At 47.9% G+C, this 71,470-nt stretch overlaps 1 protein-coding gene across 3 annotated transcripts; it reads right to left on the bottom strand.

Moving 5' to 3' along the window:
• Nucleotides 1–5,143: 5,143 nt before the first annotated feature.
• Nucleotides 5,144–57,678, bottom strand: EMP2 (epithelial membrane protein 2). Of its 3 annotated transcripts, none has more exons than XM_054455166.2 (5): nt 57,410–57,678; nt 24,481–24,618; nt 20,509–20,599; nt 14,868–15,014; nt 5,144–10,029 (listed from the first exon to the last, which is right to left on the bottom strand). In XM_054455166.2, exons 2-5 carry the CDS (start codon nt 24,556–24,558, stop codon nt 9,842–9,844), a joined length of 504 nt encoding a protein of 167 aa, XP_054311141.1. In that variant the 5' UTR covers nt 24,559–24,618; nt 57,410–57,678; the 3' UTR covers nt 5,144–9,841. The 3 variants fall into 3 exon arrangements, with proteins under 3 accessions (XP_054311141.1, XP_054311142.1, XP_063511390.1); XM_054455167.2 differs by lacking the exon at nt 57,410–57,678 and adding an exon at nt 36,631–36,796; XM_063655320.1 differs by lacking the exon at nt 57,410–57,678 and adding an exon at nt 35,292–35,360.
• Nucleotides 57,679–71,470: the final 13,792 nt, after the last annotated feature.

Here is a 71,470-nt window from a genome sequence, read left to right on the forward strand (position 1 = left end):
GGTAGACAGGGAACTAGGCTTCTGATAGGATTTAGTAGACATTTGATATTTTGTTTGCCCAACATCTGAACTTCCTTCCTCCGTTGGGGAATTCCCTTCCTTCTGAGTCTTGGTGGGTTGCAGAACTAACCACCGTGATGTAAACTGAAGATGGCTGCTCATCATTTCCCAGCCTTCCCTGCAGCCAGGACATGGTCACGTGATCCAGGCTTCACCAGTCAGAGGCACCATGCCAGGCTCCCAATCCACAGAAGGAGGGATAGCACAGGTGCAAATATTGGCTGCAAACCGTACCATCTTGTGGTGACGGCGGTGGTTTTCTTTTTTTGTTTGTTTTTTGTTTTTTGAGACTGAGTCTCGCTCTGCCACCAGGCTGGAGTGCAGTGGTGCCAACTCAGCTCACTGCAACCTCCGCCTCCCGGGTTCAAGCGATTCTCTTGCCTCAGCTTCAAAAGTAGCTGGGAGTACAGGCTTGCACACCCATGTCCAGCTAATTTCTGTATTTTTAGTAGAGATGGGGTTTCACCATGTTGGCCAGGATGGTCTTGATCTCTCGACCTCGTGATCCGCCCGCCTTGGTCTCCCAAAGTGCTGGGATTACAGGCGTGAGCCACTGTGCCCGGCCCTGACAGCAGTGGTTTTCTTACCAAATTGTTCTGTGGAACGATCTGAGGCAACTTGGGGTGCTTTGGCGCATGCTTTCAAGCCTGGGCACAACTAGCTTTCCCTTTAATAAATTTCTTTTCTGTTTAAATCAGCCAGAGTCACTATTGCTTGCAACTAAGAACCTTGACTAATACTAAGTTTGGTAGCTTATGTTAGTGCTGCAAGCAACAGACACTCTCACGTGGAATTGGCTGAATGGCAGTGGCAGGTCAGAGGGCAGTGGAGATCCTGTTATTCAGGCTGGGAAGCTGTTACCCTTGTCACGCTATGGCAAAACATTTGGTTTGACAAACTTTTTATGGAAAGAGCCGGATAGTAAATTTTTCAGACTTTGTGGTCCATATGGTCTCTATCGGAACTACCCAACTCTGCTTCGGAAAGCATCCATGAACACTATGTAAATGAGTGGGTGTGGCTGTGTCCCAATAAAATTTAATTCACAAAATCAGGTGGTGGGCTGGATGTGGCCCATGGGCCATAGTTGAAGCCTGGTTCAAACTGTCACCTATTTTACACCAACCATGAACCTGTGGATGTTGTAGTATCAGGAGAAACTGTAGAAATATATGAGGATGTTGGCAAGTTCAACTTCTTAGAGCCTTCAGTAAGATCCAACAAGAAAAAGTAAATCTTGGGTCATACATGGTCCAATGGCAAAATGGAAGAAAATGTGGCTTTCCTAAGATTCCTTCTGCCTGAAGCCTGCAATCTACAGTGATGGAGAATCCAAAGATTTAGAGAGTTATAGAAATAGACAAGTCAAGTGCTAGACCAGGAGTTGACAAACTTCCTCTATGAAGTGCCGATAGTACCTATTTCAGGTGTTGCAGGCCACATGAGGTTTTTTTTTTTTTTTTGAGACAGAGTTTCGCTCTTATCACCCAGGCTGGAGAGCAGTGGCGCGATCTCGGCTCACTGCAACCTCCGCCTCCCAGGTTCAAGCAATTCTCCTTCCTCAGCCTCCCTAGTAGCTGGGATTACAGGCGCCCGCCACCACACCTGGCTAGTTTTTTGTATTTTTAGTAGAGATGGGGTTTCATCATGTTGGCCAGGCTGGTCTCAAACTCCTGACCTCAGGTGGTTCACCCGCCTCGGCCTCCCAGAGTGCAGAGATTACAGGCATGAGCCACCACGCCCAGCCCAAATAAAGTCTTTGTTGTATATTCTTCTTTGCATTATTTTACAATGTTTTTTTTTTTTAAAGACAGAGTGTTGCTCTGTTGCCCAGGCTGGAGTACAGTGGTGTGATCTCAGCTCACTGCAACCTCCACCTGCCTGGTTCAAATGATTCTCCTGCCTCAGCCTCCCAAGTAGCTGGGATTACAGGCACCTGCCACCACACCTGGCTAATTTTTGTATTTTTAGTAGAGATGAAGTTTCACCATGTTGGCCAGGCTGGTATCAAACTGCTGACCTCAAGTGATCCACCCGCCTCAGCCTCCCAAAATGCTGGGATTACAGGCGTGGGCCACTTGCCCCAGCCTAAAACATTATTTTCCTTTTTGATGAAACAGAGTCTCACTCCGTTGCCCAGGCTGGAGTGCAGCGGCAAGATCACGGTTCACTGCAGCCTTCACCTCCCAAGCTCAAGCAATCTTCCTGCCTTAGCCTCTCAAGTAGCTGGGACCACAGGCCTGTGCCACAATTCACAGCTTTTTTTTTTTTTTTTTTTTTTTTTTTTTTTTTGGTAGAAACAGCATCTTGCTGTATTACCCAGGCTGGTCTCAAACTCCTGGGCTCAAGTGATCCTCCCGTCTCACTCTCCCAAAGTGCTGGGATTACTAGTGTGAATCACTGTGCCCAGCTATTTTCACAACTTTTTAAGAACACAAAATAAATTCTCAGCTTGTAAACCATATAAAAGCAGTAATCTGCTAAGCCCTGCTATAAACTAAGGATCAATAGTGTGGCGGCAAAAAGCTAAGCAGAAGATAAGATGTATGGGATTCCAGCAAAAGATATGCTAGATACGTTAGCATTTTTCATCAGACAGAGGGACAGGCATAGAGAGATAGCTCAGATTAGAAGGGCTTTGCAGTTATTGCCTCAAGGCTGCAGTAAAGCTCAGAGGCATGGGGCCAGGAATTCTGAGGCTCAAATTAGGCCCATCACATAAAAGCCATAGGCAGAACTACCTAGATAAGCCACTACTGGATTCCTGACTGTCAAAATCTCTGTGATAATAAATGTTTTGTGCTTTGAAAAAAAAAACTTAAAGAAATTGGGTCGAGACAAGATCTTGCATGGCCAAAGGAACCCCATCTGTGACTGAGAAGAGCCTGTAACTATACAACCCTGAAAATTACCTGTGAGACACTAGGCCTCACACCCAGAGGAAGAAAGAAAGTTCCCGGCCAATGCACGCTTTGTGTGGCCGGGCGCGGTGGCTCACGCCTGTAATCCCAGCACTTTGGGAGGCAGAGGCGGGCGGATCACGAGGTCAGAAGATCGAGACCATCCTGGCGAACACGGTGAAACCTCATCTCTACTAAAAATACAAAAAAAAAAAAAAATTAGCCGGGTGTGGTGCTGGGCGCCTGTAGTCCCAGCTACTCGGGAGGCTGAGGCAGGAAAATGGCATGAACCCGGGAGGCGGAGCTTGCAGTGAGCCGAGATCGCGCCACTGCACTCCAGCCTGGGAGACAGTGAGACTCCGTCTCAAAAAAAAGAAAGAAAGAAGGAAGGAAGGAAGGAAGGAAGGAAGGAAGGAAGGAAGGAGAAAGAAAGGATCTGCTCCACACTACCCATCTTAAATCTGACCACAGGGGACAGTGGATGAGGGAGATGGTTCCACTAAGCAGAACCAAGAGCAACAGATTGAGCAGCCACAAGTCTCCCTCCCACCAGGGAAGGGGCTTCCTGGTATTTGTGACCAATAATGAACCTGTGGCCACTGGACGTTGGTTCTCTGCCTTTCCTTTTTCCAAGGGGACAATTTGTGGTGACATCCTGTGCCTTTGTCTCCATTACATATTACGGGCTTTTGGGAGGACATGATTGAACCTTTAGCCACCCATTACCAGACCATAAGGAGCCCCAACTGGACCCGACTGAGATACAGCACATCACCCATCGCCCTGGACTAGGAGCCGGAAGTGGAAACTGGTTGAGACTTCAGGTTAGATCATTCTTGGGAAGGGGTTAGTTCATTTCACGAATGTATAAGAATTTTTATTTTTTGAAACAGAGTTTCTGTTACCCAGGCTAGAGTGCAGTGGCGTGATCACAGCTCACTGCAGCCTGGACCTCCCAAGCTCAAGCGATCTCCACCTCAGCCTCCTGAGAAGCTGGGACTACAGGAGCACACCACCATGCCTAGCTAATTTTTTAGTTTTTATAGAGATGGGGTCTCGCTGTGCTGCCCAGGCTGATCTCAAACTCCTGGCCTCAAGTGATCCTTCTGCCTTCACTTCCCAAAGCGCTAGAATTACAGGCGTGAGCCACTGCACCCAGACCCTCATGTTTGCATAATTTGATTTCACTCCTGACTCCAGCCAAGTACTGGGGCGATGATGAGTGAGTGTGTTACCCAAGGCAGACCCATCAGAATCTAGCCCTGGAAACTTGAAACTGAGACTAATATTATCTAGATCATGGCAGGGACTAAGTTCATCAAGGCAGCTCCCACTCCAGGGCGATGGGTGATGTGTTGTGATCTCAGTCGTGTCCAGCTGGGGCTCCTTATGGCCTGGTAATGGGTGGTAAAGGTTCAATCATGTCCTCCCAAAAGTCCCTAGTATGTAATGGAGACAAAGGCACAGGATGTCACCATTACACCTAGCACAATGCTTGTACCATTACAGCTACACAAATATTTGGTGAATGAATGAATGAATGAATGAGAGGCTGATTTCCTGAATGGAACAAATATGAAATTGAGTGTTCTGGGATGATCACCATCCTCCAGCCACATGGACAAAAAAAAAATCCAATCTAGAAACGCAAAGAAGGCAGACAGTAGCCTCTGAAGATTTTAGTTTGCAAACCTTGTGTGACAGTAAGGAAATGAGTGTTCTCAAGATACAAAGATAGCTTTTGCTACCTTTGGCATTCCTTAGATAGAAGTTAAAGGGATCTCTCTCTCTCTCCTTCTCTGTCTGAAATTTTCTGTTTTCAGCAGAGTATGTGGTAGAAGATAGTCTCATTTCATCATGACCTCATCCTTTAAAGCAGAGGTCTTTATTAAATACAAATGAAATGAAAGAACACGATCTAGTAACAATGAACAGGAAGGTTAACGAAATGGATCAGTGATTTGTGGGGATCCCTGAGAAGTGAAAATATGGGGCTGCTTGTTCAAATACGAAGAACTTTAAAGCCGGGCGCAGTGGCTCCCACCTGCAATCTCAACGCTTTTGGGAAGCAAGGTGAGAGGATCACATGAGCCCAGGAGTTCAAAACCAGCATAGGCAACATAGCGAGACTCCCCCTCTATAAAAGAATGAGTGAATGGATGGATGAATGAACGAATACATACATTTTAGGAGCATTCTTCTCCATGACTACAAAATATTTATTTCTTGTAAGAATATTCTACTTTATGCCGGACACAGTGAGTGGCTCACACCTGCAATCCCAGCACTTTGGGAGGCCGAGGCAGGAGGATTTCTTGAGGCCAGGAGTTCTAGACCAGCGTAGGCAACATAGCGAGACTCTGTCTCTACAAGAAATCTATATAAAATAATTTAAAATGGCACTAGCAGATCATTCTCCCAAGCATGGATGCATGGAATTGTGTGCGACTACCCAGGCTGCAGGGCTGCAAAGCTGGCCCCATTAAAGAAGCAGAGGGAGATTGTCCAGTGATAAACTGTCCATTTATCAATTGCTTACTGTAAAAACCATACATTATTATCTTGATGAGAAATCAGCTGACCCCCTGCCCCTCAAAATGGCAGCATTCTGCCCTAGATGTCATCACCGTTGGGAACATTAGAGTCTTGCTCTGGGCAATCTGGTTTTAAACTTTATTTTCCATGTACAGTTTCGGATTATACAAAACATAGAAAATGGACTATTTTAAAGGTACATTAAGTAGAAAGTTTCTAACTACCCTAAAATCACAAACCAAGATTCAAAATGAACCTCTAGGCCTTGCCCTAACATTTCCCCAACACCACAAAATTGTCCAACTTGCTCTATTGTAAATAACCTTTAAACTATTAGCGAGTTTAGTAACATCCCACAAGGCAGATTTTAAACTATGATACAGCTTCTATCTAGGTCACTGTGTTTAGTGTGTTTACAAACAGGCTTGGAGTTCTAGGTTTCTTCATCATCAGTGAACACAGAGAGTCCTAGAGCGCCAGCCTGTTCATGGGGGGTGTGCACAAAAGCACGCAAACTATAGCAGAGTGTGTGGGAGTGAGGAGGTCTCCAATGTTCCTGTATTCAGGTATATATATGTATACACATTCACACAACCAACAAGTCAAGCATTCTCCAAACTCATTTGAACAGAGACCCAAAATAATTTTAATGCAAATAACAAAATGAGTTAGTCTGTCTCCATTACATAGCCCCTCAATGAAAGAATTACAGTACTTTATAAAAATGTCATAAAATGCGCAAACTACAGTTCCTTCAAATACAGTTGATGCTATCTTTGGTCCTAATATTTGCTTCTTGGATGTCGACTAATTTTGTTGTTGTTATTGTTCTTGAATAACTGGTAATAAGCACCAAGTGAGGGCTAATTCTACCTACAGGTAAGAAGCTCGGATGTTTTCTCCCTGATGTTGTCATTTCTTTCCAACTTCCCAAATGCATGTCATACAGCAGGGAAGAGCCATCTCTCATGTCTCAAAAAAGCTTAATGGCACAGGTGGATGTGGGCACTGAATGTACAGTAGTGGCAACCAGCCGGGAAAATCCACAGGATCATTTCAGACTGCATTCAACACAGATACTCACATAGCCCTGACGTTTCTTGTGAAGGGAATTGATGTATTGCTTGAGGGGGTCGATCTCTGGTTCTAAGGTGTTTTGTTTGTTTCCATTGTGACTACCAGAAAATTATAGAAGGCCGGGCGCAGTGGCTCATGCCTGTAATCCCAGCACTTTGGAAGGCTGAGGTGGGCGGATCACCTGAGGTCGGGAGTTCGAGACCAGCCTGACCAACATAGAGAAACCCCATCTCTACTAAAAGTACAAAAATTAGCTGGGTGTGGTGGCGCATGCCTGTAATCCCAGCTACTCGGGAGGCTGAGGCAGGAGAATCACTTGAACCCCGGAGGCAGAGGTTGTGGTGAGTCAAGATGGTGCCACTGCACTCCAGCCTGGGCAACAAGAGCAAAAGTCAGTCTCAAAAAAAAAAAAAAAGAAAGAAAATAATAGAAAAGCCACCAAGGTAGAAAGTTTCAAGGGAACTTAAGATTCAACTTCCTCCATGAGCTTGGGTAGCATCCTGTTAACCCTAGGGGTGTAAACCACATTCTTGCCCACAATACAACTAGTGACAGTATCTCATGGAGGCAGGAGGTGACATTTGTCCTGTCTCTGGCCCCCGGTCACCCTGTACTGCGTTGGTGGCTTCTCCATAGGGAGGGGGTCCTATCTCATAGACTCCAAATTTCATGAGGGCAGGGAGGATATCTGGATTTGCTCACTCCTGTATTTTCTGAGCCTCACACATGCCTGGAACATGGTAAACATTTAATACTGTCTGTCAAAGACACATGAATGAAAGAGTAGATGGAAAGAGCCAGTCCTGCATTGAAGAGATGTCCACGGTGGCCCTAAAACTACTCAAACCAGATGTCTCTTCAGCTCCACTGGAACTGAGCTGATGGCAAACCATCACTCCACTCAGCAGAAGGTCAAGTGCAAAAGTATTTAAATAGCACAAGGTCCCACACCCCATCCCAGGACAGCCCCCAGCATCCTGCTCCAACATAAGCAGACAAAGACAATGAGGTGCAAAGAGCTTATCTCCTGGGATGGTTCCTGGGTGGCCTGCATTGCCACACAGCACATCATGCTTTGATCCTGAAGGACAAGGCCCCAAAAGCCCTATTTCTCAGCACAGTCTTAAAATCACCTGGAAATCATTCACCCAGACCCGCTGAATCAGCCCGTCCCAAGCGGCACGGGAACCCCTAAAGCTTGAAAACTCCGGCTATATGGGACCCTCTCACCACATTTACTGTCGGGACCATGGGCCCCTCCACAGACATGTTTTCTGGGTGTTACACAGACAGGTACTGCCCAATAAATGTCATCTGCACGAACTGAATGAAGCTATATTTAGACTAATCTAAATGCCTAAATGCCTCCAGGAGCATTTAAAAATAGGCACATGTAAAGCAGGCTCCCTCCCATGCCACAGGCCTCGATTTTGAATTATTTTATTTTTGAGACGGAGTCTCAGACTGTTGCCTGGGCTGGAGCGCAGTGGTGAATCTCGGCTCACTGCAACCTCCGCCTCCCAGGTTCAAGCAATTCTCCTTGCCTCAGCCTCCCAAGTAGCTGGGATTATAGGCACCTGCCACTACGCCTGGCTAATTTTGTTGTATTTTTAGTAGATACGGGGTTTCACCATGTTGGCCAGGCTGGTCTTGAACTCCTGACCTTGTGATCCACCTGCCTCGGCCTCCCAAAGTGCTGGGATTACAGGCATGAGCCACCGCACCCAGCTGATTTTGAATTCTTAGTGGTGTTCTTTGCAGCCTCCATCACAGTGTGTAATTAGTTTCTTTTCTTTTTTTGAGATGGAGTCTCGCTCTGTCACCCAGGCTGGAGTGCAGTGGCACGGTCTCGGCTCACTGCAACCTCCACCTCCCAGTTCAAGTGATTCTCCTGCCTCGGCCACCTGATAGCTGGGATTACAGGCATGCACCGGCTGGTCTTGAACTCCTGACCTCAGGTGATCCACCCGCCTCGGCCTCCCAAAGTGCTGGGATTACAAGTGTGAGCCACTGCACTCAGCCAGTTTTTCTAATTAAGTTTTAATCTGTCTCCTCCACTAGGCCATGAGCCCTAGGAGGAGACTGTCTCGAGAGGGTATATCCCCTGTGCCTGGCACACGCATGCAAGTCATGATTTATGTTGACGAATGAATGAATGAATGAATGGTGGATGGGTCCTCTGAGGCTCTAGAAATAGGGGTGAGAGGCCAGCCAGGTGTAGCATAAAGGGCTGGACAAGAAGGGAGAGGCCTTCTGGGATAAGATGGGAAGGAGGCTGTACCCCACACCCTGAAGGTGTCTATGAGTTCACATGGCTCAGGAATGGAGTCTGGGGGCCCTAGATGTAGACAGCTGTGGCGATGGAGGCCAAGGTTTTGGCCTGCTGTGGGGGTTACATTCACCTCCCCATCTCCACATGATAACATCCTAGCATTTATGAGGCAGCTCTGCTGACCTGGCCCAGGCACCGTGGTCCCCAACTTCAACGCATCTGAAGCGTTGCCCATTGAGCATGTTAGAAATGCAGATTCCCTGGCCCCATCCCTTGAAGACTCTGATTCTGTAGGTCTGGGGTGATGGGGGGTGCTGTAGGTTTTGCCTAAAGGTGAGTCTAAATCTGGCACGCAGGTAAAGGATCACCATTCCTAAGGCAAGCAGGTGACACTGTCGGCAAATTGAGGTGAGACTTTTTCTGACCCACCCCAATACCGGAGGGTTGGTTGGGCTCTGGTTTGGATACAGGCAGAATGCCAGGGACTACACCTGCTTCTCACTTGGAGCTTGGGCTAAACCTCTCAGGAAGCTGTCATTCTTCCCCTAAAGCCCACCTCACCCTCTTCCACCCACTACTAGCAGAGACTCGGGAGGGGCTTGGGCCAGCTGAAACCCATAGGAAGCACATCCCCAGAGACTTGGCTTTCCCAGCCTCTTGTCTCCTCCCATCACAGCCCCATGGTTAAGAAATGTCCTGCCGAGTGCTTTTGGATTTGAGCATTGCTGGATTTTTGCTTGTGTCTTGTTGAGACTTTTGAGTGGGCAGCAGTTCTGAATACCAGCCTTCATAGTCTATTCTCTGATCTCAAGAATGCAAAAACTCTTCTCTCTTTTGGATTTTTTTTTCTTTTTTCTTTTTTTTTTTTTTTTTTTTTTGGCTTTTAAAGGAAACAATACGTTTGCTAGAAAAACCTCAAAAAAATAATGATTATATACAAAATGGTTATCTGAATGTGGATTCTGTACTGCAGCAAAAGCAACCCAGCTCTGGAACTCTATTTGCGCTTCCTCAGTATCAGGTACATCATGCCGCTGACAAAGGTGCAGGCGAAGGCCACCCACGCCAGGATGTAGGAGTAGCCGTAGCTGCCTTCTCTGGTCACAGGATAGAACTGCAGGTTTTTCTTGTGAATGTCTTCCCGCCTGTCTGTATAAATGGAGGCCGCAATCATGACACACAGACCTGTCAGGAAGAAAGGTAGATTCTGAATAAATCATGGACCACAGTGCACCCTGGGTACCCCAGGGGCATACGGCCAGAGTTGAAGACAAACTTCAGCTTTTATTCTTTATTTACTATTATTTTGTTGTAGAGACAGGATTTTGCCATGTCACCCAGGCTGGTCTTGAACTCCTGAGCTCAAGCAATCCTCCTGCCTTGGTCTCCCAAAGTGCTGGGATTACAGACGTGAGGCACCGCGTGCAGCCTTAAGCTCTTATTATTAATAGGTATTTATTTTAGTCTATTGGAAAAATTACAACTGATATTTTGTGGAAGGATATTGTCACCTACCCTGTAGCTATTTTGCTTCCCATTCTTGCTAACTAAACCCAGTTTTGTTTGGGCAGCCACATCACCAACCCAGAGGGTAAACATCATTGGCTAAGCCAGAGGTCCACAGACGTACCCTGTAAAGGGCCAGATCGTAAGCAGTTTAGGTTTTCTGTGGACCATAGTCACACAAGTCTGCCACAGTAGCATGACATCACCCATAGACAATACAAAAATGAATGATAGTGGCAGTGTTACAATAAGATTTTATTTACAAACACATGTGGCAGGCCAGATTTGACCTATGGGCCATAGTTTGCCAATCTTCTTCTTGGCAATCTGGTTCCTGTTTACTTGTTATAGCTGATGGGTCAGTATGTATCCCAGTTCTGACCACAGAAAACCTTCAGTGAAAAATATGACTCCCTGGGCCGGGCACGCTGACTCATGCCTGTAATCCCAGCACTTTGCGAGGCCAAGGCGGGTGGATCACCTGAGGTCAGGAGTTCGAGACCAGCCTGGCCAATATGGTGAAACCCCGTCTCTACTAAAAATACAAAAAATTAGCCGGGCGTGGTGGTGGGTGCCTGTAATCCCAGCCACTAGGGAGGTTGAGGCAGGAGAATCGCTTCAACTCAGGAGGCAGAGGTTGCAGCGAGCCGAGATCGCACCATTGCACTCCAGCCCACACAACAGCGAAAACTTCCTCTCAAAAAAAAGAAAAATATGACTGCCTGAAAAGAGAGAGATGAGGGAGGAGAAGTCTTTTTTAAATTGCTCTCCTTTCTCTTGCTGACTGCTTTAAATATTGTCGGGGCAGGATGAAACGTCTGGAGTTGCAGCAGACTTTTTGGAGCCACGAAGAGGTCAACACCAACACTAAAGATGACAGAACAGAAGGATGGAATGAGTGGAAGTGCTTGACGCAGACACTGCTAAATCAGCTCTAGAAACTTTTCTACCTCCAGAGTACTTGTTATGTAAAAATAGTAACTATCTTTGTGGCTGAAGTCACACTTAATTCGATTTTCTCTTACATAAGGCCAAAAGCACCCTAATTGTAATACTTGTGGTCCTTGGCTGGGTGTGGTGGATCATGCCTGTAATCCCACCACTTTGGGAGGTTGAAGTGGGCAGATCACTTGAGCCCAGGAGTTCGAGACAAGCCTGGCCAACATAGCAAAACATCACCTCTACTAAAAACACAAAAACTAGCTGGGTGTGATGGTGCATACCTGTAGTCCCAGCTACCTGGGAAGCTGAGACACGAGAATCGCCTGAACCCGGAAGGCGGAGGTTGCAGCGAGCCAAGGTTGCACCACTGCACTCCAGCTTGGGCGACAGAGCAAAACCCTATCTCAAAAAATAAAAAAAGAAATACTTGCTGTCTCAATATTTACAGACATTAGAGGTAAGATGAGGTTAGGTGCTGTGGTTTTCCTTGGAGGACCTATCCCTCTCCTGGCCAGGCAGTTTTGGTGGGACTATCCTTCAAGATGCTCAGACATTCTCTGGCCACGGGCCAAGCACGTAGACCATCTCCACCAATCAGACTTTCACTCCTGGAAACCTGAATCTAAACAGTGACCCTGTCAGGGTTCGTTGATTCTGACAGCACCTCCCTGGAGCCGCTGCCTGTCAGTTGCTGGTGCCTGGATCTTCTTTCCAAGACCTGGTTTTTCAGCTTTTCCTTTGATTCTTGCAGGCTACCCCCAGAATCCCATCTCTCACATGAGTTAGAGTATCTGCTGCTTGCGTCTAAAGATCCCTGCCTAATACAGCATTAAACACTCTGCAGTTTGAAGCAGAACAGGGAGGGCCAGGTCTTTGGACCAGAAAATGGCCAAAGGAGTTGGGGAGAACGGGATGCTATGGAAGGAAAATGGGAAGACGTGACTTTCATATTAAAATACGGGGGAATTTTCATATATATATGAAAATTTATATATAAAATTCCTAAATATATATATTAGGGTAATCAATTTTGACTAAGTGGCCTTACAAATCAACAGAAAAACATAGACAATAACAGAAAATAAACTTCAGAAGCTGGGTGCGGTGGCTCATGCTCGGAATCCCAACACTTTGAGAGGCTGATGCTGGCAGATTGTGAGACCAGCCTGCACAACATAGTGAAACCCCATCTCTACAAAAATTAGCCAGGCATAATGGCACATGTCTGTAGTCCCAGCTCCTTGGGAGGCTGAGGTGGGACATTGCTTGAGCCCTGGAGGCTGAGGCTGCAGTGAGCCATGATCACGCCACTGTACTTCAGACCGGGCAACAGAGTAACCACCCAAGTCCCCCCACCCCAAGTTAAATGACAGGATTCAGTTGCCTCTAATGGGGTCGGTGAGGGTGGTGGGTCCATGCCTCTAACTGGCAGATACAGAGACAGTAAAGGAGGGGGATCAGATACCTCCTGACTACCTCGCCCGGGGTCCTTGGGAAGAACGCGTTCTCCCTTTAGGCCTCATTTGTTCTGGCTCGTTGCTCTCCAAAGCTTGGCTCAGGGACAGGAGTAGAAATCCCCAGGCTCTAACCCAGCAGATTCTGATTCAAGAGGGCAGGCTGGGGCCTTGGGAGTCTGCGCTTTAGAAAGGTCCCCGGAAGGACTGTGGTGGACTTGGGGGTTTCTCAAGATCAAGTGACCCTCTGGAGTCTTTTGCACTTGAAAACACTCTCATTCTCCACCTGTACCTAGAAGGGGTGGTACCTGGCTGTCCAGTAAAAGTGCCCCAAGGGGAGGGGACGCTGAGTGTGACCAACCACCCCACTTTGCCCTGGACTGGGGTTTCCTAGGATGCGGGACTTTCAGTGTTTTTATTTTATATTGTATTTTATTCTATTCTATTTATTTTATTTTATTATTTTTTCGAGACAGAGTCTCACTCTATCGCTCAGGCTGGAGTACAGTGGTGCTATGGTTTGGCTGTGTCCCCACTCAAATGTCACCTTGAATTGTAATAATCCCCACATGTCAAGGACGGGGCCAGGTAGAGAACACTGAATCACGGGGGCGGTCGCCCTACACTGTTCTTGTGGTAGTGAGTAAGTCTCACCAGATATGATGGTTTTATAAATGGGAGTTCCCCTGCACACGCGCTCTTTCCCGCTGCCATGTAAGCCCTTTTGTTCTTCCTTTGTCTTCTGCCATGATTGTGAGGCCTCCCCAGCCATGTGGAACTGTGAGTCCATTAAGCCTCTTTCCTTTACAAATTACCCAGTCTCGGGTATGTCTTTATTAGCAGCTTGAGGATGGACTAATACAAGTGGTACAGCACCCCACAGCTCACTGCAGCCTTTACCTCTCAGGCTCAAATGATCTCCCACTCCAGCCTCCCAAGTAGCTGGGACTACAGGTGTGCTCCACCATGCTTGGCTAATTTTTTTTCTTTTTGTATAGAGGAGGTCTCACTATGTTGCCCAGGCTGGTCTTGAATTCCTGGGCTCAAGCAATCCTCCTGCATGGGCCTCCCAAAGTGCTCCTGCACCTGGACGGGACTTTCAGTTTTAAAACAGATGGTCCCAGGCAAACTAGAACAAGTTGTCACTGCACTGCACTGATGACACGTCTCATGGTCATCCTGAGGGCATGGCAGGTTTGGACTTGACCCTAGCCCGGGAGGTAGAGGGCTGGAAGGAGGTGGTAGTTACAGTGGTTAGGGCTAAGCAGCCTAAGGTGGCTCCGACACCCAGATTTCTTGCCTTCATCAAGCCACTCGTTAACTCCTGATTGGAAAGCACCCTAGAAGGGACGTCTGCATTTTGTCATCAGAAAGCTTTAAATCATCACTGAGAAACAACAAATGATCATGGTGTGGCTTCTGACTTCTGATCTGACTTCAGCCTTGCTAAAATTCCTAAGCAGAAAAAAATGCTCTGAGACCTCTGCTTTCTCCAAGTTCCTCCAGGACTGAGGCCGTGCCTCGTTCATCTCCTGAGCCCCTGCAGCCAGCACAGGCCTGGTGCAACGTGGGCACCTCTGTCACCCACCAACTTGAAACCTGTTGATGGCTTCCCATCAGCTGAGAACAAACACCCCAAATCCTTTCTATGGCCTGCAAGACTCCATGGGGCGTGGCCCTGCCTGCCCTGCTGGTTCACTTCCCACTGCACTCCAGCCCCACTGGGCAGCTCTCCGTCCCTCCCATCACAGGGCTTCCGTCATGCTGTTCCCTCTACCCAGGACACTGTTCCCTCCTCTCTGTACTGAGATAGAACACTGTCGACAGCGACTCCTACTCACTCTCCAGATCCTCTGGCTTCATGTCTCCAGGATGCCTTCCCTGGACTCCCAACTCAATCCAAACTCCCGAATATAAACGTCCCACTGAGGTACAGCATGCATGCGCCCACACACAAACACACACACACACACACACACACACACCCCGGCACACAGCACCGCACGGCTGCCAATTTCTCCTTTCCAAATCCTCCCTCCTCCTGTCTTCCCTCCTGGCGGCTGGGAAGGGACTGCTTATTCCAGAAAGCCCCTTGTTAAGGAAGCCCATTGATGTACTTACATGACATTAGCTGGATGATGGAGGTTAGGACAAACCTCTCTCCCTGTTTCAGGCGGAAGAGCTGGAGCACGAAGATGAAGAAGGCGATGCAGCAGAGAATGGTGGAGAGGATCATGGTGGCCTGGACCGCCTGCAGCGTGGAGTACTCTGCGGGAAAAGGGTGGGGGCACAGGACTGAGGACCTTGGCCAGCCGGCACTGCGGGGTGCACAGTGACCGTGGCAGCTCCAGAGTAGGGGTGACAGGAGGCAAACAGGCAGGGGTTCAGGCGGTCGTCTACACGGTCTGAGCACAAGGGCAGCCAAGGAGTCTTCCAGACCCCCTGCCCTTCACCTCCAGTGTCCATTTGACCGGACAATCCTCAGCCCCCTTATCTGGAAGATGAGGCAAGAACCACCTGCTCTGCATTCTTCCTGGTCTGGGTCACAGATCCCAAATGCTTGGCTCATGGACAGGGGAATCTTTTGAAGTACAAATCTCAGGTTCCAACGTGGTAGATTCTGACTCCAGAAATCAGGATGGGGTCCTGGGGGTCTACATTTTAGAGAGGGATTCTCATGGACTCAGGGCTCACGGGACTGTGACCTTGTGAAGCGCTCTGTGGACTCCATAACAGCCTGTAGGTATCGGAGGCTGATCTTCACAGTCACTACTTACAAAGAGGAGGAAAGCTCCTTTCTTTTCAGGTCAGCCTTAACAGAGACTGGGGTATGAAGGTTTGGGTCTCAGTACAGAGAAGTTTCAGTGGAGAAGGGAGGCCTAGGGTGGAGGGTGTCACACAGGGGCAGGTCACAGTGAAGCTATGTGTAGAAAGCTATGTGGTGTAGGGAAGGCGTCCTGCACATGGGTTACCTTCGTGGGCCTCAGTTTCCTCACCTGTAAAATGGGGATATATATATATTTTTTGAGAAAGGGTCTCACTCTGACATCCGGGCTGCAGTGCAGTGGCGCAATCATAGCTCACTGCAGCTTTGAACTCGGGCTCAAGTGATCCTCCTGCCTCAGCCTCCTGTGTAGCTGGGACTCCAGGCATGTCTGGCTAATTTTTAAAAAATTTTTCTAGGGATGGAGTCTCGCTATGTTGCTCACGCTGGTCTTGAACTCTAAAATGGGGATACTAATAACTCCTCCCTCATCGGGCTGGGAAGGGAGAGTAAACTCATCTACGTAAGGGGGTTTGGAGAGTGCAGGCAAGGTGGGAGTCCTGTGTAAGAGCTGAATGCTGAATGTTACCACCAGGATGAGGCTGAAAGATAAGGTGAGGGGACAGCGTCCATGCTGCACAGAAAATCTAAGGACACACCTTCCTTTTCTTTTTCTTTCTTTTTTTTTTCCTTCAATTTTGCAGTTTTGCCTGAAAACTCACTGGAGTGAACATAATTGGTAAGTACTTAATGAAACATCTAGAGCTGTGGATTTAATCCATTCTGGCTACACATTATGGTTACTTGGAGAGCATCTAGCCTTTCCCCCAATTCCTTATGGGGAGTGAAAGGAGTCAGACCGGCTCCCCCACTATGACACAAACCACATGACCCCATTCCTATGAGGCCCAGGAAGAGGTGGAAGTGAGTTATAGTGACATAAGTCAGAAGTGGTTGCCCTCGGGGCAGAAAGCTGTGGCAACTGTGTGGAAGGGGGCCAGAGGAACTTTCTGGAGAGTTGGCAATGTTCTCTGTCTTCTTTTGGATGGTGGTTACATGGGTGTTTATACAATTGTCAAAACCCACCAAACTGAGCCCTTAAGAAGCCTGCGTTTCCTTGTTTGTAAATTATAACTCCATTAAAAAAAAAAAAAAAAGAAAAGAAAACCCAGCAGGCTCTACTGAGATGAAATAAATCAGAATGTCGGGCATTGAGAGCAGGCACGAGGGCTTCATAAAGCCACCGAGGGAATTCCAACATGGAGCCCCAGTGGTGACCCTCAGGCTTACAGCAGTACTTCCCAAATCTGCCCAATCCCAGGGATTACCTGGGATTGCTTATTAAAAATACAGATTCTTAGGCCTCTCCTCCTGGAGATTCTGCCACCATTGTCCTGGAGTGGGCACCAGGAATCTGTATTTTCAGCAACAAGTGACCCATGATGGGGCAAATGGGGAAAACATGCCTTTGGGGGAAAGGATGAATACATGTTCCTAGAACAGGGTTTCTCAAAGCTGGGAGGGGGTGCAGGATGTGCCTGCAAGGCAGCCCCTGAGATGGGTGTATGTGGAACCCAATGAGGACGGGAAACAACAAAAATTCACTGAATGAGAGGGATGCTCACTTTGCTCAGTTTAAATTCCTTTAAGGGCTGGGCACGGTGACTCACCCCTGTAATCCCAGCACTTTGGGAGGCAGAGGCAGGTGGATCACCTGAGGTCAGGAGTTTGAGACCAGCCTGGCCAATATAGCAAAACCCTGTCTCTACTAAAAATACAAAAATTAGCTGGGCGTGGTGGCACACACCTGTAATCCCAGCTACTCGGGAGACTGAGGCAGGAGGATGGCTTGAACCCAGAAGGTGAGGGCTGCAGCGAGCAGAGATGGTGCCACTGCATTCCAGCCTGGGTGACAGAGCAAGACTCTGCCTCAAAAAAATAAATAAATAAAAATAAATAAATATATTTGTCTAAGGACCTCAAGGAGGAGTTCTCCAGCAGCTGCTTTTGCGCTTTAAAAACACCCACTAATATCTGGGTGTTTGGGGTTGTTTGTTTTTTAACATGAAAAGGACCAGAAACAGGCTTAGAGGCTTCAGGTGGGAAGTGTGTCTGCCCAGACTTTGATAACATCATTGGGCTTTCAGTCTAGTATTTTCAGAAAGCTTTCCTTCTTTTATAGCAAGTGATACTAGTTTATCACTCATGGGAGGGATGCGGCGTTCTCTTTAACATAGACTTATGGTTTGGGAGGCCAAAGCAGGTGAAGCGGGAGAATCGCTTGAGCTCAGGAGTTCAAGACCAGCATGGGCAACATGGTGAAACCCTGTCTCTACAGAAAATACAAAAATTAGCCAGGTGTGGTGGCACACACTTGTAGTCCCAGCTACTGGGGAGGCTGAGGTGGGAGGATCACTTGAACCTGGGGGGCAGAGGTTACAGTGAGCCGTGATTGCACCACTGCACTCCAACCAGAGTGACAAAGCGAGACCCTGATTCAAATAAAAAAAAAAAAAAGAAAATAGATTTATGGGCGAGTGCAGAGGCTCATGCCTATAAATCCCAGCACTTTGGGAGGCCAATGTGGGAGGATCACTTGAAGCCAGCCATGAAAAAACAGCCCGGGCAACATAGCAAGACCCTGTCTCTACTAAATAAATACAGTAGATTTATGTACAGAAAAGTGGGCTATTTTAAAAGTAAACTTTTTAAAGTAAAAAAAGTTGGCAAACTTTTTCAGTAGAGGGACAGACAGTGAATATTTTAGGTTTTGTGAACCATATGGTCTTTTGTCGAATGTTCTTTTTGTTTTGTTTTTAGGGGTGTGTGTGTGTGTGTGTGTGTGTGTGTAAACAACTTTTAAAAATGTAAAAACTGTTCTTAGCTCCCGGGCCAAACAAAAACAGGTCTTGGACTGAATTTGGCCAGTGGTTCGCCAACCCCTGTTTTAAAGAAAAATAAGTGAATAATCCCATGTGGAGGATTCAGAAAAACAACCACAGAGCACAACAAGCCCTCCCAGCTGGCCTTGCACACTGGCGCCAGCTGGGGCTTGCAGAGCACAGGGAAGGAGGGCTGTTCCCAGGGCCAGAGGTTAGCATGACAGAATAACAGACGAGATGGAAGGGAGCACCGATGGTGTTCCGTGGTTAAGGGCACCGGCTTTAGAGTTGGTCACATCTAGACTGGAATCCTGCTGCCATCATTCGCTCCTGGCTATGTGGCCTTGGGTAACTTAACTGCTCTGTGCCTCAGTTTCCCCATCTTAAAATGGGGCCTATGGTCCCTGCCTGATGGGGCTATGAAATCACCTATGTAAAGGACTTAGACCCATGCCTCACAGTCAACTTTAAGTAAATGGTGCCTTCTACTGGTATTTTTGCTGCTTTTATGATGAATGTGGATATTGTTATTGAGCGTGGTGAGAATCTGGGACCCAGGGAGTAGGCTCCTTTGCTCCCTAATAGGATTGTCAGATTTGGCAAACAAACCAAAACAAACACAAAGACAGGATGCCCAGTAAATGAATATCCAATAGACAACAAATAATTTTTAGGAGAGGCACGGTGGCTCCTGCTCCTCCTTTAGGCTCAGGTGGGCAGATCTCTTCAGCCCAGGAGTTCGAGACCAGCCTGGGCAACATGGTGAAACTCCATCTCTACAAAAATTACAAAAATTAGCTGGGCATGGTGGTGAGTGCCTGTAGTCCCAGCTACTTGAGAGGCTGAGATGGGAGGATCATTTGAGCCCGGGAAGTCAAGGCTGCAGTGAGTCGTGATTGCACCACTGCACTCCAGCCTGGGTGACAGAGTGAGACCCTGTCTCAAAAAACAAACAAACAAAAACCAAAAAACTAAACCCTCCCCCAACCACCACCAAAACCAAATATTTTTTAGCATAAGTATGTCCCATGTTATATTAATATTTGGGCCATAGTGATACTAAAAAAAAGTACTTATTGTTTATCTGAAATCTCTAATTTAACCGGGTATACTGTATTTTATCAGCCAACTGGGATCCCAAAATATCTATTTCATCAGTTCTATGAGGAAAAACAGAACCGTTCACTTCATAATGAAAAACAGTGGTCAGCAGTTTTTGAATGGGATTTTCTGTATTTCAAAGCCTTTTCATGGATTTTAGCTCATTGAAGAGGTGGGCAGGCACTGCAAAGGCATCGTTATTACTTCTGTTCTACGGCTGAAGATGTTGAAATTGACCTGCCCAATGCAAGGCTACACAGCTTGTCTAGGAACGGAAGCCAGATCTCGGATTTTTGTTTGTTTGTTTTTGAGACAGGGTCTTACTCTGTCACCCAGGGTGGAGTGCAGTGGCGTGATCTCGGCTCACCGCAACCTCCGCCTCCTGGGTTCAAGCAATTCTCTTGCTTCAGCCTCCTCAGTAGCTGGGATTACAGGCGTGCACCACCATGCCCAGCTAATTTTTGTATTTTCAGTAGAGATGGGGTTTCACCATATTGACCAGGCTGGTCTCAAACTCCTGACCTCAAGTGATCCATCCGCCTCTGCCTCCCAAAGTGCTGGGATTATAGGCATGAGCCACTGCGCCCTGCCAGATCTCGGATTTCTTACTGCTGGACGGGGAAAAGTGACTGGAGAGTAAATTATGGTCTCTGAGCCCATTTAGAGGAGAGGCTTGGATTAAAAAAAAAGGGAAGAGAAAATTCTAGATGAGAGTTTAAGCTGGAGAAAGGATGAGAACAGGAAACTCGGCTGTGCCAAGAGACAGAGAAGAGAAGGCATGAGGTCCAACTTAGCTGGAGTTGGTCTCCCTCCAGCCTCTGGCTTCTCCACAGCCCTGGCATCTCCAGCTTGTGCTGTCCTCCGCTCCAGCACACACTGAGCAAATGCGGCCAGGCCCACCGGAGTATGCAGCGAGTGGAGGAGAGGGTACGGAGTCAGGGAACCCGAAGCCCCACTCCTGACCGTTCCTTCCTCCCTCAGTGCTTCTCAGTCAGCTTCCTTCATTCACACTTACCTTGAAAGCTGTCATTGATTACTGTACAATTCGTGTTGTTGGTACATACTCTCCAGACATCTGCAAAAAACTCATCTCCTACCCACCAGGCCTGTAACACAAAACGGAAATAGAGAGAAAGGCTGTCCGTTCATGATGCAAACACTGACTGCTAATTAGGCATAAGGCATGGTGGGCTTCTGGGATTCTCAAACTGCAGCGCATGTGAGAATTGCCTGGGGAGCTTATTCTAATGCAGACTGACTAAGGAGGTCTGGGGTGGACTGGGATTCTACATTTCTTTCTTTTCTATTTATTTATTTTTTTGAGACAGGGTCTTGCTGTGTCATCCAGGCTGGAGGGCAGTGGCACAGTCTTGGCTCACTGCAGCCTCCATCTCTTGGGCTCGAGCAATCCTCCCACCTCAGCCTCCTGAGTATCTGGGACTACAGGTGCACATCACCATGCCTAATTTTTGTATTTTTTGTAGAGTCAGGGTTTACTATGTTGTCAGGCTAGTCTTGAACTCCTGACCTCAGGTGATCCGCCCACCTCAGCCTCCCACAGTGCTGGGATTACAAGCATGAGCCACTGCACCCAGCTGGGATTCTACATTTCTTTTTTTTTTCTTTTTTTTGTTTTTTTTGAGATGGAGTTTCATTCTTGTTGCCCAGGCTGGAGTGCGATGCATGATCTTGGCTCACTGCAACCCTCCCATACTGGGTTCAAGCAATTCTCCTGCTTCAGTCTCATGAGTAGCTGGGATTTAGGGGCATGCACCACCATACCTGGCTAATTTTTGTATTTTTAGTAGAGACAGGGTTTCGCCATGTTGGTCGGGCTAGTCTCGAACGTCTGACCTCAGGTGATCCACCTGCCTTGGCCTCCCAAAGTGCTGGGATTACAGGCATGAGCCACTGCCCCTGGCCGGGATTCCACATTTCCAACCGGCTCCAGGTGATGCCTTGCTACTTTCTCCCAAAGGATAAGAGGTGGTCCAGGCCCTCAGAGAGTATGGGAGAAAAGATGAGGCTGAGTTGGTGGAAATAATAGCAGTCAGGGCTGGGCACGCTGGCTCATGCCTATAATTTCAGCACTTTGGGAGGCCGAGGTGGGAGGATTGCTTGAGCCCAGGAGTTTGAGACCAGCCGGGGCAACCCATCTCTACAAAAAAATACAAAAAATTAGTCAGGCATGGTGTTGCGCGACTGTAGTCCCAGCTACTCAGGGGTCTGAGGTGGAAGGATCGCTTGAGCCTGGGCAGTAGAGGCTGCAGTGAGTTGTGATCGCAACATTACACTCCAGCCTGGGTGACAGAGAAAGACCCTGTCACAAACAAACAAACAAACACTGCAATGGATGGGATGACCAGACAAGATTCTCCTGTCTTCAGCCAAAAGCATTCATTTCCCTCTGTGCTTTGGTGGCTGCTGCCCTTCCCCCACTGCCCAAGATGGCCTTCCTTTTATTTCCCAGTTGCCAAGCACAATTCCAAACACATAATGAACAGCCTCAGACTCACTGATGGACAAAAAGTCCATCTGCATCTTCTTAGTATGTGCCATGATAATATACATGCCCTGGGGGTGCTGGATACGATTCACTAAGGCTGATGGTTTTCCTGCCCCTAATGTCTGTCTATCCTTTTCACTAAGTCTGGGACCTTTTCAGGATCCCAAAGGACTAGATGGGAAGAAACAGAAAAAGGAGATTCTAAAAGAACATTTGGTCCCATTTATTTCACAGTGAGCTCCTGGAATGGTGGGTCCAAATACTATAATCCAGGGTTCCCCAACCCATGGGCCATGGACTGGTACCTGTCTGTGGCCTGTTAGGAACCAGGCCACGCAGCAGGAGGTGAGCAGCCAGTGAAGGTAGCTTCATCTGTATTTACAGCTGCTCCCCATCACTCACATTACTGCCCGAGCTCTGCCTCCTGTCAGGTCACCAGGGGCATTAGCTTCTTACAAGAGTGTCAACCTTATTGTGAATTGTGCATGCCAGGGACCTAGACTGCACGCTCCTTATGAGACTAATGCCTGATGATCTGTCACTGTCTCCCATCACCTCCAGATGGGACCATCTAGTCCAGAACAACAAGCTCAGGGCTCCCACCGATTCCACATTATGACGAGTTGTATAATTATTTCATTATATATTACAATGTAATAATAATAAAGTGCACAATAAATGTAATGCACTTGAATCATTCTGAAACCATCCCCCTGCAATGCCCCCTCCCCAATCTGTAGAAAAATTGTCTTCCATGAAACTGGTCCCTGGTGCCAAAAAGGTTGGGGACCACTGCTATAATCCATAGCATCAATGTGGTCCCTGCCCAGGCCACTCACAGCAGCTCAGCAAGAAGCTCCAGAACCCAAATGCGATTACTGTGCTCATCTCCCCTGACAGGCTCTAGGACCAGGAGCCTCTGGAATGGCTCAAATCCTGGCTCTGCTGCTTACTGCACTCTAAACTCTGCCAAGTGCCCGAATGGCCCTGAGGCTCAGTTCCTTCACCTGTAACCCAGTGCAAGGAGATGTTGGTGCCCTACCTGGTACAGTTGGGGTGGGGATCACATGAGATGACATGCATAAAAGGGCCATAGTGATCGCTAAGTGACAGGTGTTATCGTTTATGTTATTATTGTCATGATGATATATCAACAGGAGCCGTATATGTAGGCAGAGTTGGTGACCACTCGTATGGTGTACTTTTTGGCTTTCTGAGCGATGTTTCTGCCTTTAATTATCTCTGCAGTCTAAAATGAGCAGGATGGAAGCCAGGTCTTTGGAACAGTGTATAGGCTGTTAAGAAGCTTCCCTGGTGTCATTCCCTGCTTGGAGGGATATTAATCTATGCCAAGAGGTTATTTATCCAATACACTCCTGCCATACGGCTGCAAGCTGGATACTAAAGGAAAACATTAAATTTTTCATAGAGGCATAGGTAGAGTCTGGAAAGTTCCATGCATGAGCTCTGCTGGGGAGGACATGGCCAGGTGGGCTAGCAGCAAGGTACCCTGGTTGATAACAAGGTGTCAGGGGTTGGGGGCAGAGGCCACCTGGGATGGGTCACCTGGAAGATCTAGGGCAGCGGTCCTCAACAGAGAGTGATTTTGTTCTCCATGGGACATTTGACAATGTCTGAAGATATTTTGGATTGTCATAACCAGGGGTGGGGGTGCTACTGCATCTGGCAGATAAGGCCAGACACGTTGCTGAACTTCCTACAATGCACAGGGAGGCCCCCATAACAAAGGATTAGCCAGCCCAAAACAACAATAGTGGCAAGGTTGAGAACTCTCATCCAGAGGAATGCTGAAGTCACACAACATCCTCAAAGGGCTTCCTAGAGCCAGGCTCTATGAAAGAATCACGGATGGGAGGACAAACGTCCCTGCCTGCCAGGACCTGCCACCAAAACCTGAACATGGGACGGCCTGAACCTTCACATTTAGGCCAAGAGTCCTCAGCCCTTGGGTCAGAAGATGGGTGTGCCTCGCAGGGAGGACAACCCTGAATCGTGGTTGAACCTTGGCAGGTTCAACGTTGAGAACCTTGGCAGGATTCTCAATCTGTGATATGGTTTGGCTGTGTCCCCACCCAAATCTCAAATTGTAGTTCCCATAATTCCCACATGTCATGGGAGGGACCTGGTGGGAGGTAACTGAATCACGGGGGCGAGTGTATCCCGTACTGTTCTTGTGGTAGTGAGTAAGTCTCACGAGATCTGACGGTTTTATAAAGGGCAGTTCCCCTGCACACGCTCTCTTTGCCTGCCGCCATGTAAGACATGGCTTTGCTCCTCCTTTGCCTTCTGCAGAGGCCTCCCAGACACGTGGAATTGTGAGTCCATTAGACCTCATTTTCCTTATAAATTACCCAGTCTCTGGTATGCCTTTATTAGCAGCATGAGAACAGACCAATACAACCCACTTCTATTGACTCCAGGACCCAGGGTTCTGCGTGAGTGGCAGGAAAGGAAACTTACATTGTCGATGGTGGCAACGAACAGCAAGGCTGCAGAGGTGATGTGGAAGGCGATGATGAAAGCAAGAAGCACCAACATTTTCACAGGGCAGGACGAGGCGAGGTGAGGGGTCACGTTTAAAGCCCAGAGTGGGATGTGCTGAAGAGGGTAAGAAAGAGAAATTCAAAATCTGTCAATGACAAAACAAAATTACAACAAAAAATAAACACTTTTTAGCTGGGCGTGGTGGCTCACGCCTATAATCCTGGAACTTTGGGAGAAGGCGGGAAGATCGCTTGAGCCCAAGAGATTGAGACCAGCCCAGGCAACATAGTAAGACATTGTCTCTAAAAACAATAAAAGAAAATTAGCTGGGCGTGGTAGTCATACCTGCAGTCCCAGCTACTTAGGAGGCTGAGGCAGGAAGATTGCTTGAGGCTGGGAGGTTGAGGACGCAGTGAGCCATAATTGCGCCACTAGACTCCAGCCTGGGCAACAAAGCAAGGCTCTGTCTGTTAAAAAGAAAAGGCAACATTTCATGGGGTCTTAGAAAAGCAAAAACAGTGCTCCCCATCTTTACGTGCCTGGAGACTTTACTGGACAAAAGTCTGGCCTGAGAGGGGCTGTCTGCTGTTGCATCCAGACGCCAAATATTCCTTGTGAAGGAGGAGGGTGAGGACTCATTAGAAGCCCTAATTCAGAAAAGCATCACGCTTCTTGGGCGGGAAGGAGTGGCTCTGTGTATGCTAAGATGCTGTTCCTGATTCCCCATGCCCAGAAGCTCATTGTCTGAGGTTTCCTGATCAGAGCCCCTACTTCATAACAAAGCAAAAGTGATCGCAATACAGAAATATTTCCTAATGATCTGACCATTTATAAAATTAACCCCCAGCTGGGCAGGGTGGCTCATGCCTGTAATCTCACCACTTTGGGAGGCCAAGGCAAGAGGATGTTAATTAAGCCCAGGAGTTTGAGACCAGCTTGGGCAACAGAGCAGAACTCCATCTCTACAAAACATTTGAAAAACTAGCCTAGTGTTGTGGCATGTGCCTGTGGTCCCAGCTACCTGGTAACTAAGGCAGAAGGATTGCTTGAGCCCAGGAGGTGGAGGCTGCAATAAACCATGACCTCATCACTGCACGCTAGCCTGGGTGACACAGCAAGACCCCATCTCAAAGAAATAAAAATAAAAATAAAATAAAATAAAATAAATACCCACTCATACACCATTCTTCTTAATATATATTCCCATTTGAACAACACTGGACCCCAAAAAAATACAACATGTGGCAGACAGCTGCCATTTCATTTTCCCCTCTCTGATCACACAGGAAGACTGTATTTCCTGGACTCCCTTGCAGCTAGGTGGGGAACTCGTGACTAATACGCCAGAACTGCATGACATGCCCATTTCCAGGCTGATGAAGAGGAGAGCAGGTACTCGTGACTAATTCTAACCAATGGGCCAGAACTGCATGACACGGCCATTTCTGGGCTGATGCAGAAGAGAGCAGGTATGAGTTCTCCATGCTCCCTCTCCCTAAGGAGGTAGCTGGGGATGGTGCAGCCATAGTAGGTTGAAGCCTCACACCTTGGACAGATATTATGATTGGGGAATTAATAAGCCTCTGGATGTTAAACCACTGAGATTTCAGGGTAATGCTTTACTTTGGCAGGACAGTTTGAGTGACATGCAAGAGGAAGCAACTGCAAAGATAAACTGGAAGTCTTACAACAGAACTACAGTTGTCCAAAGTTGATAAAAATGTCATGGGAGATCAGATGAAAAGCCACTGAGGGCATGAATACATGAGGACTTGTCTGAGCTGGACGAGTTCCCAATAAATGAGGAAAAAGCATTCAAAAGAATGCTTTAACTATCAAACAATTAAAAGTCACACTGGGAAAAATTGATAAAATCGTTGAGTATTTTATAACCATCATCTTGGTCAACAAAACTCAAATGTCAAGGGAAGATGTCACATCAAATGATCTGGTTGGAAGATGCAACCTCCTAATATCAACACTTGGTTCATTCTTCTTTTATTCCAATAATTTGTGACCAGATAGTTACTACATTTTTTGGAAAAAAATTAATTTGTAGTTTCATGTTTTGAAGTACAGTGCAAATCAGACCTGTTCACTGGGATGATATTGTAGCCCCAGTTTTAAATGGATTAATGCACACACATACACACACACACTCTCTCTCTCTTTTTCTGAACCACTTGAGAGTAAGTTGCCTAAACCATACAACTAAGTGCTTTAGTGTGTATTTCTGAAAAACAAGGACATTTTCTTTCTTTTCTTTTCTTTTTTTTCCTTTTTGAGACAGAGTCTCGCTCTGTCGCCCAGGCTGGAGTACAGTGGTGCAATCTCAGCTCACTGCATCCTCTGCCTCCCAAGTTCAAGTGATTCTCCTGCCTCAGCCTCCTGAGTAGCTAGGACTACAGGCACGTGCCACCACGCCCAGCTAATTTTTGTATTTTTAGTAGAGACGGGGTTTCACTATGTTGGCCAGGCTGGTCCCAAACTCCTGACCTCAGGTGATCTGCCTGCCTCGGCCTCCCAAAGTGCTGGGATTACAGGCTTGAGCCACCACGCCTGGTTGGACATTTTCTTACATAACCACACTATGATGATCACAATAGAGAAATTTAACGTGATACAATGTAACTATCATATCTACAGTCCATAGTCAAATTTCCCCAATTATCCCAATAATGTTCTATATGGCTTTCTTTTTCCTGCCCCAGGATCCAATCCAAGATGATACACTGCATTTTAGTTTCAGGTCTCTTTAGTTCCCTTTAATCTGGGACACTTCCTCAGGCCTGTCTTTGTTTTTCATAACATTGATATTATTTAAGAATATTGATCACTTATTTTGTAGAATGTCCCTCAAATTTGTGTTCGATGTTCCCTGATGATTCAATCCAGATTATATTTTTTAAGCTGGAATGGCATATGAGCCATGTGTCCTCAGTGGATCCCACCAGGAGGTGTAGTATGCCAGTTTGTCCCATCATTGGTGATGCTAACTTTGATCACCGGGTTGTGTTCCGCCAGATTCTTTCACTGTACATTTCCCCTTTGTCATTAAAAAATACTTTGTAAGGCTGGGCACGGTGCCTCATGCTTGTAATCCCGGCACTTTGGGAGGCGGAGGTGGGTGGATCACCTGAGGTCAGGAGTTTGAGACCAGCCTGGCCAACATAGTGAAACCCTGTCTCTACTAAAAATACAAAAATAAGCCGGGCGTGGTGGTGAGCACCTGTAATTCCAGGTACTCAGGAGGCTGAGGCAGGAGAATCACTTGAACCCAGAAAGCAGAGGTTGCACTGAGCTGAGATCACGCCACTGCACTCCAGCCTGGGTGACAGAGACAGATTCCATCTCAAAAAAAAAAAAAAAAAAAAATTGTAGAAGTGATATTTGATAAAATACACATACAATTTACTATTAGTGTAAATGAGACACATTACATTCCCAATATTGTATATCCATCATGACTATCCAGTTCTAGAACGTTTCATCACCCCCAAAGTAAATTCTGTACTCACTAAGCAGTTATTCCCTATTCTCCCTTCCCCCTAACCCCCAGCAACAAATAATTTACTTTCTGTTTCTATGGATTTGTCTATTTTAGATATTTCACATCGTTGGAATCATACAGTAGTGTCGCCTTTTGTGTCTGTCTTCTTTCATTTAGCATAGTGTTTCAAAGGTCCATCCATGTTGCGGCATGTCTGGGAAGGTATTTTGAGATAATGTAAAGATCCTCTCTCATGAAACTTTCACTCAGAGTTTAAGCATTCACTGATATTTCTGAAACAGGATTTTTGTTTGTTTGTTTTTGAGACAGAGTCTTGCTCTGTTGCCCAGGCTGGAGTGCAGTGGCACAATCTCGGCTCACTGCAACCTCTGCCTCCCAGGTTCAAGCGATTCTCCTGCCTCAGCCTCCCCAGTAGCTGGGACTACAGGCACGTGCTACTACGCCTGGCTAATTTTTGCATTTTTAGTAGAGATGGAGTTTCACTGTGTTGGCCAGGCTGGTCTCAAACCCTTGACCTCATGTGAGCTGCCTGCCTCGGTCTCCCAAAGTGCTGGGATTACAGAGATGTGAGCCACCATCCCCAGTGTGAAATAGGATCATTTTAAAAGGCCTTTTTCTGGTACCAACTATTCCCCCTCCTCTAGTGGACATGCACTGACTGCACAAACCCTCCACCTTTTCACTGCCAGCTCTCCTCTCCAACCATGCTCATTCTCACCCCCATTATCCCCCCACGGAATGGATCAAGGCTCATGGGCTCATACAGGGTCCACCCCTTGAGACCTAAGACGCATTAACAATGAGCCAGGAGCTGTATGGCTGCAGAACTCAGTCTGAGAGGTCCTGGCTGTGATTCTGTGCATCACCAATTAGAAGGACCCAATGAACCAGCTTAGAGATTCTTCTAATTCTTTCAAGAAGGACAAATTCCCCTTTGTTTAGGCCTGCGTCATTCTTAGCTGCCATCATATGCTGCTGCCTCCAAAATGATGCATTCCTTTTTTTTTTTTTTAATAGATGCATTTCTGACCCTGGGGGGAAAAAGGGCTCATGTACCATGCTTAATGCCCTGTTACTTTAACATCAGCAGGAATGCCCAAATGCCAACTTCACCAGGGCCATTAACTCCAGGGTGATAATGGCTTCATATGCTGTCCAGCTAGGATGACACAAATGCATATGGACATGTAACTAAAACTTTCTAGAAAATAATAATTAAAAAGAAAAAAGGTTTTAACCCATTCTTTCCCAAAGGATGGAATTAAAATGTTATAAGGCATGATTTTGGATAGTGCATTGATAGGGCATTAAGCAACATTGAACCACATGGTGAAAAAGTTCCTATTCCAATCCTACTGAGTTCACCAAGGAAAAGACCCAGTTTGGTGCTAGTCAGTCTCCAATACTTGCTAATTTCTTTTTGACAAAAAGAGAAAGAAGATCTTTGGTTAAAATGTATTTGTAGCTAGAATTTAATAACATCATTCTGAGTTTATTGTATTTATTTTTAACGTTCTTTCTTTTTATAAGGAAGAAACACCACTTATAGTAGTGATATAAAGTATTTTAAAACCAAGTTATTGAAGCTTTAAAAGTGAACAGTTTAGGGAAAATGTTACGTAAGTAAAAGGACAGGTGGTCCTCAGTGTCAGTAGAAATCCTCAGGGTGGTTGTCAAATGCTGATGTCTGGGAGATACTGCTTTAAGCTCTGGGAATGGTTTCAATTGGACATTTCAGACATCAGGAACAAGCTTCTACAGAGAAAGGGATACGTTTTTACGAGAAGTCAAGTAAGGTTTCTAGTACAGTGTAAGGGAAATGGCAGCTAGAGGTTGGTTTCAACCATTAGGCACTCCGAAAAATAACAGAGAAGTAAAGGTCTCCTATGACGTCTGGAATTCAGATCTCCAGTAAAAACCAAAATGGGGTAGCTCAATTTTAGGACTTGTGAACCCAGGACATTGCTGGTGACTTCACCCGAGGCTTTGGAGGAAGTTATTCAGAAATAGCGGAAATCCCCCGAATGTTTAAGAGGTAATAAAAATAACCCTTTACTCCTGCATCTCTATACCAAAATAAGTCTCCCTTCTGCGCCACTATTCCCGACGCCAGTCAGCCACTGCCCTCTTAGAGGCAACCACGCTTCTCAGTTTCCTGTGCCTCCTTCCAGAGATATTTATTGGGAGAACACTTATTCTTCACTCCACGTTTCCGTGTGGCGGGAGCTGTACCAGAGTAACACTCCCTGCCTCTTGTCCCGCCCCTCACTCATCTCTTCACACCTGATTGGAGGAAGCGCCACTGTCCGCTTTCTGGATTGGTGGAGTGCATTTATTCAGGCCCCGGTACGGTGCTTTGCCCTTCCCGGCACCTTGTCCTGGGCACGGCTGCTCCCACCGAGCCCCAGTCAACTTTCTTTGGCTGGAGGGGCCGAAGGCTAGTAGGGGACAAGAGTGTGGAGCTGGGAGCTCCAGCAAGCTCCTTTGGCCACAAGTCTAAGCCCCATCCTCCAACCTAGCTTTTCTAATAATATCCCTCAGAGAACATTCTTTCCCTGTGCCTACGAATCCACCTCATTCCTTGAATGGCTGCCTGGTGTTTTGTTGTGCGGCTGCACCACAATTTACTTAACTAGTTCCCTATTGGTAGCCGTTTAGGTCGTTTCCAGACTTTCTGTGGCTCCATACGGCACTGCAAACGAGCAACCTTCCACTTATTTCTTTGCACACCTTGCATTAATATATTTAAAGATAGATTCCTAACAGTGAAGGCGTTGAATCAAAGAGTATGTGCATTTATTTTACTTGTGATTTAATCAATTTAATTTGCTGCCATGTATACTGGACACTGTTCATACTGTGTCAGCCCTGATCTTCAGAGGGTCTTCAGACAGTATCAAAACCTTTTTCTTTCTTTCTTTCTTTTTTTGAGACAGAGTCTCTCTCTGTCACCCAGGCTGGAGTGCAGTGACGTGATATTGGCTCACTGCAACCTCCACCTCCCAAGTTCAAGCGATTCTCCTGCCTCAGCCTCCTGAGTAGCTGGGATTACAGGCATGCACCACCATGCCCAGCTAATTTTTGTATTTTTAGTAAAGATACAGTTTCACTATGTTGGCCAGGCTGGTCTCGAACTCCTAACCTCAGGTGATCCACCAGCCTTGGCCTCCCAGAGCGCTAGGATTACAGGCGTGAGCCACTATGCCCGACCAAGCACTGCACCAACTCTTAAGCATTTATGTGAGTGGGTGGAGAAGCCTTGATGTTATGTCTTTGGCTCCTGACATAAGTTGCCCCCAAGAAATATAATTCTGGTCCCCAGAGACCAGCTTCCCCAGGGCTTTTCCAAGTGGTGCTGTCTCCTTGCCACTACATACACGCATGTTGCATCCTGCCCTCTCTGATGATACGAAAGAACAAACAGTTCCCGGGGCTGTGTGTTGGATGAAGGCTGCTCCACCAAGCCCAAGGTGGCATCGGAATTAATCCTTGCCATTCACAAAAAGTTATTTTCCCTTCGAAAAATATAATAGTAAACGTGGATCCATCTCCTTCCCCCACCACACCCCAACCCCTATGCCCGCCCTTGTGCCTGCAGGCTTCAGTGCTCTGCTGCTTTAGGGGAACTAGTCTTGTCTTGGTTCCCCTGAACATGGTTCCCTGGAGCGGTCTCTCCATTTCACCCTCAGCTGGCTCTCTGGCATTGTCTAGGTCTTAATTCAAACATCACCTCCCCAGAAAAGCACCCCTGAGCATACCATGTAAAGTAACGACGCCCCCTCCAGCATAATCTAGCCCATCCCTCTAGTTTATTTTCTTTGGAGGATTGCATGGTCTGAAAGCGTCTTATTCGTTCAGTTGTTTATTGTCTCTCCCCCTCTGACAGCTATTTGCTATCGTTGTCTAGTTCTAGAAATGTAGAGCTGTAAAGGCCCTTGGAAAACTCAAAGCCCTATTGTCCAGAGGTATTAACAGAAACCAAGGAGGGCCAAGACTTGCTCCATCTCACAGCAAAGCAGGAACAAGGTCAGGACTAGACCAGGGTCTCCTGGCTACTACTCTAATCATCGTATCTCAGTGGGAGACTCCTCAGAAGGCCCAAGACAATCTTTCAAGAGTCAATGATGTTCCCCAAAAGCCTCTGCCAGTTTGAAGCATAACTTTCGCTGTGGAATACAAACTGCTTTTTTCCTTCTTCAATTTCTTCAGGGGCCAAGCAGAACATTCTAAAAGGCCACCTGAGTTTGGGCATTTACCCACCTGAAGGTAGGAGACTGCACTAGATGAAATTTTCAAGTTTCTGTGTAGAAATCAAAGTCCTAAGATTTGCAGAACTTCTCTTTTAAAAATGTTTTGAGCTACATAAAATGATGATTTTTTAAAGAAGATAATAACATCAAAAGGCATATGCTGAAAAACAGTCTTCTGTCGTACCCCTGTCCTACAACCTGGAAGCAGTCACTTTTATTTTTATTTTTTTGAGATGGAGTTTTGGTTGTTTTTTTTCCCAGGCTGGAGTGCAATGGAGCGATCTCAGCTCACCACAACCTCTGCCTCCCAAGTCCAAGCAATTCTCATGCCTCAGCCCCCCGAGTAGCTGGGATTACAGGCATGTGCCACCACGCCTGGCTAATTCTATATTTTTAGTAGAGATGGGGTTTCTCCATGTCGGTCAGGCTGGTCTTGAACTCCCAATCTCAGGTGATCCGCCCGCCTTAGCCTCCCAAAGTGCTGGGATTACAGGCATGAGCCACCACACCTGGCCAAAGCAATCACTTTTAATCTTTTCAGCTGTTTCTACTCTACTTCCTGTCTCCATATTTCCAAACAATATTCATGCACTTCTATTTCTTGGTTAACTTATTAACTTCCTGCTTAGGGAAAAGTTTCTCTTTTTCACCATTATTTGCCCTCCCATCTCCCTTCTTCCATCGTCTCAATACAGTCTACATTTAGATCAACAATTGTCATTTACATGATTGCTATATAAATATTGTACTCTACAGAGCCAAATAGTGTACTATGATTGCACTTTTCCTTTAAAAACTCCTTTTCCCCTAGCATTTCTAGTTTCCTTCCTTCTTTTCTTCCTTCCACCTTTCCTTCCTTCCTCTCTGTGGTTCCATCTATTTTCCATATTGCTTCAGTTCCTTCCAATTTTTTTTTTTTTTTTTTGACACAGAGTCTCGCTCTGTCACCCAGGCTGGAGAGCAGTGGTGTGATCTCGGCTCACTGCAAGCTCCGCCTCCCGGGTTCACACCATTCTCCTGCCTCAGCCTCCCCAGTAGCTGGGACTACAGGCGACCGTCACCACTCCCGGCTAATTTTTTGTATTTTTAGTAGAGACGGGGTTTCAGCATGTTAGCCAGAATGGTCTTGATCTCCTGACCTCGTGATCCACCCGCCTCGGCCTCCCAAAGTGCTGGGATTACAGGCATGAGCCACCGCGCCTGGCCCAATTTTTTTTTTTTTAAATCATTTCAAGTCTTCTGTTGCAGAACCCCAAATGCAACAAATGTATGGTTTTGGTTACAAGCCTGTGGTTGGCCTGATTCTTTGCAGTGTACATTCTCCAGCCAGTCTCTCTCTCTCTTTTTTTTTTTTTTTTTGAGATGGAGTCTTTCTCTGTTGCCCAGGCTGGAGTGCAGTGGTGCGATCTCAGCTCACTGCAAGCTCTGCCTCCCGGGTTCACGCCATTCTCCCACCTCAGCCTCCCAAGTAGCTGGGACTACAGGCGCTCGCCACCTCGCCCAACTAATTTTTTGTATTTTTAGTAGAGACGGGGTTTCACCATGTTAGCCAGGATGGTCTCGATCTCCTGAGCTTGTGATCCACCCGCCTCAGCCTCCCAAAGTACTGGGATTACAGGTGTGAGCCACCACGCCTGGCCCAATTTTTTTTTTTAATCATTTCAAGTCTTCTGTTGCAGAACCCCAAATGCAACAAATATATGGTTTTGGTTACAAGCCTGTGGTTGGCCTGATTCTTTGCAGTGTACATTCTCCAGCCAGTCTCTCTCTTGACTGCCTTTCCCTGCTGCCTGCCAGGAGGGGCCTCAGCAACTGCTGCTGTCACAGGACAAGTAGGACAAGCAATCCATGTGTGGCACTTTTCAGGGAAGATAGCAAACTCACTTCTAACTGTGGGCAGGACACAGGGGTTCAACATAACCCCAAGATAAGTAGGCGATAAGGCAGATCCCTGGGGAAGGGGTGCCCATAGGGGTCATGCCACATGAAAACGAGGCTCCTCATGATTAAAGGTCAAGCTTCAGCTTACACAGCACATCCTGCACGGGATTTTCATGTCAACCTTATGATGCTGGCAGAGCAAGGTATCATTATCCCCATTTTACAGATGAGAAACCGAGGGTCCTAATGGCTGTGGGTGATTTGCCAAAATTCACAGGACTGGAACTCACTAGTTTTCCAGTTCCAAATACAGGGCATTTTTCTACGACTCTCTTTCCACTCACATGCTTAGGGCCTGGTGAAAACCACGCAGCAGCCTAATTAAGATCAGCAGAGAGGGCACAAGGCAGTATCAAATCATCTTTGTGTCCACTGAGCTTTATACCAGGCAGGGGGAATCTGTGACGGTAACCTCTCTCTGCACTGGCCCATTCGCTAAGGTTGAGGAATGACTGGGCTAATTAAGAGAGGGCCTCAATAAGAACCATGCTTTAGGCTGGGTGCAGTGGCTCATGGCTATAATCCCAGCACTTTGGGAGGCCGAGGTGGGCAGATCGCTTGAGGCCAGGAGTTCGAGACCAGCCTGGCCAACATGGCGAAACCCTATCTCTACTAAAAATACAAATATTATCCAGGCGTGGCGGCAGGTGCCTATCATCCCAGCTACTCGGGAGGCTGAGGCATGAGAATCGCCTGAATCCAGGAGGTGGAGGTTGCATTGAGCTGAGATCCCACCACTGCACTCCAGCCTGGGTGACAGAGTGAGACTCCATCTCAAAAAAAAACCAGAAAACAAACAAAAAAAAACCCATTCTTTAGGCTGCATAGGGTTGGCTGCATTTTTCATCCTGTTATCTCACTGGCCAAGCTGAAGCGTTTGCTGTCTTTTTTGATCTAACTTTGAGACTGGTTTGGATTATGGATAAAGTTTTTCCTTGATATCTAAAAGGAACTAAGCACATGTGGTAGAATGGGTTCAATTCTGTTTTCGAAATTAATTTCTAAATGAATCACTTTTTCTGGGTATCCAGAAAATCGGTGACGTGGATCACACTGAATACACTAAATGGCCTGGATGCCCCAACCTTGATTCGATGCATTGTAGGTACCATGGTGAGCTGTCTTCAGATTCAAGGCCTGAATACTCCCGATTCTGTGAAATACCCATAAAAATAATCACATAAAATAATATAGAAACAGGAAATTACAACTTCAGACTTAAATTTCTTTTTAAAGGAAAAAGAACCCATAAACAGGGTAGAAGAACAGCAAATGGGTTTTTCAAGCAAAAACAAGAAACCTCCGGGCATCAGAACTGGAGAGAGTGGGGCTGTGGAGGAGGAACAAGAGGGAGGAGAAAGGGGTGAGACACTGGGAACTGTGGGTGGCGTTATGGAAATTCTGCACACAAAGCGGAACATTTGTGGCTCAGTGAGTTTCAAGTTTTTTTCTGTTTGTTTTTTTTTTAAACAGGATCTCTCTCTGTTGCCCAGGCTGGAGTGCAGTGGCTCAAACATTGCTCACGGCAACCTCGAACTCTTGGGCTCAAGCGATCCTCCTGCCTCAGCCTCCCCAGTAGCTGGGACTACAGCTGTGCACCACCATGCCCGCCTAATTTTATTTTTTGTAGAAATGGAGACTTGCTGTGTTGCCCAGGCTGGTCTGAAACTCCTGGCCTCAAGCCATCCTCCCACTTTGGCCTCCCAAAGTGTTGGGATCACAGGCATGAGCCACAGTGCCCAGCTGGAGTTGCAAGTTCTACAGTTTGACGGGAATAAGGATAGTGCTCCCAGAAATGTCCATCTTGACCCCAGGTAACAAAGAGAATTGACACCTCCTCGCTGTTTCCTAAGTAGAGGTGCCGTCCTGCTATGCCTTAGTCCAATGTTTGCTTAAAGTGTGTGTGTGTGTGTGCACGCGCGTGTGTGTATGTGTGTGTCGCACGTCTAGCTCTGGGTGTGGAGAAACACAAACAACCTTCTGGAGGCTCACTGGCCCTCCCTCTTCCAGAAGCAACATTTGGTTTGCTGTTGCTCGTGGAAAGTCACCATGAGGGTCTCATGGATAAATAAGTCTGTGGGATCTGCCCACGGACAGGGTAAGGGTCCACTCCTGTCCTTTTCTTCATAATAACCACGAATCTCCACCCGTGAGCCCCATCCCCTGCTTGCTGTTGCCAAAGGAAGTCACTTTGGCACATACTCCCTTACGTGCCAGGGAACAAGAGTCACAGAGCCCAGCTGGCTTCCTGCGGAGGGAGAACGTGCTGTTAAGATGACCGCTCCGTCCGCCCAACTCCATTCCCACCCTCGGGAGTTCTTCCTACTATTTAAACCACAGCCGATTCCCAGTCTGAGTTGGAGCCTTTTCCAGGAACTGTAGGCAAGAGGACAATCCCGAGGTGTGGAACCTTTCAATACAGACCTGAGATGTTTGGCGTCTGGAGGTCCGAGGCAATCTCCCAACTCAGAAGTGTTCCACCCACAGCTCCTGCTCCAACAGCCAGGGAGGCTCTGGCCCAGAACCCTGGGGAGGGCCGGGCTGGTGAGCAGTCACCCAGGCCACCCTGCAAGGACTCCCAGGCCTGCTCCGGGGCCGGTGGTTCAGCCTCAGGCTGGCCAGAACCCAGGCCCCTCCCACTGCCCAGAGCACTCCGAGGGGACGGTGGCTTTAGCCTCTGTTTTCAGGAAGGCAGAGGTCAGCCCAGCCTCCTGCCCTAGTATCTGGACACCAGCCAGCCAGGAATATTCAGGCGTCTGAGATGCCATGGGGAAGGAGGAAGCCCATTTACCCTGGGCCGCCCAGCTCCATGCTCACTGTGGCTGGAGCTCTGGGCACAAAGTCAGCATTTGGCTCTCTCCGGAAATGGCAACAGGCGGGACACTGGAATTTGGCAGTGCCCCAGGGCAGAAGCCACTGAGGATCATTCTGTCTGTGCAGCCCTGGGTCTTCCAATCTCTTGGAATAATAACAACCACAATTTCAACAATAATGATAGCCAACATTAGTTGTCTAGTGTGTCCCAGGCACTGTTCCAAGCTCTTTTGCCTGGATTAATTTATTCATTACTCACCAAAACACTCTGATGAAGGTTTTTAAGTTAGCTTTGCTTTATTTTTATTTTTTTGAGACAGAGTCTAGCTGTGTTGCCCAGGCTACAGTGCCATGGTGCGATCTCAGCTCACTGTAACCTCCATCTTCCAGGTTCAAGCAATTCTCCTGCCTCAGCCTCCCGAGTACCTGGGATTACAGGCACCTGCCACCATGCCCGGCTAATTTTTGTATTTTTAGTAGAGACGGAGTGTCACCATGTTGGCCAGGCTGGTGTTGAACTCCTGACCTCATGTGATCTGCCTGCCTCGGCCTCCCAAAGTGCTGGGATTACAGGCATGAGCCACCGTGTCCAGCAGCCTTGTTTTACAGGTAAAGAAAATAAGACCCAGAGAGGTTAGACAACTTCCCCAATGTCACACAGCTAGTAAAAGCTGGAGCTGGCATCTGAACCCAAGCAGCCTGGCACCAGAGAAACCATTATGTAGCCCACTTAAATGTGAATTTCCCTTCTCTTTTGGGGTCCTCTTACTTTAAGAGCTGATCAGAGATCTAGCCAAAGTCCTAGGCCCACACACATAGCTTCAGATGGTGGCCACTGCTAAGTTATTCCTTCAGGTCCCACATCCTGGGAACATGCTTTGCAAAGCACACTGGGGACAAGGGAAGCAGAGAACACAGGTCATCCCCAAGTCCTCCAGGCTGATGGCTCTTCCCACCGCTGCACGCAGGGTAGATACCTGTCAGTGAGGGGACAGTCCTGTCAGAAGGACAGGCAAGCACTATGATCCACTTTGTGGGTGAGAAATCAAAGTTAAGGAGTTTGTTCACATCATCCAATTTGCAGGTGGCAGAGCCAGGGCTCTAATCCCAGCCTTCCGATCACTGTCCCATTGCCCGTTCTTTAAAAATGAAGCAGTTATTCACCTAGCATTTACTGAGCACCTGCTATGTACTGGGCATGAGTAAGGCATGCTCGGTGTGCCCTGGGACTGCCGAGTCCCTAAAGGGCAAGGGTGTGTAAACGGACGGACATGATGTGATGGCACACGATGGGAGACACTTGTGGTGTGATTGGCCCTGTGTTGGGGTGGGAGCAGCATCAGAATCTTCATGGAAGAAGCGACACCTGAGCTGGGTCTCTAAGGACGGGCGGAGTGGTGGGAGAGGGTGTCACAGGCAAGGAGTTCGGGACGCCCCACAGTGCAGAGTGGCACACTTAGGAGAGCATGTGCCGGGCTGGGCCCCAAGATGGACCAAGACTCTCCACTGATCAAGAAGCTTAAGGGCCTTGGAGACCACACAAAGGAGAGCAAATGTTATCCTGGAGGCCAAGGGGGCTGGGGAAGCTTTGTAAGCAGAAAAGGCATGATCTGCTTCTAGAAGAAAACCATTCCACAGTCAGAACGATGGAGTAGCAGGAGGCAAATGTGGGGAAGCTGTTGGAGCAGCCCTGTTGAGAAATGATGAGGGTCTCAAATGAGGTGGGAACAGAGGGGTGGACAGAAGGGAGGGAGCCGAGAGACCTTCCAGAAGCAGAAGCAACAGGACTTGATGATGGGCTGGGGAATGGGGCACATGATTCTAGTGCCATGATCTGCACTGGGACGGGGAGCAGAAGTAGGTGTTTGAAGGATGAGGGAAACAGTTCATTTGGTTTTAGAAATTGGTGACATGGTAGAAATGTGTTCAGGTAGTTGGAAATATAGTCAGGACTGTCACTCAGGAGAAAACAGGCTAGAACCAGGAATCCTGGTGTCGTGGGTACACAAGTGGCAGACAAAGCCACTGGTAGATGAGAACTCCTGCTCAGGGAGAAAGCATTAAAGGAGAAGAAAGGATGGAAGAGAGAAGGCCAGGGAGGGAAACGAAGGAGTGGGTACAGAAGTGGTAGGGCAACCAAGAGCACATGGTGGGACCCAGAAGCCAAGAGAGAAAAGACTAGAAAAATGGGACAAGGAGGGAGAATTAGCTCATTGGCCGACTTGGCAACCACAATTTTAGGGAAGTGAACTAAAGCCCTTTATTTTTCTTCCTGTAGCATCTCTCAGGGCCTGATGTTGCCTTGTAGTTGTTTACTTGGATATTACATATCTGCCTGCTACAATGTCAGGTGCCGGGCATGTTTTTGCAGGACAGTATTCGCAGCACTTAGAACACGTGTTCCTTATAGATGGTGCTCAGTGAATATGTGTTGAATGAATGACTAAAGAAGCCAGATTTCAAGGAGCTAAAGGGCTAATAACAAGTAAAAAATGAAGCTAGACTTTTCTTTAAAATCTGGCAATAAAAGGAGAAAAAAAAGGTTTATCCAGGGCTTGGAGTCTCTTCTCATAGAGGAAACCCTAGATGGCTTCATGGGTGAATTCTGCCAAACACTTAAGGAAGAATAATACCAATTCTAAACAAACTGTTTCAGGAAATTGAAGAGAAGGGGACACCCCAACTCATTCTGTGAGGCCAGCATTGCCTTGATTCCAAAACCAGACAAAGACATTACACAAGAAAGGAAAGATAGACCAATATCCTGCATGTGCATGAGTGAAAAAAAATTTAAACAAAATTTTAGCAGATCAAATCCTCCTATCAAGAGGTGCAATCCAATCTATTTCTCCACCTGCTGAGGCCCAGCTGGCCTTGTGATTTTTTTTTATCAATAAAAGGTGGCAGAAGTGTGACACTGTGCCAATTCTGGGCCAAAGCCTCAAGAAGCCTCATGCATGTCCACTCTCTCTCTCTCTCTCTCTGCCCAGTAACTGTGTGAAAAAGCCCAGGCTGGCCTGCTGGAAGATAAGATACCACTTGGAAGACAGACAAGGTTTACCAGTGAAGGACACCCTAGACCAGCCAGCCCCAAGCTGACCCACTAGCTGACCACAGATACATGAATGAGCCCAGCTGAAATCAGAAAAACCACGCGGCTGAGCTCAGCCCAAATTCCCCACCTACAGAATCATGAACAAAATCAGTGTTTTCTATTTTAAGCCATTACATTCTGGGGTGGTTTGTTACCCAGCAAGAGCTAACTGATACAGTGAAGATACCGCTGTATTAGATTCAGAGTTCCTCAAGTACAGACACGATGACTCACTGACCTTCCCCAGTGCCCAAGGTTGCTCAGCAAATACTTGTTAAATGTTTGCTAGTTTGTGCAGCTTTCACAGAGCAGCTAATAACTGCCATCCTGCCAATGACTGCTGCCTGACCCTGTCAATTAAAGAGCTCACTGCTGGCTGCTGTCATCCAAAGAGCTCCTATAATTATGCTACCCAGTAAAACCACACTGCAGCTCAGAGAGGGTTAATGATATACCTGCAGGCACACAGCATGTCAGCGTGAGAGTGAGGTTGATGTGGATTACGTTGCTCGGGGTGAGGCAGGTGTCAAATGCAGGGTGTTCCCCAGCCCCACACCCATTAGTTTAGGAATATTCTTTCCTTCACAGAGCACCTTGTCTTGGTGACTTTCAAGTAATCCCCAGGCCCATCAGTCACTCTTGGTTTAACAGCTTTTTCTCTTTTTTTAAAAAATTATTATTATTATTATTATTATTTTGAGATGGAGTCTCACTCTGTCACCCAGGCTAGAGTGCAGTGGCACGATCTCAGCTCACTGCAACCTCTGTCTCCTGCATTCAAGTGATTCTCCTGCCTCAGTCTCCCAAGTAGCTGGAACTACGGGAAAGCACCACCACATCCAGCTAATTTTTGTATTTTCAGTAGAGATGGGGTTTCACCATGTTGGCCAGGCTGTTCTCAAACTCCTGACCTCAAATGATCCACCCGCCTTGGTTTCCCAAAGTGCTGGGATTACAGGCATGAGCCACTGCACCCAGCTACTTTTTCCTCTTTCATAAGTGACAAGACCTATCATTTTTATAGATGGATCTTTGCTGGCGAGTTAAAGACTGTACATCACTGTGGACAACTCAGCCAGGCCCAAGGAGTCTCAAGACTAGGAAACCAGGGCCCCACCTGGTTAACCTGGAAGTTAACGTAGGAAGGGGTCACAGGGTAGAAGATGAGCAGGAAGTAACTTGAGTGAAAAGAGGTAAGAGCACAGACTTGAGCCAGACTGACTGGACTGTAGACTAACAACCACTCAGTGTCCCTATTTCTCCACTCTAAAGTGGGGATGACATTGGTATCCCTACCCCCTGGACTGTTGGGAGATAATGAAGTGAAAGTAGTTAGAACAGCATCTGGCATGTAGCAAATGCTATGAAGTGTTACTGACACAGGGCAGGTGAGCCCCCAAATTGGGGCTTTACCCAGGAGGGTTCTTGGCTTCACCCAGGAAAGAATTCAAGGATGAACCAGTGGTGTTAGCAACTTTTCTTGAAGTGGCAGTGTACAACAGCAGCAGACGGACTGCTCCTTGGGGAGCAGGGCTACCCTGTAGGCAGTATGCCTGGAGGTAGTTCACCACTTTTAAGTATATGCAAATTAGGGGGTGGGTTATGCATAAATTTCTAGGAAAAGTGAGGCATCAGGCAGTCGCCATGGAAAGGTGCAGTCACTTCTGTGTGGACATGTCTTATGGAAAGGTACTTCTGGCCAGGCACAGTGGCTCACGCCTGTAATCCCAACACTTTGGTAGGTCAAGGTGGGTGGATCACCTGAGGTCAGGAGTTCAAGACCAGCCTGGCCAACATGGTGAAACCCTGTCTCTACGAAAAATACAAAAATTAGCTGGGTGTGGTGGCAGGCACCTGTAATCCCAGCTACTCGAGAGGCTGAGGCAGGAGAATCGCTTGAACCTGGGAGGTGGAGGTTGCAGTGAGCTGAGATTGCGCCACTGCACTCCAGCCTCGGCGAAAGAGTGAGACTCTGTCTCAAAAAAAAAAAAAAAAGGTACTTCTGTCCTGTCCCTATTTTAGCTAGTTTGGTGGTCTGACGTGTGGGCCCTATCTTCCAGTCCCACCTCCTACCTCATTATCAATCATCACCAGCATCGTAGTCAAGCAATCTGTCATAGAACAGATACCCCCAGGCCTTTTTCTTCCCCAGAAAGCCAGTGTTCTCTCCTCCCATCCACCACCACCATTCTCAGAAAGGAAGCCACCAAATGGAAATAAACCACCAGGGCAGCCTCCAGGAGGGAAGGAAATGCAAACAGGCAGCTTGGGGCATGTGGACAAGTAGGGGACATTTCAGGCACTGTCCCAGCACCGCTTATGTCGACGTTTCCCCAAATCTGCCATTCCTGTTTAGCTTACTCACTTTTTAAACTTACAGTTTTATAAAAGGCAACCTTATATCGCAACTGAGATGGAAAGTCAGCATCACCTGCCATAAATAGAAGGTGCTGGAAAAAATAAATATAATGAAAACAAAACATTGTTATTAAATTCCAGCTCCAAGCTCTTGCTGCTCAGAAGCTCCAAGTCCAAGGCTGGGTTTCTATTTCTTTGCTAAAACAGGATGTCACTCATGTTTGGGAAGTTTTAAAGTCATAGTCGCACAAAACTGAGATTTCCTCTTTGAAGAGGTGAAAGAGAATTTAAAAGGGAGTGATTTGAAAAGGATTCTATGTTACTTAATGCTATGTGTCTGGTCTAACGAAAGCATCTCAGATAGTTCACTTAATGCGTCAACTTGTCTGGGTCACCGTGTTTCTGTGAAGGTGCTTTGGGATGAGATTCACATTTGAATCAGTGGACTCTGAGTCAAGCAGACTGCCCTCCCTGACAGGGTATGCCTCATCCAATCAGTTGAAGGCCTGGTAGAACAAAAGGCTGACTGCCTCCGAACAAGACAGAATTCTGCCAGCAAATGACCTTCAGACTTGAACTACATCATCAGCTCATCCACAGGTCTCCAAGCCTGCTGGCCCGCCCTGCAGATTTTGAACTTGCCAGCCTCTATAATCCCATGAGCCTATTCCCTAAAACAAACTCTCTCTCTAAATATATATGCACCCCTTTGGTTTCTCTGCAGAACCCTGACTAATACAGCATCACTGTCTCAGGGTACCCAGCCCATATGGACTCACCAACCTGAGAGCTGGAAGGTTGAGCCCCTTAACCGGGGACTTGAGGTGGGGAGGGATCCAACAGGAAGTGACACCACCATGAAAAATTTAGCACCAGGGCAGATGCTGAGCCAGCACCATGGGGACCCATTCCGATGCACCTGGAATCCCACAGTAACATTTCCCTACTAGCATGCCTAGGGGGCTATGAGGTGGCCATGCTGGAAAGAAAGGCAACCTCCCAACCCCTTGCCCATCCCATTGGAGTGCTTCTGATGATATTGCATCTGCTCAATGACATTGTCTGGCTGTGCAGTTGGGAAACTGACTCAACACAATGGGAATCACGCACTCATGCAGTCTCAGCTGAAAGGCGCTGGTGTGATCATGAGAACACCCCACCCCCAGCCTCTGCCTGGATTATTTTTCTAGCATCCAGTTTCCATCTGAACATGCCCCGGGATGGGGGACCTCACCATTGCCAAGACCACATCTGATTACTGGACCCTAAGCTTCAGAACAAGGGTTCCCAAACTTCAGTCATTTGTCTACCACCTTCTCAAGTACAGCTGGAAGATTTTCCTTCATAATTGTCCTTAACTCAACCCACTTTCTAACATAAATAAATGTATTTTAAAAAGAAATCTTTTGGCTCCCTGGGAATGGAAAATCAGCATCATTTGCCATAAATAGAAATTAATTGTGAAAATAAATACCCCCTGCCCCCAAAGTTCACAAATTCTGGTTCAAGGCTGTTGCCTGCCATAGGAACTAAGCTGCAGACCTGGTCTAAGTTAAAGAGGGGAAACTAGAGTTAAAGAGGCACTAAACACCTTAGCTTCAGCTAAGATTCCCCCCTTGATGGAATCAGAAGAACTGAAAGAGAATTGAAAAGGGAATCGCTTTCCCACTGAGTGATTTAATGTCACGTAATGACAGAGCCATCTAAAATCACCCCAGCATGATGAATCCCACTGTGCAGAAAACAGCATTAAACAGGGATCTCTCTTCCATTGATTCCAGTCCTGTCTTCAGTGGTCTCCAACCAGGAAGCCAGTTCTCCACTTCTCTGAATGCCCCAAGAGGTGGGGCGTGTGTGTCACCATTTTCACAGGTGACTACCTGTCCATCAGTGTGTTCGCTGAGTACACAGAGCATGCGAGGCTCTTTGCAGGCACTGTGGGAAGACAGAAAGACATGGACCACAGGGTCGTGGCCCTCACAGAGAGCTAAAAAAAACTGTCAGGTTGGTTTCATGCCGCAAACCAGTGCCCCTTCTTTCTCCCCAACAAACCAAACTCACCTCCCACCCCTCAGAGTAGTGGACCTTTGCATGTGCGTATCCCTCTTTCTGGAATGTTTTTAGATCTTGGTGTAACTGACTTCTTCTCTTCATTCAGCCCCAGCTCCTAAGTCAGCAGAGAAGCCTCCCCCACTTTTCTGGTCTACGTGATCTGCCTGCCTTCAGCTCTTGAATCACTGAACATTATCTGCCATTTTCTTATGTATCGCTGTGCGCTTCTTTTTTTCTGTCCTGCTCTCTGGAATGGAAGCTCCCAGCGGGCAGGGATTTATGTCTGTCTCATCACTGCTCTGTCCCCGTGCCCAGCACAGTGCCTGGCCCACAGCAGATATTAAAGTCATTATCAGTGGAGTGAGGGATGCTGTTTTCAGGAGTATTCTCCTCCCTACTCCAGGTCTCGCCAAGAAGCCTTAAGCCTTGAGATGACAATATAGCATTCTCTTCCCCTTGGCAGCCCCACGGCCTCTAGCTCTCTGACTCCTCTGAGGGCAGGGAGCATGAATAATTCCAAGGCTCATGATCTGCTTGCAAACTGTGGTAAAAACACAGTGAGGATGCTTGGGGCAGGGGGAGCAGGGGCTCAGACCAGGCTCTGGAACACACCAGGGTGGGTGAGCCAGGCATTCGGTCCACAGCCCAGGGAGGGCCAGGAAGCTCAAGGTAAGGCCAGGTGTGGAGGGTCAAGTCCAAGGTGGGGCTTAGCAGGATGGGACACTGGTTCTCTAGGAGCCCTAAGACCCCCTGAGGAAAAGGCAAAGTGGAGAGACCTGGGTTTCCCCAAAGAGGACTGCCAGGGCCATAACACCCTCATACAGCAAACCAAAGCTCTCCTTGATTCACATCCTACCAGGGTTATACATGGACTCCCGCTGTGCGCAGCATGAAATACCACAAAAGCAAGGGGGAAATGGAAGAATTGAGGCATTGGAGATAGTCTCCACCAGAATATTGTCTGCTTGGGTTCATTGCAATCCCCATTTTATAGATGAGAAAACGGAGGGGTAGCGAGGTTAGGTAGCTTGTCAAAGGTCACACCCCCAGTAAGTGGCAGAGCTGGGAGTGGAACAGTCATACCCTTAAACACCATCTTGCCTCGGGAAGCCCAGAGCTATAGAATAAAGGAAGATAGACACAGAAAACACAGCAAAGGCTTAGGCACGATCAATTTACAGCAATACCAGGGCTGCAGAGAAATCAGGCTGCAGGAAGTAGAAAGGCACAGCATTGGGGCTTTACTCTAAACCAACTAAATCAGAACCTCTGGGGACGGCCCCCACCAACAGGTGATAAAAGATGCCCAGTGATTCCAATAAACAGCAAGGTTTGCAAACCACTTCCCTTGGCCCTTAAATGAAAACATTCAAAGCACCAGCTGCCTCACGTTCCTGGTGAATTGAGGTCAAGTATAGCATATACACCAATATATGTATTTTATATATGTATATATTTATGTATTATTATATATTTACATGTGTATTCACAGGTGCCTCTCGGATTGCTTAGTTCCAGAGAGAGAACTAAATGCTTTCTTCACGATGCCTCCTGGGAAAAAGAACAGACTTATTTTCCCAACACCAAGACCCTGCTGCTAGAGTGGCAAACCCACTCCCGCTAACACACCAGTGAGTGAAGAAAAGTCGTTGGTGCATCTTCCTTTATCTTTTGTTTCCTCCAACTGGCCCTGCCAGGGAGTCACAGGGTAACCTGGGGCAAGTGGCACCTGCTCACTGGGCCACAGTTCCTCCGACAGAGACCAAGAGGACAGTCGGATTAAAGCCGCATTCCCTGAGCATCACTGCCTTAGGTCCGGTTACCTAGAAGCAAAGACTGGGGTGTGGATTCTTGTGCTAGGATTTTTTTTTTTTTTTTTTTGAGATGGAATTTCACTCTTGTCACCCAAGCTGGAGTACAGCGGCGCAATGTCGGCTCACTGCACCCTCTGCCTCCCGGGTTCCAGCAATTCTCCTGCCTCAGCCTCCTGAGTAGCTGGGATTACATGCGCTTGCCACCACACCCGGCTAATTTTTTGTATTTTTAGTAGAGATGGGGTTTCGCCATGTTGGCCAGGCTGGTCTAGAACTCCTGACCTCAGGTGATCCACCCACCTTGGCCTCCCAAAGTGTTGGGATTACAGGCTTGAGCCACCGCGCCCAGCTGTGCTAGGGATTTTCTAAGGGATACTCTTGGGTGAAACCAAGAAGAAAGTCATTCGAAGCCTGCACTCATGACAGCTGGAGGTGATGAGTACATAATCCAGCAAATGGGACCTGGGTGGGCCCCCAGTGTCAATCACATCACTGTGATCATTTCTGTGGGTGCACCACCTGTTCCACTCACTATTCAACAGTTTTCCTTAAAACACATTAAGCTTAAATTGATTCTTTTTTAAATATTTATTCTGTTTTGTTTTTTGTTTTTAAAACATGGTCTCACTCTGCTGCCCAGGCTGGAGTGCAGCGGCATGATCACAGCTGGCTGCAGCCTTGACCTCCTGGGCTCAGGTGATCCTTTTGCCCCAGCCTCCTACAGGTGCATGCCACCACACCTGGGTAATTTTTTTATTTTTTGTAGAGATGGGGGTTCTCCCTATGTTCCTCGAACTGGTCTTGAACTCCTGGGCTCAAGTGATCCTCCCACCTCAACCTCCCAAAGTGCTGAGTTTACAGGCATGAGCCACCACACCCAGCCCGATTCATTTTTAAACATGCATTACACTGTAAATGGAAAATCAGCATCACTTGCCAAGGGACATTTAAGTAATACACAGAAATGAACGCGAGCCTAATACAGTCTTTAACATCGCCTGTATGCTACAGGAGTCATTTCCAAATGCCTGCAGGCGTGCAGACCCCACTCTGGGTGTGTCGATGATTAAGCCTCTCTCAGGCTCTGGTCTGGGAAGAATGTGACCCCGTGTCACACTGGTATAAACGGATGCTGATCATGCCACTCGGGCCTGATGTGGCTCCAGACAGAGCCAACTGCAGGAGGGAGAGGGAGCAGCTGCCCTGACCCTAGTGACTTCTCAGGGCTTCCAGACCCCCTGCCCCTGCAGTCTCCAGCTCAATGCTCACCCAAGGCTCCCTTCTCCCACTCCTCCTCTGGGTCTGCTGAGACACTGGGGATACATCATGATGGTTACTGGGGTGCCCTGGTGAACTATCAGATAGGAAGCAATGGTCCCTGTGCCTGCCAGCTCTTGATGGTTTAAACAAATACCATCAGAACTAATGGCAGAGGAGAAAATCTGACTTAACTTAGGGCTAGAAAGCGTCCCTGAAAAAATGATGGGTTTTTTTTTTTTTTTTTAAAGACAGAGTCTCGCTCCGTCACCCAGGCTGGAGTGCAGTGGTGCAATCACAGCTCACTGTAGCCTTGAATTCCTAGCCTCAAGCAATCCTCCCGCCTTAGCCTCTGGAGTACCTAGGACGACAGGTGCACACCACCACACCGAGCTAATGTTTATTTCATTTTATTTTTGAGACAGAGTCTTGCCCTGTCACCCAGAGCTTGAGTGCAGTGGCGTGATCTCAACTCATTGTAACCTCTGCCTCTTGAATTCAAGCAATTCTCCTGCCTCAGCCTCCCAAGTAGCTGGGACTACAGGCATGTGCCACCACACCTGGCTAATTTTTGTATTTTTAGTAGAAACAGGGTTTCTTCATGTTGGCCAGGCTGGTCTCGAACTCCTAACCTCAAGTGATCCACCCACCTCGGCCTCCCAAAGTGCTGGGATTACAGGCATGAGCTACCACACCTGGCTGGCTAATTTTTATTTTTATTTTTTGTAGAGATGGAGTCTCACTATGTTGCCCAGGCTGGTCTCAAACTCCTGGCCTGAAGCGATCCTCCTGCCTCGGCCTTCCAAAGTGCTGGGATTATAGGCATGAGCCACCATGCCTGGCCGGTATGAGTCTTAAAGGTCTTAAAGGATAAAGAATTAGCTGGACAGAGAGAGGAAGGGAATGTGGAAGAAGAACGGCAAGGGAAAGAGCAGGTAGAAGCAGTGGTGAGAGAGGATTAAGAGTTGCAGGAACTGGCAGGGTCTGGTGGCTCATACCTGTAATCCCAGCACTTTGGGAGGCTGAGGCAGGCGGATCGTGAGGTCAAGAGATAGAAACCAGCCTGGCCAACACGGTGAAACCCTGCCTCTACTAAAAATACCAAAATTAGCTGGGCGTGGTGGTGTATGCCTGTAGTCCCAGCTACTTGGGCGGCTGAGGCAGAAGAATCACTTGAACCAGGGAGTCGGAGGCTGCAGTGAGCTGAGATCGCGCCACTGCACTCCAGCCTGGGCGACAGAGTGAGACTCCGTCTCAAAAAAAAAAAAAAAAAAAGAGTTGCAGGAACTAAGAAAAAAGAATGGGCTAGAGTAGAAGGCAACAGGGGAAAGTGATGAGTCCAGAGAAGGGGTTAGACCAGTACGTCTCACCACCAACCACACTGGGGGCACCTTAAACCCCTGTGCCCTGGCCCCTGCCTCCAGAGAGTCTGATATCATTACTTTCAGGTGGGGACTGGAAATCAGCATTCTATCCAGATTCCCCAGGAGATTCTGAAGAGCAGCCAGCCAAGAACCTCTGAGTCAGATCATGTAAGGCCTGGTTTTTGCTTAGGAGCAGTTGAAACTACTGAAGAATTTTAAGTGGGACAGGGGAAGAGTGACTTGGTCAGCTTTGTGTCTCTATCAGATCCTTCTGGATGCATATGGGAAATGGACTGCAAGGCCATAGTGGCTGCGGGGACAGAGGTCACGGAGCTTGTGCAATTGTCAAGGCAAAAGATGGCAGCGGTCTGGGCCAAGATAGAAGCCACTGAGATGAAAGGAGGGGATGGATTCCAGAAGGACTGAAGGTTTGCATAAAGAGACAGAGGACTGCTCCAGGCTTCCACTGTAAGCCAGTGATGGGTGGTGGTGGTGTATACTGAGAGGCCACCACTGTTGGCTCAAAGACCAGCCTGGTCCACTGCTCTCAGCCTCTCCTGGGCTCTAGGCCCTGGGCTTTAGAGCTAATGACCATCCATCTGAATTTCAAGACACTTTCCACATTAATAAGAGAGAGGACTCAAGGCTCCCTTGCCACATTTTACTCAAAACATCATATCACCTGATGATCTAAATATATTCAGAAAAGTCAACGAGGGAGCAGGAGAAAGAGGGGATTTTTCGTTTTTCTTCTGTACCCTAGACAGACAAGGGCAAAGACCCTTAAAAGATTTAGGTTGCAGCTGGGCACAGCGGTTCACGCCTGTAATCCCAGCACTTTGAGAGGCTGAGGAGGGAGGATCACTTGAGGCCAGGAATTTCAGAGCAGCCTGGGTGACAAAGCAAGACCCAGTCTCTACAAAAAATTTAAAAATTAGCTGGGTGCACCTGTGGTCCCAGTTACTCAGGAGGCTGAGGACAGAGGATCACTTGAGCCCAGGTGTCCAAGGCTGCCGTGAGCTGACTGCACCCACTACACTCCAGCCTGGGTGACCCAGCAAGATCCTGTCTCAAAAAAAAAAAAAAAAAAAAAAGATTTAGGTTTCTCTTGACCCTCCTGTAGATGATCTTCCATCCACTGTTAGATAAATTCCATTACAGGGGCCGAGTCCATTTTTGTTCACTGCCCGGCACATAGTAAGCTGCTAATAAATATTAGAATGAACACATGAGGAATAAATCAGCATAGATGACCTGTCACAGAACTCCCAAATTCAGGAATTAAGGATTATCTCCAGAATAAATGTCACAGCCTGCGAGTTAGTTTCCAAATAGCACTCCCTCGACCCTCCACATGTCTGTACACAGCCCCCCTGCAGCACCCCACAATCCAATTCTCAGATCTCACTGGCATCTGCCTACTGTCTTCAGAATGCACCTGTCACCCCTCAGCAGACACCATTTTATTCATGCCACAGTTACTAGGCACTCATTCTGGGACAGATGAGGACCTCAAGGCTGGAACACTGTGATGAGTTAGAGAAGCTCCCATCCCCACTCCAAAGACAAATGTCCACTATAAGACAACTGGGACCCCAAAGCATCTCCTCCATCAGTTCTATGAGAGAAACAGAACCCTTCACTTCACAATGAAAGGGAGTGGTCAGCATGGGGTTTTTTTGTTTTTTGTTTTTGTTTTTGTTTTAAGAGATGGGGTCTTGCTCTGTCGCCCAGGCTAGGGTGCAGTGGTGCAATCTCAGCTCACTGCAGCCTCAAACTCCTGGGCTCAAGCGATCCTCCCACCTCAGCCTTCAGAGCAGCTGGGACTACAGGTGCGTGTCATCATGCCTGGCTAATTTTGCTATTTTTTTGTAGAGACAGGGTCTCATTATGTTGCCCAGGCTGGTCTCAAAACTCCTGTGCTCAAGCAATCCTCCTGCCTAAGCCTCCCAAAATTCTAAAATTACAGGCCTGAGCCACCACACCTGGCCATGGTTAACCCCCGTGAAGAGCACCCAGACTGGAAACACGTTATGTTCACTGGCATCTGCAATGTGATGTTCCGAGGGGGATGCTCCATGGGGACTGGATGACACCTGCTCACACTGGTCACCATTTCCTTGTCTCTGGATTTCCAGAACAGTCCCTAACTGGTCCATCCACGGAGTCTCTGACCCCCAACAGCCAAAGGCATCATCTCTCCCCATCCTCACACCTGCACAACCTCCATTGCTTACCAAGTTCAGGGAAAATGAGTGCATTATTATTGAAGTCAGTAATTCCTGAAGATACTCTCTTGGTTACAGATAAGGCTTGAGATAAGATTGTATCCTTTCAATCCAGTTCCTTCCCTACCCTCCCATCAGAGACAAGCACATGGACCTACTCCGATGTCTCCTTCCAGACATTGTTCCTCACATAAACATGTGAAGCCACAGAAAATACAACAAGAATTTCTGTTTATATGAATAATACCTTTTTCCACATATACTTCTCCTGGTTGTTCTTTTTTTAAACTCAGTAATGCCATAAAGCTCTTTCCATATGGGTACAATGGATAAACTTTTTTTTTTTGAGGTAGAGTCTTGCTCTGTCACCCAGGCTGGAGTGCAGTGGCATGATCTCGGCTCACTGCCACCCCCATCTCCTGGGTTCAAGCGATTCTTGTGCCTCAGCCTCCCAAGTAGCTGCGATTACAGGTGCACACCAACACGCCCAACTAATTTTTGTATTTTTGGTAGAGATGGGGTTTCACTATATTGGCTGATCTTGAACTCCTGAACTCAAGTGATCTGCCTGCCTTGGCCTCCCAAAGTGCTGGGATTAGAGGCGTGAGCTACCGCGCCCGGCCCCTTGTTCTTTTTTAACTGCTGTAAAATATTCTGCAAAATGGCTGATGGTTATTTAGGTTGCTTCCACTTTTCCTTTTCTCTATTTCTTACCTATCATTGGATATTCTATTCCAATAATGCTCCGTGAGCATCCTCACGTCTGCCTCCTTAGCCAGGTTCTTGGGGATGTGGAAGGGAAGCCCACTCCACACTGTGGCCCCCTCATCCCTCCCTACTCCATCTCCCTCCCTTCATACACTCAGCACTGAAGACAAACCAGGCACCCACTGCTCCTCCGGCAGGGTCCCTGCTCGCAATCTCTGCCTTTTCTTTTTTAAAATTATCCTTTTTTTTTTTTTTTTTTTTTGAGATGGAGTCTCGCTCTGTCGCCCAGGCTGGAGTGCAGTGGCGTGATCTCAGCTCACTGCAAACTCTGGGTTCACACCATTCTCCTGCCTCAGCCTCCCGAGTAGCTAGGACTACAGGCGCCTGCCACCACGCCGGGCTAATTTTTTTTGTATTTTCAGTAGAGACAGGGCTTCACCGTGTTAGCCAGGATGGTCTCGATCTCCTGACCTCGTGATCCACCCGCCTTGGCCTCCCAAAGTGCTAGGATTACAGGCGTAAGGAGCTTGCATTCTTGGACTTGTCACCGCCATCGCTAGATGATAACCTCCTCTGAAGACAGGGAAATTCCCCATTTTATTGCCAAAGCCTGAAGCAGCTCACTGCACAGGGCTGCTTAGTAATAGCCCATCAAGATTAAATTGAGGAAGCCAGCCTCTCCCTCAGCCTTCCTTTGGTTCAAGCAAACCACAAACAAATCAAGCCACTTCCATGTGCATCAATATATCACCTCTTCTGATCCACAGACAACTGGCAAAGGTCATCAGAGTGGAATCATCACCCTCATTAAAGATGAAGGGACTCCCTTGGAAGCTAAGTGGCAGGCCTCAGTCTGAAGCTGAACACAGGGGCTTGGTCTGGGAGCTCTCAGATATTTCAGGATGAGTCGTGTTTCCAAAAAGTGTGACACGTCCATCCCAGCCCCTCTTATAAAACCATCTCCCAAAAAGCAGGCACTCTAGTACTCAGATTTTTGCCAAACGCCAAGGACCACTGTGCTTATTAACTAAATTCTTTGAGTATCTTAAAATGTTTTAAAGTTTACAGCATCCACTTTTGTTTCAACCCAAGCAGAAGTATCTGTGAAACCATGGGTTTGTGTGCTACTTACATTTTATCCCCCCAATACCAATCAAGAAGAAGACATAATTATTCTTTTCTGTTTTTATGCCATGGGCCTTTGAGAATTATCTTGTGTGCCACCAGCGGTAACACATTTTGGAAAACATTCATAAGATCAACAAAAAAACTTTGGGTCTTATTTATTCACTGCAAATTTCTTAAATTCGTTGCATTTTGAGGAAAGACAGTTCAGAGAAGTTTGTGATCAGGTCATCAAAAGAGAAATCTTCAAAGTGTATGACTTTGCTATTGGGAAAAACTTGCTTGATCTTAGACTGAGCGATCTGCACTGAGAGGCTTGGCTTGTCTGTCTGTATATCCTGCATGGTGATGGCGATTTTGCATCCTAGATTTCTCAGGACAATCCTGGTGTCAAATATCACCCTGGTGACCCCTCCCTCAGCTCTGGACCCAGAGTTCCAGGAAGCTTCTAGAAGCTGATGTCATCTAGCCTGTCCCTAAAGAGCAGGAACTGGAGAAGTCTCTTCTTCATCCTCAGTCCCTTTTAGATCAACAGAAGCCCAGCCTGCCAAGGAAGACGAGGGCCCCAGGAATTCAATTATTCACTTTAGCAACTACTCATTAAGCACCGGAGATACCGCATGAACAAAACCAACAGTGTCTCCGCACGGGAAGGAGAGAGGGACTCATTCAGCTAGTTCTCCTCCAGCCTCCTTCCTCCCTATATCCTGCCCCAAGATGGGCCAGCGTTCCCAGGGTTCAACAGCTTTGCCCGGGAACAACCCAGTGCTCAGTGGGAAGTGACCTGCTGCCTGAGCAGAGCTCTTGCTCACCATTGTCCCATCAGCACGGGAGCACGGAAATCCAGCATCCTGGACAGATGACACGTGCTATAAGGGTCCCAGGCCCTGGGGACCTGGGCCTGGAATCCCACTGAACTCCCCTCAGCTGTGGCCTAGATCTAGTCCTGGGTCGGCTGCCAAATTGCTGTGTGACCTGGGCAAGTCACTCCACCTCTCTGAGTGTCCCTAGCTGTCAGTGTCATACTGGGACTTTCTAAGGTCCTTATGCCCTGAAATTCTCCAATCTTAGCCCAGGGCTGTCCCGAATGCAGTGAGCTCTCACCCTTTCAGGCACCTGAAGGAGCATGAGTACCTCTGGAGTGGAGCAGGACGGGTGCCCTCATCACCACCACCAGCCTCCGCTCAGGTGTCAGGTTACCAGCCCGGCACTCTCCCGCTGGGTGGCAGCTCTGCCTCTGATATTTTTAGACTCCCCCCTGGCCTGTCCCTAACAAGAGCCAGATGCATCTGATTCCTGCCACGGTGCTGCCGAAATTGCATTCTTTGGCTAACTTCTGCAGGGAGCCAGACTTCACTACTCCTGGGGTGAGAAGGGGAGACTGCTCTGCCTGTCACCACCACACCAATCCCCATTCCTTCCCTGCGCATGCTGAGGCCACCGTCCAAGAGTCAGGCCTCCATCCCTTCTATGATGCCAGCTGCCCTCTTCCTTCATTCCAGCTGCTGCTGCCAATCACCTGCCCTCCTGAGACACCCCGACACACACACACACCCCTCCTGCACAGGCATCCCGAGGCTGGCCTTTAACTCTCTCCTCTGGGAGAGATCTGCCCCCTCAATCCCAGTGCCTGGGGCCCCACCCTACCTTTGGGTAAGTAATGTCACCGCGTCCCCTCTGGAACTCCCGTGGCTGGAGAGCCCCGCCCTGTCCCCACCTTAGCCCCTGTAGCCCGTGTCAGAGTCCCCACTTGGCTACAGAGCTGGGAAGCAGCCACATGTTGCCCCCCCCCACCCCCACACACACAATTATCTGACCTCCCCATCCCACCCTGCAAAAGGAGGGTGGCTGGACTCCTGCTTCCCAAACAAACCTCGCCAAGCAGCCAGCAGTTCAGCGCCAGCCCATCTGGCTTGGAAGGACATTTATATATTTTCATCTCGACTGACTTCCCCTCCTGGTCCCGTCTGGCGGAGTTTACTGTGACAAAGAAGTGGCTTTGCTGTGCCCTCACTGACCTGGAAGGCTGTATAGCAGAGGTGAGGGCAGGAGAGTGTCACTCTATGCCTAGGGTGAAAAATGGGCTGGTTGATCCTCTCTGTTAATTACCTGTTGCTGGAAAATGGGGAGTCTGTGCACATATGCATGTGGTTTTAGCTCCTACTATGAAGATATTATGTGAGAGGCAGAGAAAAGAAACTGAGGTGAAACATTCACTTCCATTCCAGGAAGAAAGGATTTAAGTGCCATTACTGGGGTGGGGGTGGAGAAGCAGGGACGGGTTGCTAAATGGATGTGCTCCGTAGCCACAATAAAATGCCACCAAGCCCTTTTAGCCCCTCATTAGCTAGACCCCTAATCTGGTGTGGTGCCAGCCAGAGCGGGTACACCCCCTCCTCCAGCCCGAGGTGGGGCAGTGTCAGCCCCAAGCCTCACCCTCCTCACAGGGACGTTTCCGCCTGGCCCTGCCCTCACCCACTCAGCTGGTCGACTCCGTGGTTTCCAACACAAACACATTCTCTGGATTTCAGGCGCACCTCAATCTCTCCACTTGAGGGGTAGAGGAGGCTCCAGGCTATGTGGCCAGCCCTCTGCCTCTTACTCGACTCCCTGGTTCCCCATGGGATGGAGGTGGTGAGATCCAAAAACCCTCAGTGGGAAAACAGGTTCTGCACCTTCCTGCCACCTCCACGCCTCTCCCTGGGCTGTGGTCTTGGCATTTGCCAAGGCCCCCATGGGCATCCACGCCCTGTTTTCCCCAGAAGGGTCTCCCCTCATTCCCTCTCTGCAAACCAGCAGGGCATCTCCAGGTGGAAAGAAGGGGAGGGCTTGGGAGGCACACGGAGGTTCAAGGTCTAGATCTTTGCATTTACCAGCTCAGTGGCCTTGAGCAAACCAACTTAGATCTCTAGCCTGTTTCCCCACTTGCAACAGGAGAGTGTGCTGGAAACAGCTCAGGGGTGAGGCTCCCAGGGAGAAATGGAGATGGAGGGCGAGCACCAGCCAACTGCAAACCTCCAGCAGCTCAGGTCGCCATCCTTCCCCTTGTGTGACTCCTGGGAAACCAGGACCCCGTCCCTTCCTCGTCCTCTTTAAGCTTTCTTAACTGAAGGCCGAATTCCAAGAGGTGCCCAGCAATAACGTGTCGGTTCTTAGATTTCTCTCTGATTCAAACTGGAGTGCAGAGGTGGCTAAATGTGGCTTTAAAAAAATTTTTATGATAAAATATGCACAACATCATAATCATCATTTTAACCGACGATAAGTATACAACCCAGTGGCATTAAATACCTTCACCGTACTGTGTAACAATTGCCACTATGTGTACCCAAAACTTTTTCATCCTCCCCAACAAAAACTCTGTCCCATTAAACAGTAACTCCCGGTTCCCAGGTACCCCCAGCCCCTGGCAACCACCATTCTACTTTCTGTCTATAAAATTTGCCTATTCTAGGTGTCTCATAAAAGTGGAATCACAATGTATTTGAACTGGAGGCTTCTTAAGTCCCTCTCCAAGCCCCTTACTTAGACACAGCTGAATTATAAGATGAAGGTGCACACACACACACACACACACACACCCTCAAAGCTTGGGAGGGGCAGTGCTCCCTTCCCCAAACCTGAAGCTGGCCTGGAGGGAGAGCTTTGCCCTGTGGTGTCTTCGGAGTCCCCATGTCCAGCCCCACATCTCCAACTAAAAGACCTCCCTGGAGCGTGCTCACATCTCTGGATTTGGGGAGGGCGTAGAATCCACACTCCGAGCTGCAGCCTCTCCTCCCTCTGGAACCCATGGGTGTGGTCTCGCCTCTTTAAAGCCCCCCAAGCCCTACTAGAGTTGGCAGGAAGAGAGGTGTCATCCCAGCAGCGCCTCCCGGCTCCTTCACCGTTCCTGACCCCCAAGAAGTCGCTCCTCGCCGCTCGGGGGCGCGACGGAGCAGCGGCGGGGGGCCTAGAGGGGTACGCAGCCCAGGAGGACCCGCTGGCCCGGCCTGGCGCACCCGTCCTGCCCGCGAGGCGAGTCTGGGGACGTTGCCCGGGAATCCCTCACGCGACCTGGGGCTCTCCCTGGACTCCAAGAGCCCCGGGTGTGAGTCCGGGGGCGAGGGGAGGCGCCCTGACTCCTCCCCAAACTTTTCCCGCCCGCATCGGCTCAAAAGGCGTGGGAAGCCGTCCCGGGATGGCGAAGTGGAATTCGGGGACCCGAGCGAGCGTGGCGCAGAACGGAGGTCGGCGGCATGGGTGGCACCTCGGCCCTCCCGTTACTGTCACCAATTTCGGGGGCTGCTCCCGGTCCAGTAAGCGGGGGGGTCGCGTGCCTGCTGCCCGGGCGTACGCGATCCCGGGGCCCCCCCGATGTCGCCCCGCGCCCTGGGTGCGCCCGCAACTCACCCGGCGCTGGCGGCTGCGCTGGCTGCTGGATCGACGGACTGGCTGGGGGTGCAAGGCGAGGCCGCCGGGCTGTTTTGAAGCTCTGGGCTGGGACTGCGCGCCCTCCCTCCACCCTCTAGGCGGCGGGGCCCCTCCTTCCCCGATCCCGCCTCCCGGGCCGTGACGCCAGGAGCCGGGAGAGCCGAGTGGGAGGGGCCTCCGGCGAAGGGAGGGGGCCCCGGAGGGAAAGGCCGAGGCCGGGAGCGCCCTGGAGCCCCCCTCTCCCGTCCCCGCCCGCCTCCCTGCGGCTGTGTGGCCAAGTTTGGGGCGGAGCCGGTGGCACGGGCCCGGGGGAAAAGGAAGAAAGGGAGGCTCCCGGGAGCAAGGGGCTTCCCTTCTCTGCAGGTTTCCACATCCCTCTCGTTCTCTTTCCTCTCCTCTTCTCTCCTTTTCTTCCTCTTCCCTAAGGAGCTTTGGAATCCGGGCTCCCTGCTCTAGAACCCCTTCTCTGGCCTTTTATGAACTTTCTGAGCTCGTCCATAATCTCCCCTGTCTCAGTTTCCTCTTCTGGGAATGGGAGTGATTATAGGTCGGAAGGTGATAATACGTCCACAATATTTGGCTCATGGTACCTGCTCCACAGACGTCAGTCATTGTTATTTTTATTATCTCACCTGGAGTCCTGGCCTTGGTGTGAGATGCCCAGCAACCAGTCTAGACTCTTCCAGGACCCCCTGTTCACTCCCCCCACCCCACCAGTACACACACACACACTCACACAAACCACTCCCCACAGCCTTTCAACCCACAGTCCTGGTATTTAGTGTCCCTGGAAATGACATCAAAGGAACTGCCTTTCTTTTCAGCCTCAGTTTCCCCATCTGTAAACTGGGAGGGCTGATCTGCTCTAGGGGCTCTTGGGAGGATGGGGGAGGAGACCAGAGGCGCCTGAGCCCCATCGTGTGTGTGTGGAAGGAGGGAGTGGCAGTCAGTATTTTTACAAATTGAAGAAATTCCACAACAGGGTCACAACATATAACAGTATATTTTAAAACTTTTAATTTGACAGGTTCATGTTACTTGCACATACCCCAGCATACAAGGCAATTGATTTGTGCTACTGACAAGAGAATGAGAAACCCTTTTAAGAAATGTTAACTTATTGTGCAATTGTGTGCTCTGGTTGGACTCCATGTTTGTATTTTCTGTTGAGCATCTTTTTTTAATCCTGCTGAGGAGGTCTGTCATGAGAGGGCCTTGTTGGGTCTAAATTAGAGATCCTTGGGGGATTTGAGATCCCCTCTAAAGGGCCACCCCCTCCCCCAGGTCTTGAGCTTCCCAAGTTGGCCTAGGGTCTGACCTGCCAAATCTCCTTTAATTCTACGGTTAACCAATACTCCCATCCCCCAAGATAATTTTGTGTGTGTGTGTGTGTGTGTGTGTGTGTGGAGCTGGAGAGGGGACAGGAAGGCACTTATATGAACTGAGTCCTCTTCCTCCATAAAAGGGGAGGAGGGTGAGATCTGGTTGCTATAGAGAAGGGCCAGGAAGGGCCCACCTACCTGCCTATGGCGATGTGGAGGACAGAGAAAACTCCAAAGTCTCCCAGAATGGAAAGGCCAGGTAGGGGATGGAGCAGGCAGGTTTCTGCATTTGCTGAGGGCTTAGTGTGTGCAGGTTACTTTACAAACATAACCTTCAATAGAACACGGCAGCCCTGCAAAACAAGTTACCCTCATTTTATCCATGAAGAAACTAAGGCTCAGAGAAGCTACACCAGTAACTTACCCAAAGGCTCTATGCAATTGATAAAGTTTGGATTTGAACCTAGACTCACTGCAGCAAACCCCATTCTCCTCTTTCCACCCTATCACTATTTACCAAATGCTAACCACACTCAAGCTCTAATTTTTGCCGTATCCACCTTCCACCTGAACTAGTATTCACTTAATTGTTTTCTTTAAATTAACTCCGTTGATTTTAATATGTTTATTTGAAAAGAAAGCCCTATATTGCCATGGTAAACAGGAAACCAGTGCCATCTGCCAAAAATAGAAGACAAACATGAATATAAACACTATTGAAATAAAACAGTGTTAGTAAATTGTAGCCAGATACTGTTGCCTGAAAGAGTCCATGAGTCTGACGTTTAGGGTCTATTAAAAAGGGAGCCAGGTGCGGTGGTGCTTACCTGTAATCCCAGCTGCTCGGGAGGCTGAGGTTGGAGGATCGCTTGAGCCTGAGAGTTCTGAGGCAGCCTAGGCAACATAGCAAGACTCTGTCTCTTAAAAAAATAGTGGGGGTGATCAGTAAGATGTTAAAGGCATGCCATCACAGAGAAGTCTTTCTTCTGTTATCAGAACTATTGCAAGATCATTGGAAAAGACAGTCATGTTCTCACTCTGATTCAGAGCCAGGAGATGCCTCCTCCCTGTACTGTCTCCCAAGCCACCAGCTGGTGGGGTGTGTCCCAACTGGAAAGAACCTGTCCAGACCCCCAAGATCCCTCTCCAAGACCCAGAGAAAAAAACAGGACAATTGTTCCTCTCCCTTGTTTCTCAACCCTCTCCAGAGCCCAACCTGTCTGTCCCATTCACCTGCTACTTGCTATTCTTTGTTTTCTGTCTTTAAATATACTCCTGTCCCTCTAGGAAGATGGGAGACAGAAACCTGCCTCATACCTGCTTGTATTCCTGCTTCTGGTGTTTCGATAATGAACTTGGTGTGGGGGAAAGTAAGAAAGAGTGTGTTTGATGGAGTTCTGGTCCCAGTCCTTCAGCCCCTTATAGTAATAGTATACATCCTGACCCTGGCCATTGCCTCGTAATGAGAGGAGTATATTCCTCAATTTGATCTTGAGCTTGGCCATGTGACTTGCTTTGACCAATGAGATACTAGCAAAGATGACACACACAAAGAACGGAAGGGTGCCTGGGTGGTAGGATTTGCCCTCTCTCTCTTTTGCCATTTCCATGAGCATAGTATACCTCTGGCAGCTTAGTGGTCCCAGAAAATGAAAGACATGTGAAGTAGAGCTACCCTAGAGGATCTACAGAACTTCTGTCAAAGACAGAGCTACTCCAACCAAGCCACAGACATGTAAATGAGAAATGCATGCTAATTGTTGCATGCCACTGCAGTTCATGCTGGTTTGTTTCACAGCAGTAGCTGGTCTATATGGAGAGAGAGAAAGAACTGTAAGGAAGGCATTTGAAGGTATGGAAAGTCACCAAGGATGGGGGCTTGGTTCAGGGTGGGATAGAAGATAATTGATTACACAGTGATCTCTCATGTGTCTTTTCTGGCTTGAACATTTTAGGGTTCTGCAGTCTCTTGTAACTGGATCCTGTTCACTCTTTCTTGTTCTTAAAAGGAATGACGAGGGGTGCCCATGCCTGGGTGCAAATCTGATCCCCAACCTTAAGAAAGCCGAACAGAACTCAACGTCGTAGCAGCATAGGTCGCGCAGAAGACAACGTGGACTCTTGTTAAGGAGGATGGAGATTTTTTCAAATAGCCACAAACTCCTGATGGGAATAGATTGAATATGAATGTGATTCAACCATCATAACCCACTTTTGGTTGGTGGGTTAGCTGAATCTTAACAGATGCCAGGGGTTTTACTAACTTCCATTCAGTGGGTGCTTCTGCTGAAAACAAACTGGTTCATAGGCTGCTAAGATGACCCCCGTGCCCCTGCCTCCTGGTATTCATGCCTTTGTGTAATTCTCTCCCCTTGAGAGTGGGCTGCACCTAATGACTTGCTTCTTTTTTTTTTTTTTTTTTTTTTTTTGACAGAGTCTTGCTCTCTCGCCCAGGCTGGATTGCAGTGGCACAGTCTCAGCTCATTGCAACCTCAGCCTCCTAGGTTCAAGCAATTCTCCTGCCTCAGCCTCCCGAGTAGCTGGGATTACAGGTGCCTGCCACCATGCCTGGCTAATTTTTGTATTTTTAGTAGAGACGGGGTTTCACCATGTTGGCCAGGCTGGTCTCGAACTCCTGACCTCAGGTGATCCAGCCACCTCGGCCTCCCAAAGTACTGGGGTTATAGGCGTGAGCCTATAAGTGTGGCTCAGCTGGCTGCCATCTTGGTGTGAGACAGATGGTTGGGTAGCCCCCAAGTCCTTACTGTATGAAGAGTCAGGAAATCTGAATTCCTTAGAGTGGGACCTGAGAAACATGCTTTCTTGAGGCCATTTCCTCCCTGCCGCCCACCTCCACAGACTGGGTTGAGGGGAAGGATGGAGATAATGATTTCAAGCCCTAGTATCGTCCGACTTAAAGCTCAGAGCTCTGGGTCTCATAGCTTCTCACCGTGAGTCAGGGGGTAAAGCCATACCTTTTGAGTCTGACCTTTCCTGCTTCCTTTTGTCTCTGATTTCTGTCACAGAAATACCTACAAACTGCTGTCGTAAAACATCCTGCAAATGCAGTAAGAATGAACAGTACAAATAGTGTCCATTTGACTTATGACAAGGAAGGTTTGACTAAGCACCAAAGGCAACAACCACAGAATTTCCAAGCTTCTGGAGAAACAGCCCCAAACCATGCTGTTTTAGGCTGTTTCGTGTCTCCTAAAGCTATCACATGAAATGAATGCAAATGTCTGTGAGTAGAACAAAAGTAAGTGGCTGTGCCCGGGTTTTTCCCATTATAGAAACATCTGGCTGCTTGACTCTGGTTCTGTTTTCATCAGGAGGTTTGGCACCACCGGAATGGAGCTTCAGAGCTCTCCCAGATTTGAATTTCCCTGAAATATGGTCAGAAAGGATAACAGGAAGCAGGGGGTGGGGGTTGTGCTCCACCACCACAGTCATTACTACCCAAACGTCTGGAACCCAGCGTGGCTCATGGGATGTTCTTGGCAAGTCACAGAAGAAAGTCCCCAGGTGTCCCCAGAGTGGCAAAGAGGATGGAGGCCAGCTCTCTTGGCCTGTCTTCTGAAAAGAACAGTTTGGCACTGAAAAGTTTTGCAAAGAAGAAGAAAAAAAGATGTTTCTGTTGTAAATAATGTCCCAGGAGTGGGCTGTCATTTTCCCAGGATCCCAAGTACAGTCATAAAAGCGATCCTTCATTCTATGAGAGCATCCTTGTACTTTTCTTTTCTTTTCTTTCTTAGACAGGATCCCACTCGTTTGCCCAGGCTGGAGGCAGTGGCATGATCCCAGGTCACTGCAACCTCCACCTCCCATGTTCAAGCAATTCTTGTGCCTCAGCCTCCCGAGTAGCTGGGATCACAGGCACCCGCCACCACACCCGGCTAATTTTTACATTTTTGTTAGAGACGGGGTTTCACTATGTTGTTCAGGCTCATCTCGAACTCCTGAGCTCAGGCAGTCCCCACATCTCAGCCTCTCAAAGTGCTAGGATTACATGCGTGAGCCGCTGCGCCATCCTTGTACTTTTCTAAATAAATATTTTTTAATTTTACAAAAAAAATTCTTTCCCTTCTGCCAGAAAAGTGATTTTTTCCAATTATTCACTCAATGTATGCATATTTTGAATCTCCCGTATGCCAGACATTATTGGATACATTGGGAATATAGCAGTGAGTGAACCAACTTGTCCCCAAAACCCCTTGATCTCATGGAACTCACTAACCAACCCTGGTCAGTTCTGCTCATTATCCTTCTTCATACTGATATGTGTTTTATTTTTCTTTCCAAGATTTCCGGGTATCTTTTTGTGAGGTGTCTCTTAGGCTATAAAACCATGGAACTATCTTCCTAATCCAAGTGACCTCAGTTGCCTACCCCGCCACAGGCAACTTCAACCTTAGGACTCTGGCCAGACTCTCGCATCCGTATGAATCTTTGGATCTGGGGAAGTGAGGATGCCTTCCATTTCTACCCTACTGCCCCATGCATGGTCCAACAGTTCAAAATTCAAAGAATGACGTGGCAGGAGGAGGCCTAGGAATTCCTCCCCATTCTCTCCTCCTGGCAGGACGGTATGTAAACTATTCTGGATGAATGAGATTCTTGATTTTAAAGGCCTTATACATTGACATTCTGGAATTCCCTCGTAATGTGGGATTAAAATCCTCTTGGACACAGGCTATGTCTATTTGCTCTTGTTGGTTCCTCCATTGTTTGATGTCTTCTGAGAGGTGGGGGTCCGAGATAAGGCAGCCTTAGCCTCCAGACTCCAGCCTCTGCCTTCAGCAACTAGCACAGTGGAGATGATCACGTGAGGGGCTTTTCTTCCATAATACTGTTTCCAATCTGTAATCAGATTTGTATTTTTTCAAGTGTGTGCTTTCTTGCTTATTGTCTTCGTTCCCCAATAGAACACAAGCTTACCGAGAGCAGAGGTTTCATCTATCTTACCCGTGGCTTTTCCACCAATGTCTTCACATAGTGGGTGAACAACCAGGGTTCCTATTACTCTTTTAAATTTTAATTTAATTTTTATTTTATTTTATTTAGAAATGGAGGTCTCGCTCTGTGGCTCAGACTGGAATGCAGTGGTGAGATCACAGCTCACCACAGCCTCAAATTCCTGGGCTCAAGTGATCCTCCTGCCTCAGCCACCTGAGTAGCTGGGACTACAGGTGTGTGCCACCATCCTCGGCTAATTGTCTTATTTTATGCAGAGATGAAGTCTCACTATTTTGCCCAGGCCGGTCTTGAACTCCTGGGCTCAAATGATCCTCCTGCCTCGGCCTCCCAAAGTGCTGGGATTACAGGTGTGAGCCACTGCACCCAGCCCCACTAATCTTTACAGTGCCTATATGAAAATTAGAAAAAGGTGCCTCTTCTGAGCCAATGATTTAGAAAATAGTCACCTCTCAGGGCAGATAGCTTGACAAATAGACAGCACCTTGGTGCAAAGGGAAAAAAATTCCCCTTCCTCTAGGCAGACACATCCCCAAGCCAGGCGTATGGCTTGGTGAAGAGTCTGTAGGCTGCATTTCACCCTCTAACCTCCTGGTTGGGAATCCTTGTGCAGGGCACAAATTATACAAGAGGAAGGGGCATGAGAACCAATAAATATTTGATGAATGAGTTAATGAATGAAAGGCAGATCCTTGGGGGATGTGTGGTGGTTTTTAAAAATGTCTGCAAATTCTATGACAGCCCATTGAGAGCTTTGGACTCATTGATTGGTGTCCAGTCAATCAACAGTATATGGTGCAAGCAAGTATGTGGCTTCCAAGGCCAGGTCATAAAAGACCATGCATGCTTAGCCTGGTTCTCTGGAGGACCTACTTACCGAGCACCTACTTACTGGCATTGAGCCAGGCACTGGGACTACAATGATGAGCAGAAACAAATACAGTTCAATGCCTCATGAAGTTTACAGTCTGGTGGGATGCACTACTATTAGGATGGCCACATGTATCATCCAAAGTAGGACACTTCTGAGAGTGAAAAGGGTGCTGTCAGTAATTGCAGTGGGATAGTAAGCATACCTAGAACTATCCCAGGGCGACAAGGGTGTGCAATTGCCCTAACTATAATCAACTAAGTAATCCCTCAACTAAATGTGAATGTATCAGCATGACAATGTGCTATGAAGGAAGAGAAACCCAGTGCTCTGCAAATCTAGCGTAAGGGGATTGACCCAAGCAGAGATATCAAGAGGGCTTCCCTGAGGAAGGGTGCTGGAGCTTAGGCCTGAGACCCAAATGGTGAGTAGGAGTTGGTTGGCAGAAAGCAATGGGAGACAGCACCAAGTGGAGGTGGCAGCTCGTGCAAAGGCCTCGTGGATGGGAACATGAAAGACAGGAGGGCCTGAAAGAAGCCGTCGCAGCTAGAAAGGCCAGAGTGAGGATGAGGCTAGAAAGATGGTCAGGCTACGGTAAGTCTGGGGAATTCATTCTAGGAGCAATGGAACACCATTGAAGGATTTTTCTTCCCCCCCCCCCCCCACCTTTTTTCTGAGACGGAGTCTCACTCTGTCACCCAGGCAGGAGTGCAGTGATGTGATCTCAGCTCACTGCAACCTCCACCTTCTGGGTTCAAGTGATTCTCCTGCCTCAGCCTCCCGAGTAGCTGGGATTACAGGTGCCTGCTGCCACACCTGGCTAATTTTTGTATTTTTAGTAGAGACAGGGTTTCTCCATGTTGGCCAGGCTGGTTTCGAACTCCTGACCTCAAATTATCTGCCCGCCTCAGCCTCCCAAAGTGCTGGGATTACAGGGGTGAGCCACTGTGCCCAGCTGAAGGTTTTAAGTCAGTAGCAACATGATCTGATTGACTGCTCTGTGGAGAAGTTTGGGGAGGGAAAGTGTGGAGGCAGGTGGAGAAATAACAAGATGAGAAATGATAGTAACTTGAAATTCAAGATTTCATTCATACTGCAGAATGATGCTGGGTCTAGGAGAAGAATAATCCAAAGGGGATTCCCAGGTTCTTTTGGGGAGATGTCTAGAGAAAATCATGTTATTTATAAGACTGAAGAGTCTGGGGGTCGGATGAAATGGGCACTTCTCTGGGGGCCATATGTGAAGGGTTTGGCTTGGTGCCTTGGAGTATCTGATGGTACAGATGTTTCTTAAAGTGCTGGGGACACACTGAACTCTGGGGATAGGATGGTCTAACTCAGGTAATAAGGAATAATTTGCTGGGCAGCTTCTATGTGAGCTGCACTTTGATGATGGAGTAGTTGCAGAGAGCAGGGGGCAGGGGCGGTTCCCTAGGATGCCTGGTCACAAATGAAGCTTCATGTATCTACCCATCTGGCTTCCAAAGGGAAGCTTAGGGCAGCTTATCATCAAAGACAGACACAATAGAGCTGAAACAAAAGGAATACAAACTACACAGATGGAGGAGGAAGCAAACACGTGAGCCCAGAGATTTGAAAGGTGAATGCACCTATGTGTCACTGAGGAACGTAGTAACTATGTAAATTTCTAGACCCCACTTCCTAAGGTGCTGGCACAGTAGATCTGGGGTGAAAGCTCAGGGATCTGCATATTGAACAAGCCTCCCTCCCCTGCAAAGTGATTCTGACATAGGTGATGAATGGACCACATTTCAAGAAACACCGCTTTAATCCTTTCAGCAACTGCAGCCATAGTAACCGAGTGTCAAATTTAACGCTGGAGCCCCTGACACCCTAGGCATGATGGTGAGCTGACATCCTATTGAGAAAGGTTTTCTTGGCTGATGGAGAGCCGCCTTATATTCCCGCAGAGGTGGCCCACAGGAGAGTGTCAATAGCTCAATTGAACTACCTTGACCTTCAGTTGCATCTCTCTGTTGCTAGAGAGGGCTTTGTGTGAATCCTTGGCTAGGGTAGGAGTCGGATTTTGCCACCAAGGCACTGTCGCACAAACAGCACCGGAATAACCAGCCTAAGTGTGTAAATTGCTGGAATATGCATGGTCAACTTGGCATTGAGAATGACGATGAGCTGGTAAGATAAGGGTTAACATTTCCAGCCCTGGAACAGCCACTCTCCCTCCTGGGAGAGATCCTGGGCAGACAAGGTGGGACCATGTTTGCTCAGCCTCCAGGACCAGAAAAACTGGGTAGTGTAGGGATGTGATGCTTTTGAAAATCTAGTGTGTGTGCTGTCCTCAGCTGAGCTTCCAGAGCATCTTTGATTCTGTGCTTCTTGCAATTTTTCCTACTTCTTTATTAATCCTTTTTTAGGTTTCAGTAGCCCTTTCCTTGCTTCTGAAAAGCTTGAAACCTCTCCCCAGGAATTGAGCAATGGGAGGGAGACATAGATGGTGGGGTGGCTGACTGATGAGGACAGACTTTATCTAGGACATTGCTACTTAAAGTGTGGTCCATGGACCAGCAGCATCAGTGTCCCTGGGAACTTGTGAAAAATGCAGACTCTGAGGTCCCACCCAGCCTTGGTGGCTCAGAATCTACATTTTCACAAAATCTCTAGGTGAATCACCTGCGTGTTAAAGTTTGAGAAGTGCTGCTGTACTTATTCTTTCATCCCACAACTATTTTTTGAGGGCCTCCCAAGGGCCAGACTCTGTCCCGGTGCTGGGGCACAGTGACAAATGAAAATGACATAGTCCCTGACTCAGTGAAGGGAACAGACTAGTGAGGGAACTATGAGATATTAATAAATACACAAACAAACATTCAATTACAAGTTGTAACAGCTACAATTCAAGAAGGAAAAAAAGATCCAAGATGATAAAGTACAAAAAAAGTTGTGGCCAGATGCCGTGGCTCATGCCTGTAATCCCAGCACTTTGGGAGGCCGAGGCAGGCAGCTCACATGAGGTCGGGAGTTCAAAACCAGCCTGACCAACATGGAGAAACCCTGTCTCCACTAAAAATACAAAATTAGCCGGGCGTGGTGGCGCGTGCCTGTAATCCCAACTACTCGGGAGGCTGATGCAGGAGAATCACTTGAACCCGGGAGGCGGAGGTTGCAGTGAGACAACATTGCACCACTGCACTCTAGCCTGGGCAACAAGAGCAAAACTCCATCTCAAAAAAAAAAAAAAGGTCATAAGACAAACAGCAGACTTGGAGAGGGATTTGTAGCAGACAGAATAGACACAGAGTTAAAAGGAGGGGAAAGACCAAGGACAGCCAGGACCAGGGAAGGCCTCTCTGAAGACATGTCTTTTAAGCATGGAAAGTGGGTGGTCCTTGAAGGAGTTGGAAGATTCTAGAATGGATGCCCAGGTCTTGTCCTGGATCATGCAAGTGAATTAGAACCTGAAATGTCAGAGCTTAGATTGTAAGATTCGTGGAGAAGCAGCTAGCGCTGACCATACACGGTTATAAGTTCATCCCGTCCATCTGCGCCCATGGGATCCTCTTCAACACAGCCCTATTCAGCCTGGTGCTGAAGCATGGAGGCTGAGGCTGCCTGGGCTCATTCCTTGCTCCAGGATTGTAAAAGCCTGTTAGACACCAGTCCTAGGGCTTGGAAACTGTTATTCTAGGGCCTCCTTCTTCTAGGGTGGATCCGAGGTTTTGTGGCCAGAAAACTGGCAAATCAGCCTTTGGCTAAAGATTAGGGAAAGAGATGTTTTGTTCTGTTTTTCCTGAAATGGTTTCTAAATGCTCCCCCTCCCAAGGGTACTAATCACCTCTCCAACCAGCCAGTTCCGATGGCATGACAGGAGCCCACAGCATAAGTCTCCACATGGTCACCCCCTCCCCTGGCAGCACTCCAGACTCCCCTAACCAGAGAGAGGAGGCATCAGGTGGGACGGGGTTCTCAGAGCTGAAAAAATCCTGGGAAGCTGGAGAAATGAGGGAGGGAACCACAAAGACTTCTTCCCAACCTAATACAATGGGGGCGATCCCCTGGGCAGGGGTGGATTGGGCGGGAGGGGAGTGTTTGTTAAAAATTTACATCACTGGGTCCATCATCCAAACCCACTGAATCAGAATCTCCAGGGAAGGGGGCTGGGAATTATCATTTTTAGAAGTAAGGGGTGGAGCACTAGGCGACTGTATGTCCAGGTGAGTTGGAAAATCTGATGTGGAAGGAAAAAGCTCAGAGAGGACTTGACTTGCTCAAGGGCACATGGCAGGTCAGGAGACAGCACAAGATGTTGGTCAAGAAAACAACAAGAAAACCAAGCTCCTGGTCCAGTGGATTTTCCCTTAATTTGGTTGGTTTCAATCATTTTTTTTTTTTTAAAGAGATGCGGTCTCACTTTGTTGCCCAGACTGGTCTCAAATTCCTGGGCTGAAGTGATCCTCCCATCTTGGCCTCCCAAAGTGCTGGGATTACAGATGTGAGCCACCATGCCTGATCTCAACCTTTTAAGAATCCGAATCTTTTATCTTTGTTCAAATGAAATATTGTGGGGAACAGAATGTATAAGTCAGACCTAAAGGAGTGGGGGGTAAGGGGGCCATGGCACATAGTAGGTGCTCAACAAATACCTGTCGAATGAATGAAAGAATAATATCTCTCCTAAAGAAAGAGCACACAGGCCTCAACTCAGAAGTTTGGTTAGGCGACAGCCTCCAGGTAGAATTGAAAATCATTGTTTTGCTTTGGCTCTGTTTTTCTAATTTCCTTCCATTCAGGCTAGAGATTGTGATTTTCTGTTTATGGTAGTGGTAAAAAAAATTCATTTTAAAATAAATGTAAGTCAAAAACATAAGTTTTTTTTTTAAATGAAGTAAAATCAAAGGTCAGGAAACTTTTTCTGTAAAGGGCCAGATAGCAAATATTTTTAACTTTGCAGGCCATTCATCTCGACTATAAATGGGTGGGCCTGGCTGTGTTCCAATAAAACTTTATTTACAAAGGCAGACTTGGGATCATATTTGGCCCACAGGCTGCAATTGAACAAACTCTGAAATAATAATATAGGTAGGAGGTACCGAAAAGGCAGTAACTTTGAAGGTGGTATTGGGATGACCAAATTCAGAACTCTGATCCAGCGTAAATCTAGGAAATCAAGGACAATAACACAGAGGAGTAGAGAGTGAATCTTGGGGCCTCTTCCCACGTGCAGCCCCCAGAACTTTCATGGCACATCTATTGATCCTGCCCTTTTGCATGCCCCAAAGGGGATGTTAAAGGATCCCCCCAGAAACATTCTAAGGGCTTTAATTCTTGTCTTTCCTCTTTGCAGTTGTATCCAGCACCCATCCATTTAATAAACTGGGGCTGGGTCTAAGGACACTTAGCAGACATAGGAGGGCCAAGGAAGCGGCCTTCAACCCAAATCACCCTCTCGTATCCCCTTGTCTGTGCCAGGCTCTGCAGAGAATGTTCCTTTGGCTTCTCGAGGTGTCACTGGGTAAAATTCTTAGATGGGAAACCCCGTGAAGCCATTATCAGTCATTATCCCATTAGCTACACATTAACTGTTAGCATCTTAGCTAGAGCACGAGCAACCAGCTTTGCAAAGTGACAGAACAGAATATAGAGTGGAAAGAGTCCAGAGAGGTGGGGCCCATCCCTGCATTTTCTAGGAAGGGAAAGTAAAACTTAGGTGAGAGAGAAAGGAGACATAGCAAGTGATAACAGATACCCGACTGTCCTCAGTATCGCCCATCTAAGCTTCTCTTCCTTATTCCCACCATATTGAACACCTAAGTGCCGAACACTTTTTACGTGCCCTGGCTCATCTAATCCTCGCCACACTAGAAAGTAGGTGCTATGACCCCCGTTTTACAGATGAGGGAGCAGAGGCTCAGACAGGTTAATTAAGTAGGTGGCAAGAGCCAAGACTCAAAGGTCTGAGGAACTCCAGATTTTTTTTTTTTTTTTGAAACGTAGTTTCGCTCTTGTTATCCAGGCTGGAATGCAATGGCGCGATCTCAACTCACTGCAACCTCCACCTCTTGGGTTCAAGTGATTTCCCTGCCTCAGCCTCCTGAGTAGCTGAGATTACAGGCATGCGCCACCACACCCAGCTAATTTTTTTTTTTTTTGTATTTTTAGTAGAGACGGGGTTTTGCCATGTTGGTGAGGCTGTTCTCGAACTCCTGACCTCAGGTGATCCGCCAGCCTTGGCCTCCCAAAGTTCTGGGATTACAGGCATGAGCCACCGTGCCCGGCCTCCAAATTCTTTAAAAAAAAAAAATTATTATTATTGCTACTATTTTTAGAGACAGGGTCTCACTATGTTGCCCAGACTGGTCTTGAACTCCTGGGCTCAAGTGATCCTCCTACCTTGGCCTCCCAGTGCTGGGAATACAGGCTTGAGCCACCATGCACAGCCAAAATTATTTTTTTCATTTAAGTTAATGTATTTATTTTTAGTGATACATTAGATGTACATTTTTTAGGGTACATGTAATAATTTGATACATTCATATAATCAAATCAGGATAATTGGAATATCCAAGGATCTCCAAATTCTTAATGACCACACTCAGCTGTCTTGTGTCCCCCTCAAGCTTTCTCTCCTTCCTGGCCTCTTCATGAATTTATCTTGACCCAATCTCTATTTCATTTCCAGCCCCGGAATACTTCCTCCTTTCCCTCCACCAGGAGGTGAGATGCTCTCAGAAAGCCTGACTCAAGTGACCTCGTGCCCAGCACATCCTCATTCCTGGAAGGATGCCAGGGAACCTCTGGGTCCTTTGAGTTGATGGTCTCAAACCCAGAGTCAGTGCAGACTGGGGCAGCTCTGAAGATGGGAGACCAGGTGCCTCCCCATCTGCAGGGCAGGAGTGT

The sequence above is a fragment of the Pongo pygmaeus genome, chromosome 18 (assembly GCF_028885625.2).
Source record: "Pongo pygmaeus isolate AG05252 chromosome 18, NHGRI_mPonPyg2-v2.0_pri, whole genome shotgun sequence".
NCBI lineage: Eukaryota > Metazoa > Chordata > Mammalia > Primates > Hominidae > Pongo > Pongo pygmaeus.

Excerpts from the sequence above, each read along its gene's own strand:
- EMP2 (XM_063655320.1), bottom strand. The coding sequence starts at position 35,318 with ATGGTACCTACAATGCATCGAATCAAG. Across the intron at positions 20,600-24,480 it reads TCGTTGCCACCATCGACAAT|GCCTGGTGGGTAGGAGATGA; the intron begins GTAAGTTTCCTT and ends TTTGTGTTACAG. Across the intron at positions 15,015-20,508 it reads AATCAATGACAGCTTTCAAG|AGTACTCCACGCTGCAGGCG; the intron begins GTAAGTGTGAAT and ends CTTTTCCCGCAG.